Source organism: Oncorhynchus nerka, linkage group LG20 (assembly GCF_034236695.1).
Source record: "Oncorhynchus nerka isolate Pitt River linkage group LG20, Oner_Uvic_2.0, whole genome shotgun sequence".
Lineage (NCBI taxonomy): Eukaryota > Metazoa > Chordata > Actinopteri > Salmoniformes > Salmonidae > Oncorhynchus > Oncorhynchus nerka.
Window position 1 is genome coordinate 86,679,913 of NC_088415.1, and position 72,089 is coordinate 86,752,001.

Consider the following 72,089-nt stretch of genomic DNA (forward strand, 5'->3'; position numbering starts at 1 on the left):
TTGATCTTTTAACAGTTATTATGCAACAAAGTAAATTTTGCCAACAATTGAACTCCCAACTATGTTGCAAATGTGAAGTGTAAGTCATGCCTATTGAACATTATCGCATGTGGACTTCATTAACCGTAGCTGTTAAAGCTCGAAGGGGGAGAGAGTTGCTGCTCCAGCAGGCAGGGGAGGGGCCGTACTGTGAGCGATTTACACAGGAAAGAAACCCTGTTCAGTTGCACAATTTAATGCATTCCTGTGTCTTCCGCATTTAACCCAACTCTTTTGGATCAGAATGGTGCAGGGGGCGAGACCCGTGACAATAATATCAGTTCCGACACAGATTCGTGTCATTATTTAGATTATTAACATTCAGGTATAACATTTTTATAAATAAACTGGAAAACAATAATATGCTGCCTGCTCCAGAACCCCGGTTTTATTTCCTGTAAATTATTTCCCAAAGATACAGCATAGAGTGTTGTAGGCCATACTAGACGAAGAGCAGTTGCCTAATATGAGCCGCAAAAAAAGATTTTTTTTGCCAGTTTGGCAAATTGAGCTAGAAATTTAGCCGACAATATGAATGACACGTTACAAGATTTGGTGAACATCAGGCCAATATATATATATTGTTGAGATTTTACTGCTCTTACCTTCGTCTCTGAATGATGCAGAGTCCATTTCATCGTTAAAATGTCTGCACTGTGACAGATAAATGTGAAAGTGAAAGTTGCAGCTTCCTACGTGTTAAAATGACAATTCATTTTGTGGAGTTGTGGAGAGACTTCAATCTACAAGGTGAATATCTTTACAAACCACTAACTTGATCTTGATTTGTAATCAGAATAACAACAAGACTGAATGTTCTCCACCTGACATACATTAAATTGCATACCCATGTCAGCACATTGAATTTAACCCAGCTCATTTAGCCATTAAATACGTTGCAGGTAAAAAATAAATGACATACCAAACATTCTGGCCCTTTCCAGTTGAAGATATTGAGAGGTGTTTGGTAAACATTGTTCAACAACAAAAAAATATAATTGTAAAACGTAAATGGTTATTAATGTACAATTCAAATAAATAGCATATTTGATTAATATTGGGCATATACTGTACACACATTAGCTAAATGACTTGGTTTGATGTTACTCTGATGTGATTTGAGCAGGCTAAGTAGATCTAGCTAGCCCCTTCATACCCAAAACAAAACTGTAAAGACAAAATTCCAAACTGTCTCCAGGTATATCAAGACTGTAAACCCACCTTCACAATGAAATGCTTCCTCCACAAGGTGGCACCAGAGAAACCTGGATGGTGTGTTGAAAGTTTGGAGTGACAAACTGTTTCTTGCATAACAGGGAATACTTATTGTATAATAAGCAATACCTTTCGGTGGCTTTATCTGGAAAACAGCTGTATATTTAAAATACATCTTTCACATTTTTGTCTATACATCCTTGGAGTAAAATGTAAATACTGCATGTTGGATATACATCTATGTAGTGTTGTTATAAAATGGTCCATCCCTACCATGGTGGACCCGAGAACCCACGCCACAACACCACCTACTCCAGGAACACTGTCAATACCACTGATCCAGAAAACACAAGGCATTTCTAGGTCGGGACTGACAGTAGCCTACAGATTGCAGGAAGGCAGTACTGATACTAACCAAACCATCTGCTACAGTATTTCAATGATAAAAGTTGAATGTTATGGATATACATTATACATTGAGAATGATATGGATATAGTAGCCACAGTTACATATGAAAGAGCCAGGGGAGGTTGTTACACACAGGGGCACTGTTAACGAGAATAGGAGAGAGAGGAGAAAGTAGAGAAGAAGCCATGTGATTGAAGAAGGGTTGTGCGTTAGGCCGTGCGTTGTAGAAGACTTGTGGGTTGTAGAAGAGTTGTGAGTTAGGCCGTGGGTTGTGAAAGAGTTGTGAGTTAGGCCGTGGGTTGTAGAAGAGTTGTGAGTTAGGCCGTGGGTTGAAGAAGAGTTGTGGGTTAGGCCGTGGGTTGAAGAAGAGTTGTGAGTTAGGCCGTGGGTTGTAGAGAGTTGTGAGTTAGGCTGTGGGTTGTAGAAGAGTTGTGAGTTAGGCCGTGGGTTGTAGAGAGTTGTGAGTTAGGCTGTGGGTTGTAGAAGAGTTGTGAGTTAGGCCGTGGGTTGAAGAAGAGTTGTGAGTTGTGCGGGGGTCTGAATACTTATGCAAATAAGGTATTTCTGTTTTATTTTATTTTAGCAAAAAAATTCTAAAAACCTGTTTTTACTTTGTCATTATGAGGTATTGTGAGGATTTTTATTTAATATTTTTTAGAATAAGGCTGTAATGTAATTAAATGTGGAAAAAGTCAACTGGTCTGAATACTTTCCCGAATATATACTGGACGGTATGTCATACCAAAAGATTTTCAGACAGAAACAGCTAACTCACTCACTGTGATGGTGCCGTCTTGTGATGGTGCCGAGTAGGGCTGCCGTTTCATTGGCTCTTAACCAACCATCCTATTTTGTTTGTTTTCTCTTGTTTGTAACTTATTTTGTACATAATGTTGCTGCTACCATCTCTTATGACCGAAAAGAGCTTCTGGACATCAGAACATCGATTACTCGAATTGGACAAATACTGTTTCTTTAATTCATGAGTCGGACGGGAAGGATATCCTCCAAACACCCCAACAGGCCCTCATCCCCATCATTTGCTGGAGAAAGAAACTGATATTTAGTGGAAAGAGATCAGGATGCCTTGTGAGGATCAGGCAACGACTGGCTAATCTGCCTTTGCCATCCGTACTGCTAGCTAACGTTCAATCGCTGGAAAATAGATGGGACGAACTGAAAGCACGTATACCCTACCAACGGGACATTAAAAACTGTAATATCTTATTATCCACAGAGGAACTTCCGAGCTCTGTCAGAGTGACCATTGGGTTCTTGGTCACCTCCCTGATCAAGGCCCTTCTCCCCCGATTGCTGGCCAGCTCTAGGAAGAGTCTTGGTGGTTCCAAACTTCTTCCATTTAAGAATGATGGAGGGCACTGTTTTGGGGACCTTCAATGCTGCAGACATTTTTTTAGTACCCTTCCCCAGATCTGTGCCTCGACACCATCCTATCTTGGAGCTATAAGGACAATTCCTTTCACCTCATGGCTTGATTTTGCTTTGACATGCACTGCCAACTGTGGGACCTTATATAGACAGGTGTGTACCTTTCCAAATAATGTCCAATCAATTGAATTTACCACAGGTGGACTCCAATAGAGTTGTTGAAACATCTCAAGGATGATCAATGGAAACAGGATGCACCTGTTTCGAGTCTCATAGCAAAGGTTCTGAATACTTGTAAATGTAAATAAGTAATTTATTCATTTTTTAACATTTGAAAAAATGTCTAAAGACCAGTTTTCACGTTTTCATTATGGGGTATTATGTGTAGATGAATGAGGGGGAAAAGTAATTTTATCCATTTTAGAAAAAGGCTGTAATGTAACAAAATGTGGAAAAGGTCAATGGGTCTGAATACTTTTCGAATGCAGACATTAGACATTAGACATTAGACATGGTTACTCAAAGGGTTTGATCACTGATCTTTATCATTAAAGAATCTAGGGATAAGAAAGCTATCAGTCGATTATGATATTTGTTGGGATCAGTTCTTAATTTGAGCTGAATCCTGACGGAACAGGATCCGAAACCTCTGTTCTGGAATTCCGGCACCTATTTGCCTGGATCCAGTACCTCTGTGGCATGACAAATAATTGTCACTGTTTACATTGTAAAAATTCAAAGGAAAGCGATCAGAGTTGGGCTATATCAAGTTTCCTCCTTGTTAATTACCCTGCCCACTAAAAAACATATTTTGAAAATGTAGATTTTCAACCCACGCTTGATTTATTTATTTTACTAGGCAAGTCAGTTAAGAACAAATACTTATTTTCAATAATGGCCTACGAACAGTGGGTTAACTGCCTGTTCAGGGGAAGAACGACAGATTTATACCTTGTCAGCTCAGGGATTTGAACTTGCAACCTTTCCGTTACTAGCCCAACACTCTAACCACTAGGCTACCCTGCCGCCCTAGGGAATAATGTGATAACATATTCAGGTTGGGCAGGGCCTGGGTTTAAGTTTGAGCGTGTTTGACCGACGTATGAGGCCATCTCTGTAACGAATGCGCTGAGAGTCGGGAAGCAAGTACAGGGAGTGCATCTTTAATTAATTAACACAACACAACGAACAACGCACTGACATGGAACAGAGTCAATAACACCAGAGGAAAGAACCAAGGGGAGAGACAGATATCGGGAAGGTAATCAAGGAGGTGATGGAGTCCAGGTGAGTGTCATGATGCGCTGGTGGTCGTAATGATGGTGACAGGTGTGCGGGATAATCAGCAGCCTGGTGACCTAGAGGCCGGAGAGGGAGTATTCGTAACAATCTCTTTCACAGAACTAGAATTATATTATATTATGATCGCTCTCCCCCCTCTCTGCTCTGAAAGAGATGTGCCTGCAACTCTTTCTCCATCTCTCCATTATTGCACTTCATAATTTATTTAAAATAATTAAATATGCCCATTTGATTTATTTTCCTTGTTATAGAATTGCACTGTTATGTTAGATATGCAACATTATTTGCTAAATATATGACACGTTGTAGGCTGTAGAGCGCAGGCGGGAACACATCTGCTTTTTGAACAGACAGTAGACCTAGACCACTTAAGCCACAATATCTAAAACCAACCAAATCTGTTCGGGAACATCGATATTGACATGTTTTCACAACTAACCTTATTTCATTAAACTGTTGAGAGCCCCTCTCTCTGCACGTCTCTACCCACTCGAGAAAGTTATAAAGCAGAGCGAGAGAGAACGCGTTGGAAGTGGTAAGATATTCTGTAAGGTCAGCCTATTAATAATTCAAAATATAAAATATGCCCATTGTAACTATATTCTAACCATGTACTTTCTCTTATTTGTGTTGTACTTAAAAATATTTTGCTAATGTCGCCAGTCATGTAGAATTGCCTAACCCTAACCCATGCAATGCTTTATTAGATGGTTATCTGCAGCCATAGCTGCAGGAAGTAGGGGTGCTGAGGGTGCTGCAGCACCCCCTGAAAAATCAGAAAACAAATGTTTTTTTATAAACAACCATTTTTTATTTTATTTTTTGTAGTGCACTGGACCTTTAATAATCCTGTATTAGAGGACCAATATAGCAGTCTGCAGGCAGGCAAAAATGTTTTTTTTTTTTTTACAGCAAAATGTCACAGTTTCCTATACATTTCACATAGACTACTATACATTTCACATAGTCTACTATACATTTCACATAGTCTACTATACATTTCACATAGACTACTATACATTTCACATAGTCTACTATACATTTCACATAGACTACTATACATTTCACATAGACTACTATACATTTCACATAGTCTACTATACATTTCACATAGACTACTATACATTTCACATAGACTACTATACATTTCACATAGACTACTATACATTTCACATAGACTACTATACATTTCACATAGTCTACTATACATTTCACATAGACTACTATACATTTCACATAGACTACTATACATTTCACATAGTCTACTATACATTTACACATAGACTACTATACATTTCACATAGTCTACTATACATTTCACATAGACTACTATACATTTCACATAGACTACTATACATTTCACATAGTCTACTATACATTTCACATAGTCTACTATACATTTCACATAGACTACTATACATTTCACATAGTCTACTATACATTTCACATAGACTACTATACATTTCACATAGTCTACTATACATTTCACATAGACTACTATACATTTCACATAGTCTACTATACATTTCACATAGACTACTATACATTTCACATAGTCTCTACTATACATTTCACATAGACTACTATACATTTCACATAGACTACTATACATTTCACATAGACTACTATACATTTCACATAGACTACTATACATTTCACATAGACTACTATACATTTCACATAGTCTACTATACATTTCACATAGACTACTATACATTTCACATAGACTACTATACATTTCACATAGACTACTATACATTTACTAGACTACTATACATTTCACATAGACTACTATACATTTCACATAGACTACTATACATTTCACATAGACTACTATACATTTCACATAGTCTACTATACATTTCACATAGTCTACTATACATTTCACATAGACTACTATACATTTCACATAGTCTACTATACATTTCACATAGACTACTATACATTTCACATAGTCTACTATACATTTCACATAGACTACTATACATTTCACATAGTCTACTATACATTTCACATAGACTACTATACATTTCACATAGACTAGACTACTATACATTTCACATAGTCTACTATACATTTCACATAGACTACTATACATTTCACATAGACTACTATACATTTCACATAGACTACTATACATTTCACATAGACTACTATACATTTCACATAGACTACTATACATTTCACATAGACTACTATACATTTCACATAGACTACTATACATTTCACATAGTCTACTATACATTTCACATAGTCTACTATACATTTCACATAGTCTACTATACATTTCACATAGTCTACTATACATTTCACATAGACTACTATACATTTCACATAGACTACTATACATTTCACATAGACTACTATACATTTCACATAGTCTACTATACATTTCACATAGACTACTATACATTTCACATAGTCTACTATACATTTCACATAGACTACTATACATTTCACATAGACTACTATACATTTCACATAGACTACTATACATTTCACATAGTCTACTATACATTTCACATAGACTACTATACATTTCACATAGACTACTATACATTTCACATAGACTACTATACATTTCATAGACTACTATACATTTCACATAGACTACTATACATTTCACATAGTCTACTATACATTTCACATAGACTACTATACATTTCACATAGACTACTATACATTTCACATAGACTACTATACATTTCACATAGTCTACTATACATTTCACATAGTCTACTATACATTTCACATAGACTACTATACATTTCACATAGTCTACTATACATTTCACATAGTCTACTATACATTTCACATAGTCTACTATACATTTCACATAGACTACTATACATTTCACATAGTCTACTATACATTTCACATAGACTACTATACATTTCACATAGACTACTATACATTTCACATAGACTACTATACACATTTCACATAGACTACTATACATTTCACATAGACTACTATACATTTCACATAGACTACTATACATTTCACATAGACTACTATACATTTCACATAGACTACTATACATTTCACATAGACTACTATACATTTCACATAGACTACTATACATTTCACATAGACTACTATACATTTCACATAGTCTACTATACATTTCACATAGTCTACTATACATTTCACATAGACTACTACTATATTTACATTTCACATAGTCTACTATACATTTCACATAGACTACTATACATTTCACATAGACTACTATACATTTCACATAGACTACTATACATTTCACATAGTCTACTATTTACATTTCACATAGACTACTATACATTTCACATAGACTACTATACATTTCACATAGACTACTATACATTTCACATAGACTACTATACATTTCACATAGACTACTATACATTTACAGACTACTATACATTTCACATAGACTACTATACATTTCACATAGACTACTATACATTTCACATAGACTACTATACATTTCACATAGACTACTATACATTTCACATAGACTACTATACATTTCACATAGACTACTATACATTTCACATAGACTACTATACATTTCACATAGACTACTATACATTTCACATAGTCTACTATACATTTCACATAGACTACTATACATTTCACATAGTCTACTATACATTTCACATACATTTCACATAGTCTACTATACATTTCACATAGACTACTATACATTTCACATAGACTACTATACATTTCACTACTATAGACTACTATACATTTCACATAGACTACTATACATTTCACATAGACTACTATACATTTCACATAGACTACTATACATTTCACATAGACTACTATACATTTCACATAGACTACTATACATTTCACATAGACTACTATACATTTCACATAGACTACTATACATTTCACATAGACTACTATACATTTCACATAGACTACTATACATTTCACATAGACTACTATACATTTCACATAGTCTACTATACATTTCACATAGTCTACTATACATTTCACATAGTCTACTATACATTTCACATAGTCTACTATACATTTCACATAGTCTACTATACATTTCACATAGACTACTATTTACATTTCACATTTAGACTACTATACATTTCACATACACTACTATACATTTCACATAGACTACTATACATTTCACATAGACTACTATACATTTCACATAGTCTACTATACATTTCACATAGACTACTATACATTTCACATAGTCTACTATACATTTCACATAGACTACACATAGTCTACTACATTTCACATAGTCTACTATACATTTCACATAGTCTACTATACATTTCACATAGTCTACTATACATTTCACACATAGACTACACTAGTCTACATTTCACATAGTCTACTATACATTTCACATAGACTACTATACATTTCACATAGTCTACTATACATTTCACATAGTCTACTATGCATTTCACATAGACTACTATATTTCACATAGACTACTATACATTTCACATAGTCTACTATACATTTCACATAGACTACTATACATTTCACGTAGTCTACTATACATTTCACATAGACTACTATACATTTCACATAGTCTACTATACATTTCACATAGACTACTATACATTTCACATAGTCTACTATACATTTCACATAGTCTACTATACATTTCACAGAGAATGTTTATTTTCACACACCCAATCAGAGTCTAAATATTTAGAATGCAAGAATGGGTATTCAGACATGCCCCTGGACGACAACATTGAGATTTGGGAACTGTTGTTAACTGAATGAAATAAATCAATCATTAACAGATGTGTTGATATGTTCTTTTGTCTTTTATTCTCTGGTTTGAACAGCACAAAGACAGAAATAGCATCAGGATATATAAAGCACAGTCACGGATATAAAAGCTAAACAGAGGAAATCAACAAATAAAAGCAAGGCAGCGGCTGCTAGTACAGGCCAGGAAGGCAATGGGTGTGTACGGAATATGTAATCATACTAAATACTATTTCTAATGTACTGTTAAGTAAAAAATGAATGCAGTAAGCAACAAATATAAACATACTAGGATCTAGGATTAAACATTCTAGGCTCATATATACTAGGACCATACATACTAGGATCACACATAGTAGGATCATACATACTAGGATCACACATAGTAGGATCATACATACTAGGATCACACATAGTAGGATCATACATACTAGGATTATACATACTAGGCTCATACATACTAGGATTATACATACTAGGACCAAACATACTAGGCTCATACATACTAGGATTATACATACTAGGCTCATACATACTAGGATTATACATACTAGGACCAAACATACTAGGCTCATACATACTAGGATTATACATACTAGGCTCATACATACTAGGATTATACATACTAGGACCAAACATACTAGGCTCATACATACTAGGATTATACATACTAGGCTCATACATACTAGGATTATACATACTAGGACCAAACATACTAGGCTCATACATATTAGGATCATACATACTAGGATCTACCTTAATATTAATTACAGAGAAATTATTTTATAGAATAGCATGTCATATCACTTAATCCGGCATAGCCAAAGACACGACACTACTATATACATTTCTATTTCCAAACAGCCTACTATTTAGGATGCAGGTACAGGTGTCCGGACTCTGACAATTTCTCTGGGAAAGTGCAGGTGAACATTCTGCACATTTGTAAGTATCGTTCTATAGCTATTGCAGTTTAAACATGTGATTTACAACACTTTCGTTAAAGGAACATGGAGCAAAGATCTTAATATTATACTATTTCAGCTTTTACACCATCTTCATCCTCCTCCTTCTCATCATCATCATCATCATCATTACTTTCCAGTAGGTATTGACATTGTATGTACTATGTTGTATTTACATACAGTATATACATATTAATATCCGTCAGTAATGTTGTTATTACTATTTTAAAACAAATCTATGTATTTGGGCATTAAATATCATAGGGAAAACCCTTCAATCTCAGAGGGGTATGCATTATATAAATGGGACTAGTATAACTAATGCATGTAGTTATTGTCATGTGGTCAAGACTCTCAAATTATAGTACATTTGTTCACCACTTGTTTACCGATTCCCATTACCGTTGTCATTTTTTCTATCTCTTCTTTATGTTTTATCTCCAATTCCTTCATTTTATCAGTCAGTTCTTTGTCATTATGACCATATTGACGCTTTAATTCATCACTCTCCTCTTTGTGCATTTGCATAAGTATCTCCTTCTCTTCTTTATATTGTTCACACTCTCTCTAAAGAAGTTTAATTCCTCTGCTGGCGCTCTGGCCTCTTGTTCATATTTATCCTTCTTTTCTTTTGTTTTCCTTTCATAATCTGCCTTCATTTCTTTCCATTTCTTCTCTTCTTGTTCTCTCCTGACTTTATCTTCCTTCTCTTTCCTCCTGTTTTCTTCTTCACGTTCTTGTTGAAATGTTTCTTCCAGTTTTCTTAGTCTTAGTCTCTCCTCCACTCTTCTATTTACATCCTCTTGAAATCTTCTTTCCTGTTCCTCTCCACGTTCTCTCTCCCACTGCTCTTGTTGCATTGTCATTTTGTCTGTCAACTCTCTCCTCTTTTCTTCAAAGTCTTGTTCTATTCGGTCTCTTTCTTTCTGCTCGGTTTCTCTCCTCTGATCTTCTGATTCCTTCATCTTTATTCTATCTTGGTCCCTCTCTATTTCAAACTCCTCTCTCAATCTCCTCTGTTTTTTCTCTTGTTCTACAAGAGTGTCTGCCTCCATCTGTCTCCTCAGCCTTTCTTCTTCCTTTTGTCTGTCTCTTTCTTTCTTCAACTGTTCCTCCCATTCCTCTTTTTCTCTACACATGACCCCTTGGAGTTCTGTTTGACCTTTCTCTGCTTCCTCTATTTTGCTTTGCCACTCTTGTCTTTCTTTCTCTTCCTTCTTTCTCCTCTCATCCTCTTCTTTCTCTCTCCTTTTAATTTCTTCCTCCTGTTTCCTTTTTAGTTTATCAAACTTCCTTTCTTGATTTTGAAGCTGTTCTTCTCTGTCTTTCTCTTCTTTTCTCAGTTTTTCCATCTTCATTTTATATTCTTCTTCCTTTTCTTTTTGGAGGTTTTTCAACTTTATTTCCTGAGTTTTTATCCCTTTTTCCATCTTCTCTTTTTCTGTGTCCCATTTTTTTTTTCAACTTTTCACCCTCTTTCCTTTTTTTGTCCTCCAACTCTCTTTCTTCCTTCTCTGCTTTCTCCTTGTCTTCATGTTCTTTTCTAATAGCTTCCTCTCTCTCTCTCTCAACAGTTTTTCTCTCAGCTGTCTTTCTTCCTGAACTTTCAATCTCTCCTCTTCCAACTTTGAGTTCATCTTCTCCATGTCTGTTTCATGTCTGACCTTCAGTTTCTCCATGTCAGCCTTTATCTCCATCTCTCTCTCCTTCAGTATTGCTTCCTGTTTGTGTTTAATGGCTGCTTCTGCCTCCTGGAACATCTCATTGGTGTAGAAACTGCCCTTGTTCATGGACACCATTTCGTTAATCTTCTGAAGAAGCTCAGTGACCTGTGTACGGTCATCTTCAACTCTGTTGTTGAAGACATGGAATCTGTCTCCACAATCTCTGATCAGTTTTTTCAGTTTAGCACTCTTGCTTTTCCCAATGAAATCTTGAATTGATTTCTTTCCCAAGTCATCTCCTTTAGTAAACAGAACTAAGCAGAACATTCCTGCCCGTGGACCAAAGGTTGTCTCTATGAGGTCCAAAGTGTCCAGCTCCTCTTGTGTGATTCTCCCGATACACAACACTATGATAAACACATGGGGTACAGGAGCTGACAAGGAAACACATTTCACTATCTCTTGCTGAACATCTTTATTAGACAATGTTGTGTCAAAAAGACCAGGTGTGTCCACAACAAAAACTGTTCTTCCATCAACTCTGCCGACGGCCTTCTTGCAAACTGTTGTCACAGAATCAGCGCTGGAATCAGACTCAAATTCATCTCTGCCCAGGATAGTGTTTGCAGAGGAGCTCTTCCCATTGCCAGTTTTCCCAATCAGCACCACCCTTATGCACTCTGTGCTGGAACACTCCATTTCAGCACCTACAAATTAAACAATACATGATAAGATATGAATGTTAATTACTGCATGAATTGATATTGAAATCAACACAGAAGGTTCATAGTGTTAAATCATTGCTTTCCCAATCACCCCCCAATATTTGTTCCTCCCTGTGTTCAACAAACTCACCTTGTGACATGTTCCTGATTTTCTCCTCTAAATCCTTGATTCTTCTGTTTTGGTCCAGTTCTGATTGGTGTTTAGCCTCCATGTACATGTACAGAGTGTAGCAGGTTCTGTTCTGATCCATCATTTTGACTATTTCTGTTACAAGTTCTGTTGTCTGCTTAGAGTTCTCAATCTTTGAAGCATCAAAGATGTTAAACCGCCTTCCGCATATCTTGATCAGTTGCTTTGTGTCTACATTTTGTTCCACAAAGTCAACTGCAGTTTTATCAACTGGAATGTTATCCTGTCTAAACAGGACCATGACAAAGTCATTGACTCGTGAGCTGAGAATCTTCTGGATGGTCTCCAACTCTCCTTTGTCTTCATCAGTGATTGGACCCAAAGGTACGACCAGGAGGAAAACATTGACTCCAGAGTTACAGAGAGAGACACAGTGGAAAGTCTCACACATCACTTCCTCCTGAGTGAGATGTGTTCTATACAGAGCAGGCAGCTCGATGAGGGTGACCGGCCGACCACACACCTCTCCTTCTCTCTTCACACACACTGAGGAGCTGGACTTTGGACTGGACTCTGTCTGACCCAGTATGACATTGGCTATAGAAGTCTTCCCAGCTCCTCTTCTGCCACACAGCACCACGTTCAATCTCTGAGCCTTTGGTGTCATGGTATCGAGTGTCGTCTCTTCATTGGAGGTGAGGTATCTCCATTCATTCTCCTCTACCATCTTTTCTATTGTTTCAGTTAACTCTTTGTGGTCACATCCTTGTTTGTACATTTCATGATGCCTTCCTCCACATTCTTCAAACATTTGTCTCAGATGAGGATTTCCTGTGACTCCCTCGTGAGTAATGATCACCATTGAGTACTTGAAGGCCTCTTTACCAAATATGCTCAGGATCAACTTGAATGTGTTTCTGTTCTCCTCTGTGAAGTCCTCAGGCTTCAACACCAGCAGGACCCCATGAGGCCCAGGAGCAGAGAGGGACTTACATCTCTCCATCTCCTGCATCAGGGACTTCACAGTCAGATGTGGAGCAAAGAAGTCTGGAGTCTTTACAACAGTAACAGACTTGCCATTCACCTTCCCACTGGCTGACTCACATGGTTGTTTATAGTTGAAGAAAGGAGCAAGCCTAAAAGCCTCTTTCTGTAGGATCATGCTACCCACTGTACTCTTCTTGTCGTTGCTCTCCCCAGAAGCACAATCCTGAGTGAAGACACTGTAAAACACATGTACCCATTGATTAATATAAGGATATGCATATAAAACATCATGTAGTTGACCTGTTAACCAAATTTTCACAGTGGAGGATTGTCCCTGTTACAAATTAATAATGTTTTTCTCCCAATGCTTGTTTTCAAAATGCTTGACCGTAGTAGTCAATAATATTGTGTGAGTTCAATTCCAGCATTTTATTTTGCACAGTGATTCCCCTGGTATCCCTCACATTGTACGCCAAAGCACCATTATTAATGGCCACCATAGAGCCCCACAGTGGAGGTGTCATAATACCCATTAAACCTAGAGGTCAAACAGGGAAATGGTTCCAATCGTTTTTCCACCATTCATTTTTCCAATAGAGGATTTTAGAATCACTTAAAATAAGGGCTGTGTTTCGTGTAGGCTTAGGTAAGAATCTCTGGATTAACTATGTAATGTTATCTACATGTAGTAATTAATAAATTGGCAACATTTCTTTAAATGGACAATTCTGTGTACTGTCTTGTGCAAGATTTAAAATGACCTGTTAGCAAAGTTGTCAGCTATGACATTCAGGAGCTTGTAGGGATTTGTAGTTTTGCATGATATCTACATTGATGCTAATTAGCATTTTCTAATTTGAGAGTAAATAGAGACAAATATATTGATAAGGGGGGGGGTCTACACAGCAAATCGCTGCACCTCAAAAATAATCTCTAAATGTTGATCCGTATTTGTCTTTTAATCCACCAGAGGGCAAAATGACCGCAAATTGATAGATACTGTTGGTTTATGAGCTGTGAAATCATACCTCATTCTAATCGTTAAAAGTGTTAAAACAAAACAATGACATGAGCATTATACTAGACTATAAAGTACAGTAGGACCTCAGAGATACAAACACATTGGGAATGGAGGTCGGCAAAATATTGAAATGGACTTAAGTGAAAAATAAAACGTATATATATATATTTTTTGTTCACGTCTACCTACACAGCTTTTGTACCATATTTGCCTATCAGGATAGACATTTTGAAAACAGAAACAACAATAATGAAAATGTGTCCTAATGACAAATCCTTCTGCGCCGTAGTCCTCCCTCTTAAATAACAAATAGTTGCAATAGGGTGTCTAACTACTGAATTTTACCCACATTTTTCATGACTGCTTGATGGCTTCCTTCTTTCTTGCTTAAATGATACCAATCCTGAAAAAAAGTTGACACTATTAATTTCAGTGACTTCCTCTTTGCAGTCCATTTAAACCAAATTTAAATTCAATGTTCATTTCACAATAAGTTTTGTGCTCTCTGTATACTTACCAGTTTCTCTAATGTTCTCCCATTTGTCCAGTTGTGCTGATTCACCTTGTTCCAAAACATCCTTTCCAAGTTCTTCCTCAGAGGAAGATTTGAGACTTCCATCAGTTTTACTCCTGTGGATTTCCTCTTTCCCTTGTACCATGACACTTGAACTATCTTCAAATACATCACAGGTGAGATAGTCTCCTCCATTCTCCTTTACAATCTTGTCAACATCTGCAATAAGTTGAGTGCAGTCACTGAGGTGCTGCCTCCCTCTACAGGCTCTGACCATCTGATTCAGAGGGTGATCCTCATCCATGTGTTCCCTCTTGTCTTCATGAGTTGTCAGTACCATTGAGTAGTCAAAGGACCGGTCACTGAGGGTGTCTAGGATGGTCCTGATTCTGTTTCCCTCTTCCTGTGTGGACTCCTCAGGCTGCAGCACCAACAGGAACACATGAGGTCCCGGGTCAGACAGAGTGACACACCAACGCAGTTCCTCTGAGAGTTTGTCATGTGAGATGTGAGGGTCTAACAGGTCTGGAGTGTTGATCACAGCTATGTGTTTGTCCTCCACCCGACCCCTGGCTCTCTCACAGTGGTTTTGTACATAGTTGGGGTCAAATGCCCCTCTGTCCAGGATGAAGTTCCCAACAGCACTCTTCTTAGAGCCATTCTTTCCGAGAAGCACAATCCTTAGCTCTGTAGGACTTTCAGACACTGTAACATAAACACCACCACAACCTTATTTAAAATGTCTGCTGGAAAACATTGTTGAAAATATTGACACTAACATTTTGGTTTGCTTTTCTTTCAGAACATTATGCACCATATTTCAACAGAACAACATAAATGCACAACTCTTCAATCTAGACAGAGAAAACAAATCTGTTTGATATTTTACTGATCACTCACTCTTTGGGGGCAATAGTTCCACACTGTTGCGTCTCCGGGCCTTTGGATTCGAGACTGAAAACACATCCAATTAACAAGCATCAGTATTTTGTTGATTGTTGCTTGTGTTGAATGTGTGTGATGCAGGGCAGTATTACATGAGCGATTTTAAGACTAACATTTTTTACCCAAATCATAGAAAAACAAACATAGACTGCCCACCCCAACTCACGCCCTGACCATACTAAATAATGACAAAACAAAGGAAATAAGGTCAGAACGTGACATACATGTTGTATCCCAGGTACCCAGTACATTCCCTTTATCAAAATAATTCACATGTTTAATTAAAACTCAGAAGAAAAAAACGTTCTAATAATCCATATGTGTTTACCCCTTTATAAGATATTGTCTCTAGGAAACAAGAAATCTCCTCAAATCCAAAGGTTAAAAAGAAACAAAACATTACATTTCCCGGCCTTTTCAATTTGGTAGAAACATGCCTCTATCTCAATCGCTCCCTTCAAGATTACAGCCCCAGAAAACATTTCCAAAGAAAGACAATGAAACATTGTACTCCCTCCAGTCATTAGTTTTAAATTTCCTCAATGGTTCAATATGCTTAATTGAAAGTGCGCCCCAAGCTTGCTTTGTAACATTAAATCCCATTCAGTCTGTCTGCAAACAGTCTCCCAAAATGCTTAAAACCTGCTGGTACTAGGGGGCAGTATTTTCATTTTTTTTTAAATAACGTTCCCAAATTAAACGGGATATTTTGTCAGGACAAGATGCTAGAATATGCATATAATTTACAGCTTAGGATAGAAAACACTCTAAAGTTTCCAAAACTGTAAAAATATTTTCTGTGAGTATAACAGAACTGATGTTACAGGCGAAAGCCTGAGAAAAATCCAATCCGGAAGTGACTCATCTTTTGAAAGCCCTGCGTTCCGATCCGTCCCTATTGAGCTGTGAATGCCCTATCAACCAGATTACGCTTTCTACGTATTCCCCAAGGTGTCTACAGCATTGTGACGTAGTTTTACGTATTTATGTTGAAGAATACCCGTAGGCGGCTTCATTGCGCAAGTGGTCACCTGATGCTCCCAGAGAAATTCTCGAGTAAAATACAGAGGTAGCCATTATTCCAATCGCTTCTACTGAGAAACCAATTGTCCCGGTTGATATATTATCGAATAGATATTTGAAAAACACCTTGAGGCTTGATTATAAACAACGTTTGCCATGTTTCTGTCGATATTATGGAGCTAATTTGGAATATTTTTCAGTGTTGTTGTGACCGCAATTTCCGGTCGATTTCTCAGCCAAACGTGAAGAACAAACGGAGCTATTTTGCCTACAAAAATAATATTTTGGGAGTCTCGTGAGTGAAAACATCCGAAGTTCATCAAAGGTAAACGATTTCATTTGATTGCTTTTCTGATTTTCGTGACAAGGTTGCCTGCTGCTAGCAAGGCATAATGCTATGCTAGGCTATCGATAAACTTACACAAATACTTGTCTAGCTTTGGCTGTAAAGCATATTTTGAAAATCTGAGATGACAGGGTGATTAACAAAAGGCTAAACTGTGTTCCAATATATTTCACTTGTGATTTTCATGAATAGGAATATTTTCACTAGAGGTTAATAGGAATACCCTGCCATTAGACACCCACAACTGTGATTAACGTGCACTGTCCCTTTAAAATAAAATTAACTCAACCTGCAATCCCCTTTACCGACCTGACATGGTTCCACCTAATGGAAACAGATTATAATGTTTAGAATACATTAACTTCCTGTTCAAATTCACTGGTGTTACCTAAACAATCAATCCAAAAATCAATAACCCGGGAACTATTACCAAACGTTTACGATTCAACTATTCAGACCTCCCTCTCTTACAGCCAAATATAGCCCAGTGAGCGCCACCAACCAGTGATGCCCACCTAGCAATTTTGTTGCTAGATTTAGCATCTTTTCAGACTACCCTGACAAATTGAGCTACTTTTAAAAATGTATTTGGAACTTTTAGCAACTTTTGAAAAGTGACTCAAAGCTATAATGCATGCATTGTCCCTCTAAATGACTCAAACCATTTTCTCTGTCACACCCTCAGTCACAACATCATTGCCTGGCTGCAAAAGTGCATTGTGAGTGATGTCAGCAGCAGGCGCTCAGCCCTTGCCCAGGCAGCAGCAATTTCAGCGAATTGCAAATCATTGTTGGCTGACTGCAGCAGCAGTAGTACAGGTTTGACAAGCCAATCCCAATGAATGTAGTTGGTCACGAATGTTTGATCTTGAACAGAACTTACAACATCAATCAACATCTCTCAATCAAAATTGTACTGCCAGAAGTACAGAAAAGAGTGGGAGTCTGTACCTGAACAACTGTCAAATCAATTTGAGTAACGTTATTGTGTATTCTATGTAATGGCGCAGTTTCACGTTATCACGCAATGATATCACAACGTCATTTAGCAATAAATCAACCTGCCTCCAGCAATTTACCCTGAAAATGAGTTGACAAACCTGCAATCAACTCTCTTATTCCTGCCTCTAGGCAAAAATATACCCCTCCTCAAAACGAGTTCTGCTTTATTTCTAGCGTAAGAGTAAAACCAAACTTTCCAACTTTCTCTACTCCAAAATGTAAAAGAACCATGTACTTCGCTAAATTTATAACGTATGTCAGTCAATCCATAAGAATAAAAACATTCGATGGGCACAACTATCGTAATTATCTCTCCGTTATTATTTAGAATTCATTAGATTTAGGTAACGGTCTCTTCTATGATTCAGCATTTTAAATACGACTCCATTCCCAATACGTTATTCCAGTGGACCATTTAGGCAAGACAACGTATTCCAACGTCATCGCCCCGCTATTATTTAGAATGGATGAGTCTTTCAATTGAACCTAAACAAGCTATTAAAACGTTCAGTTTATATCTTAAACAAACACTAACTGTTAAGGGATTTTAAAAAATCTATAATGACTAATTATGTATACATTTCAATCAGGATGTACTAATCAGAATACTATTATGTTACTGTACATGTACTAATCAGAATACTATTATGTTACTGTATATGTACTAATTATCTTTTTATGTGTGTAAATGTGGTCAAGAGTTAGAACAATGACTGTCTGTTCCTTGGTAGAAATGAATTAACGATATCTTCAGACTGGCTAGAATGCTTATCTACACAAGAAGACCTTGACTCATAAATTATATTAAATTGGTAGGGAGATGACGTGGGAAGGCTTGAGATACAGCCTTTGTACCAGGGTGGGAGAAGAGACGGGTTGGTACTGGAACTAATGACGTCATTTCAGTTTATAACCTGTGGTAACCTGTATCGTGTTCAGTACTCTCGTGAATAAACTCTGCTGATTGACTTTAAGACTGGGCTCTGTCCATTAGTATAGAATAAGGGTCTTACAAATCCTTATGAATTGACAGAGTCTCCTGCGTGGCAGGCAAGCACTATCGAGACCACTCCCAGAAAATGGCCCAAATTTAAAGGCCCAAGCGTTTCCCCAGTGAGGATTCTCCTTACTGTCTCTCCCTTCTTGTCTCTGCCTTTCTTATTCTCTGTCTGTCTGTCCCCTTCTCTTCTCATTTCCTCTCTTGACTCTTGTCCCCTTTTCTCAACTTTCTCCCTTTCTTTTTAAAATCTTTCCTGCTCTTTCCCCAAGAGTAGCAATACATATTCGACTCCTGTCTGTCTGCTCTCTCTCTCTCTCTCTCTCTCTTATATCATTAATTCTAATTTTTCTACATACAGACTTCTCTCAAATTTGAACTTATTTCTCCATTTTGTGAATTAGATTTACCTCTCATCCCCGGTTAATTCCGGGACCTCCTTTGAGGATTTACTGCCCATGTTTAATAAAACCTTGTAGTTACTATGATATTTCTCACAATCTATGTGTATGTATTTCTATGATCTATGGATGTGCTCTTTTTACCGTTATCCAATCACTATAGTTGTTATCACAATCTATGTGTATCTCTTTTAACCTATGTGTATCTATAGTTCTGTTTTTGGGTATATTTACACACTATGTGTATGTGATGTTTGATGTGTGTTTCTCCTTTCTGGAAACTTTATGTATAGAGTTGACTGTCGATCGGACATTAGGTCTCACCCATACAACTATCTGTTGTGTCATAGGACTTTTAAAGTTAATATCTCGTATCTTCACTCCGCTATATTAGGCTTCCTCCTTTTTGTACTTTATTTCAGTACTGTCTGTTGAATCAGATTGATGGTCAATTCACCCTGTGTTTAATTGACCATTCAAGTTATCTTGTTCGCATAGAATTACCTTCCTATCTCACCAAGCCTAGTTTATATCCTCACTCTCGGTTTAGGACTTTATTTAGGTATGTCTGTTGAATTGGATCTATGGCTAATCTACCCTATGTTTAATTAGCCAAATGAGTTATCTTATTTGCACAAGATCACCGTCCTATATCCCCCTTAATAACCCCTCTGGCCACCAAGGCACCCGGATCTATTAAGCCTTAATAACCCCTCTGGCCATCAAGGCACCCGGATCTATTAAGCCTTAATAACCCCTCTAGCCACCAAGGCACCCGGATCTATTAAGCCTTAATAACCCCTCTGGCCATCAAGGCACCCGGATCTATTAAGCCTTAATAACCCCTCTGGCCATCAAGGCACCCGGATCTATTAAGCCTTAATAACCCCTCTAGCCACCAAGGCACCTGGATCTATTAAGCAAATTTGATTTATGGTAGTGCACCTTACCTCAGGTCATTTCGGACCTACCCCGTTATCGATTTTGGTTAGTAAAAACCTCCTGGTGAATCTGTTTGGAATACCCAAGCTCCAATTATTGCTAAATTCTAAACATTTTAGAACATCAAATCAAAGATATCTTAAATCATTCCCCCCAAATTCGTAAATAAAGATTTACTGACTGGTCTTGTAGATTTGGGAAAAGCAATTAAGGTTGGATCCCGTCACCCTCTCTGCCGACCTTAGGCCTATACCGGCCTGTTATGGAACCCCAATATCAGGGGACAGGTCTTTCATTTACGGGTCAATGACCCGCCCGTGCACGGTATTTCGGTGTGGTACCTTTGGACGGCAGGGACAGGTATTGGGTTCCGGCTCTCGAAGGACCAATTGTCAAGAGAATTTTGTTCTCAATGTTCATAAACTGAACTTCAATTAAAATACTCTTGTCTGTTACTAAGAATTTGTAAGGTTCTTATTAAAATGAAACAGACAGAGGCCAGTCTACCATACTCAGCATGTTTATTTCCTGTACATTGGTCTATATACCTCACATTTTGTCTAAATGTCCCTCCTCTCAGAAACAATGACAATATAGTTCACAAGACTTTTCCTACTCATACATTGTCTGCCACCTGTTATACAATCTCCTACAAGCCCAAGGTCTCTCCCCTCCCTGGGTGGGGACAGAATGAACACAGTAGTACACCTTGTCTGTTGATAGCTCCTCTTATCATTTGTTTCACACGTGCACCCTGCTTACATACTACAAAGGAACAAGAAGTTCTAATTCTGACTAGAACTTCACACATCAGATTTATATTTATGATTCTAATACATTTCATACAATCGTATAGTGACAGGGTAGAAATCTGTTTTTTTTTACCCAGTTCTACATTAAATGTATACATCATTTAGTCATTATTCATAAAAATCATAACACACAGTCATGAACTCATGAAACTTAGTAGGGATCCAATATAATTTGCAAACGCTTCATGCAAAGATGACGTTGTTTTCTGTAGAAGTGCTGGTCTATCATTTTGCAATAAAAAAAATTAAGCACTTTTCTGTCCTGGACTGCTGCTTTATCACATGTATATTGTGGGTGTTGAAATTGACAGTGTCCTTGAATGGAGACTGTTAACTAAAGTGCTCAACATGTTGAAAATGACACCCTAGCACATCGATAAATAATGAACAACAGTCCAGCAACATCTGTCACACACTGATCTGTTTCACCTGTCTCCACCCCCCACCAACATCTCCTACATCCTCCCTGTTCCTCATTGCCCCTGGTCGCATATATCCCTGGACTTTGTCACTGGTACACCTCAATCAGATGGCAACACCACCATCCTTACTGTGGTGGAAAGGTTTTCCAAAGCTGCACATTTCATTCCCCTTCCCAAGTTACCCTCAGCCAAGGAAACGGCCCAGCTTTTGGTGCAGCAAGTCTTCCGGATCCACGGACTTCCGGGTCAACATGGTCTCCGATCGGGGTCATCAGTTCTCGTCCAGGTTCTGGAAGGCATTCTGCACCCTCATTGGGTCATCGGCCAGCCTTTCCTCCGAGTTTCATACCCAGTCTAATGGCAAATCGGAGCGAGCCAATCAGGACATAGAGACCACTCTGCGCTGCCTCGTCTCTGTCAGCCCCACCACCTGGAGCCAGCAACTTCAGGTAGGCGGTAGGCGGATCACCACCGAACCCCGGCTCCCCACTATCGGCCCGGGCAGAGGGTATGGCTGTCCACCCGTAATTTGCCACTCCGGGTGGCCTCGAAAACATTCACCCCATTTTATTGGTCTATTCCCCATCTCTAAAGCCGTTAGCCCCTCTGCTGTTTGTCTTCTGTTGCCCCGTACCCTCTGTATACATCCCACTTTCCATGTGTCTAGGATTAAACCTTTGTCTCACAGCCCTTTGTATCCTGTCTCCACACCCACCAGGTGTATCCTATTTTCCCCATTATCCCCTATGTATTTATACCTGCGTTTTTTGTTTGTCTGTTGCCAGTTCGTCTTGTCTCGTCAAGTCGTCCCAGCGTGTTTTCCTTGTGTTACCTTTTCTCTAGTTTTGTTTTCTAGTCTTCCCGGTTCCTGATCTTTCTGCCCTGAGCCCGCCTGCCGTTCTGTCCCTTTTTGACTCTGTCTTCGATTATGAACCTCTGCCTGCGCTCAACCTGCCCTTTTACCTGATCCTTTGTGATAATAAATATTCTGAGAACCGAACCATCTGCCTCCTGTATCTGCATCTGGGTCATATCCTGAGTCGTGATAACATCTTTACTTTCATGAGTCATGGCCAGTCTGATCTGTCCAAGGTAAGGGCTTTGAACAATGGTTATAAACAATTAATAATTGAAACAAATAGGTTTAGAAACCATAAATGGAGTTTTGGACAATTCCCCTTTATGTACATGTAGTTTTAGGACAGAGAACATTCGTATTCAAAATAGAATCTGAAGTTCAGTAGATCAGGCAGCTATCACATCACAGGAGAGGGAAGTGAACTCCCATGCACAAGCACATAGCCGCGGAAGTTCTGTGTGGGAGTCTAACCTCTTGCATCACACTCACTCTGAATTATCTTTGGTTCACACTGCTGCTCATATCACCGCAGTCTATTTGAAAATATATTTACATTTCAGGTATTATTAAGTTACAATAGTCATTAGTTATAATAAACTGGGTGCTTTGAGCCCTGAATGTTGACTTGTTCAGAGCCGTGGTATCTCAGACAATTGTCAGATAAATTCTATAGAAAGAGGGAGTGTAACAGCTGTTCAAAGGAGAGGACCAAGGTGCAGCGTGGTGAGCATACATTTTCTTTATTAATCCAAATGACGCCAAACAAAACAATAACCACTACAAAAACAAATCGTGAAGCTCAAAAGCAAAGTGCTCTAAACAAGGTCAACCTCCCACAAACACAGGTGGGAAAAAGGGTACCTATGTATGGTTCCCAATCAGAGACAACGATAGACAGCTGTCCCTGATTGAGAACCATACCAGGTCATACACAAAGAAATAGAAAACATAGAACACAAAACATAGAATGCCCGCCCTGACCAAACCGATAGAGATATTAAAAAGGATCTCCAAGGTCAGAGCGTGTAGATTCCTCCAACAACAACTTTATTAAAATATTTTCAAAAACGAAGCAACCAATAGCAACCACTCAACAGTGCACTGTTGGGAAAGCCCAACAAACAGAGTTGTCTCTCCCCTCTTATTGAAAAAAGCACAACCTATTTTGTCTACGTGGCAGTTTAGCAGATGGGTGGAAAGTTGGTGTGTAAAAGCTGATTTAGCTTGTCTGTTCAGATGAAGGTAGCTGACGTTGCCACCATTGTCTGTTCCTTCCTGCATGTTCCCACCCATCTACATTCCTGTAGACTGAGGTCGCACCCAAACGTCTCTCATCTGTATGCCCAGAAGCCACATCAGACAATCATGTATCAGCAAAAAATACTAACATAACAATGGACAATTCTCTAAGTACAAACAGCATAGTAGTTCTAATTAAACAGTATAGTATGTCATTAATATTTCATTTCCACCACACTGTATACCACGGGTATGACAAATCTACATTAATAACCAGTTTATAATAGCAATAAGGTACCTAGGGGGTTTGTGGTATATGGCCAGTATACCACGATTAACGACTGTATCCAGGCACTCCGCGTTGCGTCATACATAAGAACAGCCCTTAGTTGTGATATATTGGCCATATACCACACCCGCTCGGGCCTTATTACTTAATTACACTAGTCCCATTCAAATAGGGCTCAAGATTCTCACTGTACAACACATCTGTACATTAACGATATTTCTGCCTGATACTTCTCATTCAATTCATTGGTTTTCTGAGTCAGTTTTGTTTTATCATGACCATATTGATCCTTTAAACGCTTATACTCCTCTTGGTGCTTTTGTCTTAGTTTCTTCTTCTCTTCTTCATGTTGATCCAATAGTTTTTGGAAGTCATTTTCATATTTCTCTTTAAAGTTATTCATTTCCTCTGCATGTCTTCTGGCCTCTTGTTCATATTTATCCATATTTTCTTTTGCTTTCCTTTCATACTCTGCATCCATATCCTTCCATTTCTTCTCTTCTTGTTCTCTCCTGACATTATCTTCCTTCTCTTTCCTCCTGTTTTCTTCTTCACGTTCTTGTTGAAATGTTTCCTCCAGTTTTCTTAGTCTTCGTCTCTCCTCCTCTCTTCGATTTATATTCTCTTCATGTCTTCTTTTCCACTCCTCTGTAGTTTCTTTCTCCCACTGCTCTTGTTGCATTGTCATTTTGTATGTCAACTCTCTCCTCTTTTCTTCAAAGTCTTTTTCTATTCGGTGTCTTTCTTTCTGCTCTGTTTCTCTCCTCTGCTCTTCTGATCCCTTCATCTTTATTCTATCTTTTTCCCTCTCTCTTTCAAACTCCTCTCTCAATCTCCTCTGTTTTTTCTCTTGTTCTACAAGAGTGTCTGCCTCCTTCTGTCTCCTCAGCCTTTCTTCTTCCTGTTGTCTGTCTCTTTCTTTCTTCAATTGTTCCTCCCATTCCTCTTTTTCTCTACGCATGACCTCTTGGAGTTCCGTTTGACCTTTCTCTGCTTCCTCTATTTTGCTTTGCCACCCTTGTCTTTCTTTCTCTTCCTTCTTTCTCCTCTCATCCTCTTCTTTCTCTCTCTTTTCCATTTGTTCATCCTGTTTTCTTTTCAGTTCTACAGATTGCTTTTCTTGATTTTTAACTATTTTTTTTCTGTCTTCCTCTTCTTTTCTCTGTTGTTCCATTCTCATTTGATATTCTCTCTCCTTTTCTCTTTGTTGTTTTTCCAACTCTTTTTTCTGAGTTTGTAATTCTTTTTCCACCTTCTCTTTTTCTGTGTCCCATATTGCTTTTTTCCACTTTTCATCTTCTTTCCTTTTTTTGTCCTCCAACTCTCTTTCTTCCTTCTCTGCTTTCTCCTTGTCTTCATGTTCTTTTCTAATAGCTTCCTCTCTCTCTCTCAACAGTTTTTCTCTCAGCTGTCATGTTCTTTTCTAATAGCTTCCTCTCTCTCTCTCAACAGTTTTTCTCTCAGCTGTCTTTCCTCCTGAACTTTCAATCTCTCCTCTTCCAACTTTGACTTCATCTTTTCCATGTCTGTTTCATGTCTGACCTTCAGTTTCTCCATGTCAGCCTTTATCTCCATCTCTCTCTCCTTCAGTATTGCTTCCTGTTTGTGTTTAATGGCTGCCTCTGCCTCCTGGAACATCTCATTGGTGTAGAAACTGCCCTTGTTCATGGACACCATTTCGTTAATCTTCTTAAGAAGCTCAGTGACCTGTGTGCGGTCATCTTCAACTCTGTTGTTGAAGACATGGAATCTGTCTCCACAATCTCTGATCAGTTTTTTCAGTTTAGCACTCTTGCTTTTCACAATGTAATCTTGAATTGATTTCTTTCCCAAGTCATCTCCTCTAGTAAACAGAACTAAGCAGAACATTCCTGCCCGTGGACCAAAGGTTGTCTCTATGAGGTCCACTATCTCACTATCTCTTGCTGAACATCTTTATTAGACAATGTTGTGTCAAAAAGACCAGGTGTGTCCACAACAGCAACTGTTCTTCCATCAACTCTGCCGACTGCCTTCTGGCAAACTGTTGTCACAGAATCAGTGCAGGTTCCAGACTCAAATTCATCTCTGCCCAGGATAGTGTTTGCAGAGGCGCTCTTCCCATTGCCAGTTTTCCCAATCAGCACCACCCTTATGCACTCTGTGCTGGAACACTCCATTTCAGCACCTACAAATTAAACAATACATGATAAGATATGAATGTTAATTACTGCATGAATTGATATTGAAATCAACACAGAAGGTTCATAGTGTTAAATCATTGCTTTCCCAATCACACCCCAGTATTTGTTCCTCCCTGTGTTCAACAAACTCACCTTGTGACATGTTCCTGATTCTCTCCTCTAAATCCTTGATTCTTCTGTTCTTTTCCTCCAGTTCTGATTGGTGTTTAGCCTCCATGTACATGTACAGAGTGTAGCAGGTTCTGTTCTGATCCATCATTTTGACTATTTCTCTTACAAGTTCTGTCGTCTGCTTGACGTTCTCAATCTTTGAAGCATCAAAGATGTTAAACCGCCTTCCGCATATCTTGATCAGTTGCTTTGTGTCTACATTTTGTTCCACAAAGTCAACTGCAGTTTTATCAACTGGAATGTTATCCTGTCAAAACAGGACCATGACAAAGTCATTGACTCGTGAGCTGAGAATCTTCTGGATGGTCTCCAACTCTCCTTTGTCTTCATCAGTGATTGGACCCAAAGGTACGACCAGGAGGAAAACATTGACTCCAGAGTCACAGAGAGAGACACAGTGGAAAGTCTCACACATCACTTCCTCCTGAGTGAGATGTGTTCTATACAGAGCAGGCAGCTCGATGAGGGTGACCGGCCGACCACACACCTCTCCTTCTCTCTTCACACACACTGAGGAGCTGGACTTTGGACTGGACTCTGTCTGACCCAGTATGACATTGGCTATAGAAGTCTTCCCAGCTCCTCTTCTGCCACACAGCACCACGTTCAGTCTCTGAGCCTTTGGTGTCATGGTATCGAGTGTCGTGTCTTCATTGGAGGTGAGGTATCTCCATTCATTCTCCTCTACCATCTTTTCTATTTTTTCAGTTAACACATTGTGGTCACTTCCTTGTTTGTACATGTCATGATGCCTTCCTCCACATTCTTCAATCATTTGACTCAGATGAGGATTTCCTGCGACTCCCTCGTGAGTAATGATCACCATTGAGTACTTGAAGGCCTCTTTACCAAATATGCTCAGGATCAACTTGAATGTGTTTCTGTTCTCCTCTGTGAAGTTCTCAGGCTTCAACACCAGTAGGACCCCATGAGGCCCAGGAGCAGAGAGGGACTTACATCTCTCCATCTCCTGCATCAGGGACTTCACAGTCAGATGTGGAGCAAAGAAGTCTGGAGTCTTTACAACAGTAACAGACTTGCCATTCACCTTCCCACTGGCTGACTCACATTGTTTATAGTTTAAGATAAAAGCAGACTTAAGAGCCTCTTTCTGTAGGATCATGCTACCCACTGTACTCTTCTTGTCGTTGCTCTCCCCAGAAGCACAATCCTGAGTGAAGACACTGTAAAACACATGTACCCATTGATTAATATAAGGATATGCATATAAAACATCATGTAGTTGACCTGTTAACCAAATGTTCACACTGGAGGATTGTCCCTGTTACGAATTAACAAAGCTTTACTCCCAATGCTTGTTGTCAAAAAGCTTGACAGTAGTAGTTAGTAATATTGAGCCAGTACAGTTCCAGAATTTTATTTTGCTCAGTGATTCCCGTGGAATCCCTCACATTGTACGCCAAAGCACCATTATTAATGTTATTTATTAATTAATTCCCTCACATTGTACTCCGAAGCGCCGCGTTTAATGGCCACAATACGGAAAATCACTGCACTAAGCAGCACCACAAAAATCATCTATAAATGTTTAGCAGCATTTCTCTTTGTATCCAGAGGGAGCAATGACCTCAAATTGATAGATACTGTTGGTTTATGAGCTGGGAACTCATAACACATTCTAATCGTTAAAAGTGTTAAAACATAACAATGACATGAGCATTATACTAGACTATAAAGTACAGTAGGACCTCAGAGATATGAACATATTGGCATCATTTTGAAATGGGACACGTCTACCTACACACCTTTTGTGCCATCAGGATAGACAAAAAATGAAAATGGGCCTTAATGACAAATCCTTCTGAGCCGGGAAGATTTGAGGCTCCAATCAGTTTTACTCCTGTGTTCTTCCTCTTTCCCTTGTACCATGCCACTTGTATCTTCAAATACATCACAGGTGAGATAGTCTCCTCCATTCTCCTTTACCATCTTGTCAACATCTGCAATAAGTTGAGTGCAGTCACTGAGGTGCTGCCTCCCTCTACAGGCTCTGACCATCTGATTCAGAGGGTGATCCTCATCCATGTGTTCCCTCTTGTCTTCATGAGTTCTCAGTACCATTGAGTAGTCAAAGGACCGGTCACTGAGGATGTCCTGATTCTGTCTCCCTCTTCCTGTGTGAACTTCTCAGGCTGCAGCATGACCAGGAACACATGAGGTTCCGGGTCAGACAGAGTGGCACACCAATGCAGTTCCTCTGAGAGTTTGTCATGTGAGATGTGAGGGTCTGGAGTGTTGATCACAGCTATGTGTCTTCCCTCCACCTGACCCCTGACTTTCTCACAGCGACTTTGTACAAATGCCCCTCTGTCCAGGATGACTTTTCCAACAGTACTATTATCAGAGCCATTCTTGCTGAGCAGCACAATCCTTAGCTCTGTAGGACTTTCAGACATTGTAACAAACACCACCACAACCTTATTTAAAATATTTTCTGTAAAACGTTGTGGAAAATGTTGACATTAATATTTTTGTTTGCTTTTCTTTCAGTATCACACTACATATTACAACAGAACAAAATAAATGCAGAACTAGTCAATCTTTCAACTGTGTTCCAATTCGTTTTGAAACTGGAGGATCTGCGCCTCCAATTTGACATCACAAGCAGAACCTCTATCATTGTCCTGTCTTGCCACAGCACTGTGAGCTGCAGCACAATCCCCCTCAGGAAACTAAAAATATTTGGTATGGGTCCTGAGATCCTCCCTGACCAAGGCCCTTTTTCTCCGATTTCTCAGTTTGGCCGGATGGCCAGCTCTAGGAGGAGTCTTGGTGGTTCCAAACTTCTTCCATTTAAGAATGATGAAGGCCACTATGTTCTTGGGGACCTTCATGTTTTGGTACCCTTCCCCAGTTCTGTGCCTCGCCACAGTCATGCCTCAGAGCTCTACCGACAATTCCTTCGAATTCATGGCTTGGTTTTTCTCTGACTTGCACTGTCAACTGTGGGACCTTGTGTAGACAGATGTTCCTTTCCAAATCATGTCCAATCAACTTGAATTTACCACAGGTGGACTCCAATCAAGTTGTAGAAACATCTCAAGGATGATCAATGGAAACAGGATGCACCTCAATTTCACATCTCATAGCAAAGGGTCTGAATACCTGTGTAAATAAACTCAGCAAAAAAGAAATGTCCTCTCACTGTCAACTGCGTTTATTTTCAGCAAACTTAACATGTGTAAATGTTTGTATGAACATAAAAATATTAAAAAACTGAGACATGAACTGAACAAGTTCTACAGACATGTGACTAACAGAAATGGAACAATGTGTCCCTGAACAAAGGGTGGGTCAAAATCAAAAGTAACAGTCAGTATCTGGTGTGGCCACCAGCTGCATTAAGTACTGCAGTGCATCTTCTCATGGCCAGCACCAGATTTGCAAGTTCTTGCTGTCAGATGCTACCCCACTCTTCCACCAAGGCACCTGCAAGTTCCTGGGGGGAATGGCTCTAGCCCTCACCCGGCGATCCAACAGGTCCCAGATGTGCTCAATGGGATTGAGATCCGGGCTCTTTGCTGTCCTTGGCAGAACACTGATATTCCTGTCTAGCAGGAAATCACCCACATAACTGGCAGTATGGCTGGTGGCATTGTCATGCTGGAGGGTCACATCAGGATGAGCCTGCAGGAAGGGTACCACATGAGGGAGGAGGATGTCTTCCCTGTAACGCACAGTGTTGAGATTGCCTGCAATGACAGCAAGCTCAGTCCAATGATGCTGTGACACACCGCCCCAGACCCTCCACCTCCAAATCGATCCCGCAAAAGAGTACAGGCCTCGGTGTAACGCTTATTCCTTCGACAATAAACGCAAATCCAACCATCACCCGTGGTGAGACAAAACCATGACTCGTCAGTGAAGAGCACTTTTTGCCAATCCTGTCTGGTCCTGCGACGGTGGGTTTGTGCCCAGGCAACGTTGTTGCCGGTGATGTCTGGTGAGGAGCTGCCTTACAACAGACCTACAAGCCCTCAGACCAGCCTCTCTCAGCCTATTGCGGACAGTCTGAGCACTGATGGAGGGATTGTGCATTCCTGGTGTAGCTCGGGTAGTTGTTGTTGCCATCCGGTACCTGTTCCGCAGGTGTGATGTTCGGATGTACCAATCCTGTGCAGGTGTTGTTGCACGTGGTCTGCCACTGCGAGGAAGATCAGCTGTCTGTCCTGTCTCACCTGTAGCGCTGTCTTAGGCGTCTCACAGTACGGACATTGCAATTTTTTGCCCTGGCCACATCTGCAGTCCTCATGCCTTTTTGCAGCATGCCCAAGGCATGTTCACGCAGATGAGCAGGAACCCTGGGCATCTTTCTTTTGGTGTTTTTCAGAGTCAGCAGAAAGGCTTATTTAGGGCACTATTTAGTGTCCTACGTTTTCATAACTGTGACCTTAATTGCCTACCGCCTGTAAGCTGTTGGTGTCTTAACAACCATTCCACAGGTGCATGTTAATTAATTGTTTAGGGTTCGTTGAACAAGCATGGGAAAGTTATTTGGATTTTTATGAAATATCTTTGAAAGGCAGTGTCCTGAAAAAGGGACGTTTCTTTTTTTTGTTGAGTTTACGTTTTTATTTTTTTGCAAAAATGTCTAAATACCAGTTTTTTGCTTTGTCATTATGGGGTATTGTGATGTCATTATGGGGTATTGTGATGTCATTATGGGGTATTGGGATGTCATTATGGGGTATTGTGATGTCATTATGGGGTATTGTGATGTCATTATGGGGTATTGTCTGTAGATTGATGAGGATCTGTATTTTAAAAATCAATTTTAGAATAAGGCTGAACGTAACAAAATGTGGAAAAAAGTCAAGGGGTCTGAATACTTTCGAAGGCGCTATATACAGTACATACATATCTTTAGAAATATATATTTTCCTTTATTATTTTCCGCTAACAGTACCACTCCTTCCCTAACTGGAATAAATGAATGAACAACACTTAGGCTTCTATTTCCAGCTTATACATACTACATGTATATACATTTTACGGACACAATCTATTTTACAATAGTTATCTTTCATTTGTTTTTAGTCATGTCCTTCTTCTACCTTCAACCTCTCTCATCGGTTTCTGATGTCCATCCAGTTTGATTTCTGTTTGCCATATATTTTTAACTGTGCTGTTTCACAAAATTTCTGAATCTATATACGTTTTACAGATACAGTATATTTTACATGAGTTATCTTGTTGTTATTAGTCCCACCCTTCAGTTCCATTCAACCATACCCATCTATCTCTTAACCACATCCATATTGGATTTATATTTGCCATATATTGTTCAGCTGTGCTGTGGTTTCACAAAAGTTCTGAACCTTTCTATTCTCATAGTTTATACAGATTGTAAGTTAAAGATAAACATTTTTGCCTTATGTATTATATATTGTTGATCGATTGACTATGACTGTTCAAAGCACTCAGTAGTGCTATCTGCAGAGTCAGCTCCAGGTAAATGTTGCAATTCTTCAGCCATTCCTGGACCTGTGACCAAAAACAAGCTACATATACAGTGGGGCAAAAAAGTATTTAGTCAGCCACCAATTGTGTAATTTTCATCATAGGTACACTTCAACTATGACAGACAAAATGAGAAAAAAAATCCAGAAAATCACATTGTAGGATTTTTAATGAATTTATTTGCAAATTATGGTGGAAAATAAGTATTTGGTCAATAACAAAAGTTTATCTCAATACTTTGTTATATTCCCTTTGTTGGCAATGACAGAGGTCATAGGTTTTCTGTAAGTCTTCACAAGGTTTTCACACACTGTTGCTGGTATTTTGGCCCATTCCTCCATGCAGATCTCCGCTAGAGCAGTGATGTTTTGGGGTTGTTGCTGGGCAACACGGACTTTCAACTGCCTCCAAAGATTTTCTATGGGGTTGAGATCTGGAGACTGGCTAGGCCACTCCAGGACCTTGAAATGCTTCTTACGAAGCCACTCCTTCGTTGCCCGGGTGGTGTGTTTGGGATCATTGTCATGCTGAAAGACCCAGCCACGTTTCATCTTCAATGCCCTTGCTGATGGAAGGAGGTTTTCACTCAAAATCTCACGATACATGGCCCCATTCATTCTTTCCTTTACATAGATCAGCCGTCCTGGTCCCTTTGCAGAAAAACTGCCCCAAAGCATGATGTTTCCACCCCCATGCTTCACAGTAGGTATGGTGTTCTTTGGATGCAACTCAGAATTCTTTGTCCTCCAAACACGACGAGTTGAGTTTTTACCAAAAAGTTATATTTTGGTTTCATCTGACCATATGACATTCTCCCAATCTTCTTCTGGATCATCCAAATGCTCTCTAGCAAACTTCAGATGGGCCTGGACATGTACTGGCTTAAGCAGGGGGACACGTCTGGCACTGCAGGATTTGAGTCCCTGGCGGCGTAGTGTATTACTGATGGTAGGCTTTGTTACTTTGGTCCCAGCTCTCTGCAGGTCATTCACTAGGTCCCCCCGTGTGGTTCTGGGATTTTTGCTCACCGTTCTTCTGATCATTTTGACCCCACGGGGTGAGATTTTGTGTGGAGCCCCAGATCGAGGGAGAATATCAGTGGTCTTGTGTGTCTTCCATGTCCTAATAATTGCTCCCACAGTTGATTTCTTCAAACCAAGCTGCTTACCTATTGCAGATTCAGTCTTCCCAGCCTGGTGCAGGTCTACAATTTTGTTTCTGGTGTCCTTTGACAGCTCTTTGGTCTTGGCCATAGTGGAATTTGGAGTGTGACTGTTTGAGGTTATGGACAGGTGTCTTTTATACTGATAACAAGTTCAAACAGGTGCCATTAATACAGGTAACGAGTGGAGGACAGAGGGGCCTCTTAAAGAAGAAGTTAAAGGTCTGTGAGAGCCAGAAATCTTGCTTGTTTGTAGGTGACCAAATTCTTATTTTCCACCATAATTTGCAAATAAATTCATTAAAAATCCTACAATGTGATTTTCTGGATTTTTTTTCTCATTTTGTCTGTCATAGTTGAAGTGTACCTATGATGAACATTACAGGCCTCTCTCATATTTTTAAGTGGGAGAACTTGCACAATTGGTGGCTGACTAAATACTTTTTTGCCCCACTGTAGACAGTACCAAAATAAATGATCTAGACTGTTTCTTTGCAGCAAAATTGGCAGAGCTGGGAAGGTTGTATCCCCCATTTATATAACATTCTATTGGTTGCAAGAATTTGTATAATTATACATTTTGAATTCGGCGTCGTTTTGCGTATCAGTTCAGAAACCATGTTCCAGGCTCTGGTACTTCGACAATTTCGAACAACTATTTTGCAATCTATATGGCACAGCTGTCCATATTTTGGTCCTTAAATGAAACTGGTATACTTTATGATTTATCACAATTTTCTTAAATGAATTTTGGTCTTTAATGCAGGGCAGACAGACAAGTTCCTTACTTTTTCCCCCTTCCACTTGCCTCTTCCATTTTTGCGGTAATGTTGATTGTAACGTTGGGTAGAGCAGATGTTTCCATATACTTTTATTAGCTGCATGTGTGTGATAACTTGGAGCCTTGATGGCTGTAAACAAATGCCGCAAATCTCTCTCTCTACTGCAGCAGACGCGTTTGGATCTGTATGGGCCCTTCTGGACAAGTCCGTTAAAATTACACATACCGAGACCCGTGAAAATCATATCAGTTCTGACAAAGACCCGTGACAATTTTTTGAATTCTGGTCCCAGATTGGGTCTCGGGTATTTGTGTACAGGTGGATCCGTGAAGACCTCTTGTTCAAAACCACTCAAATGTCGCCAGCAACAAATTGTGACTGATAAGGTTAAGATTGAAAGATTTATTTAGTATTTGGTGTCACTTCAAACTACTAGTCTGAACAAGGCAAAAGTTAACAAAGTCCTTGCTAAACTGGTTAGTCAGCTAGTGTAATGACTGGATACATATCTATGTCGCATACAGGATCTCTGCCAAGCTGAATGAAATGGAAAACCCACCCTGATCTCATAGGCAGGGCGCAGCTTTCTTCCAGATTCCAGACCCTTCTATGACAGGCTCTGGAACATTCAAGCACTGCAGCCAGTCAACTAGCTAGGCTGCGGTTACTGTATTATATTGTGGTTGGCATCTGGATATGTTGAAAACACAAAAATGCTATGGTCATTTTAGTAAACAAATATTAAATCAATAGCTCGTAATTCCAGTAAATAAGTTAATGAATGATCTTTTAACAGTGATTCTCCAACAAAGTAAATTTTAGCCAACAATTTAACTCCTAACTATGTTCCAAATGTAAAATGCAAGTCATGGCTATTGATCATTATCACATGTGGATACTCAGATACATTAAAATATGTATATTTCTATGAATAAATAGGCAGGTATATCATAATTCTGGTATTAGGTAATGGGCTACAGATTTTTAGTTTTTATGTATATATCAATATTTTCCCAGCTATTTCTATTGCCTTTGAAGCATTACTGGTTCATCGACTGACATCAAATTCCATTGTTGCTTAATCGTAGAATGTTGAAAGTAATTTTCAAACCTAAATATATTTTTTTTAGGTGTTACATTTTTATAAATATAAACAGGATAACAATATTATGGTGCCTGCCTGGCGAAGGCCTTCTCCAGAACCCCTTGTTTCAGATATTTCCTGTAAATGTATTTTCCAAAGATAGAGCACTGAAGCATAGAGATTGAGGTAGACCATACTCGACGAAGAGCAGTTACCCAAGATGAGACCCAAATATATATATATATATATTTCATGTGTGGTAAATTTAATTAGACATTTAGGCCAACAATATGATTGAAACATTACAGATAATGATGAACATCAGGCCAACAGATATATTTTGAAGGTTTTTACTGCTCTTACCTTTGTCTCTGAATGATGCAGCGTCCGCCATGTCATTCTTCAAATGTCTGCACTGGACCAGATAAATGAAAGTGAAAGTTGCAGTAAAACCTGTTCCTACCTGTTAAAGGGAGTTGTGAAGAGACTGAAATCTACATGTTGAGTTTTTTTACAAACCACTAACTTGATCTTGATTTGTAATCAGAGTAACAATAAGACTGAATGTTCTCCACCTGGTATACTCTAAATTGCATAACCAACACATCAGTGAATAAAACCCAGCAAATTAAGCCATTAAATACCTTGCAGTTAAAAAATAAATCGCATACCAAACATTCTGCCACTTTCCGGTGGAGTCTTTTGGCAAACATTGTTCAATTAAAAATGGTTTTAATTGTAAAACTCAAATTGCTTTGATGTATATTTCAAATAAATTGAATATTTAATTGATATTGGGCATATACTGTACACATCTCAAATCCCACATCTTTATTTTTTATTTATTTATTTCACCTTTATTTAACCAGGTAGGCTAGTTGAGAACAAGTTCTCATTTGCAACTGCGACCTGGCCAAGATAAAGCAAAGCAGTGCGACACAAACAACACCACAGAGTTACACATGGAATAGACAAAACATACAGTCAATAATACAGTAGAACAAAAGAAAACTAAAAGTATATATACAGTGAGTGCAAATGAGGTAAGTTAAGGCAATAAATAGGCCATTACAATATAGCAATTAATCACTGGAATGGTAGATGTGCAGAAGATGAATGTGCAAGTAGAGATACTGGGGTGCAAAGGAGCAAGATAAAAAAAAAAATACAGTATGGTTGATGAGGTAGGTAGATAGATGGGCTGTAACATCAAAGTAATTAGCTAAATTACTTGGTTTTATGTTACTATGAACTGATTTCAGTTGGCTAGATAGATTAGGTTAGGCTAAACAAAACTGTAAAAAAATGTCTCCAGGTATATCAAGACTGTAAACTCACCGTCGCAATGAAAAGCTTCCTCCACAAGGTGGCACCAGTAAACAGAGAATCCTGGGTAGTGTGCTGAATGTTTTGAGTGCCAAAATAACTGTTTCTTGCATAAAAGGGGATACCTCTTGTATAATAAGCAATACCTTTCTGTGACTTTATCTGGAAAACAACTGTATGTTTTTAAATAAAACATTGTTTAATTGTCTATACATCCTTGGAGTAAAATGTTGTGACTATTGACTCCCAAAGAATGCTTGTATTGCCCCAGACACCAATCAGTTTGTTAAGGCTGTGTAAGGGAGGCGAAGTCAGGTGCAGGAGAGCAGAGTAGAGTAAACAGGCACACTTTTATTCCGTTTAACAATAGGCACAGAAAATGACGTAAGTGCCCAAAAACACAGAACATAAACTATACAAGTATTGCTTGTGAACATACACCATTAACAATGAACAATTACATACAAAGACATGATGGGGAACAGAGGACTAAATACATGTAGATTGATTGGGCAATGAAAACCAGGTGTGTAATGGAACAAGACAAAACAAATGGACATATGAAAAATAGAGTGGCGATGGCTAGAAAGCCAGTGACGTCGATTGCTGAATTTCGCCCGAACAAGGAGAGGAGCCATCTTCGGCGGAAGTAGTGACAGTACCCCCCCTTGAGCGCCGACACTGGCCTCGGCGACGACCCGGAGGGCGAGGCGCAGGGCAATCCGGCCCGGCGACGGTGAAACTCCCCCAGCAGTTCGGGATCCAAAACATCTGCAACCGGAACCCAGCACCTCTCCTCCGGACCGTACCCCTCCCACTCCACGAGATACTGAAGGCCGAACTGCCCGACGCCTCAAATCCAGGATGGAACGAATAATGTACACCAGGGCCCCCTCGACGTCGATCGCCGAATGCCGCCCGAACAAGGAGAGGATCCGACTTCGGCGGAAGTCGTGACACAGTTTGGTCATCTAGCAAATTGAATAGGTCCCTGCATTTCACTGAATCAGCCAAAAAGTTGAATGAACAATATTTTATTTTGAGGAACAGAGATAAAATACTATGAATAGAGCAGAGAATATTTGGAATCAATTTCACGCTTCTGTGAAGACTAATTGCTCTGAATTATGTTATTACGATATTATTATGATAAGTTTCTTGCAGCAGCTCACAATGAAAAACATTTGTAATTAATCATCATGGTTGTTGTAATTTGTAGTAATTTTTGGCTGGTAATGAATTGTTGTCTTAAAATACAGTATAAAGGGAAATGCTTGAAGCTGGAAATACAGCTATCTGGCAGGGTGTGTGTTGCCACTTAGGAATTCCACTGCCAGAGAAGAAGTAGAACAGTGTGGGAAACTAGAGTGCATTCCTTTGTGACATCACACCAGAGACAGAGCAATATAGCTAATGTTGCCTAGATCATTCTGTGTGTTTTTCCTTTTTTGAGATGATTGAAATTGAGTTAAATGGGGCTTAGTCTTGGTTTTGCTAGAGCTGTAACAATAACCAGTGTGTGCGCGTGTGTTTTCGTGCAGGTGTGTGTCCATGTACACCATATAAAGAGATATGACCCCAGTGACACACAGTTGGCAGACGATACTTCTGATTAGCCTTACACCAGCCAAACACAATATGTATTTAACAAAACAATACATCTAGATATCTTGTGGAATACTACATGTTGGATATACATCTATGTAGTGTTGTTATAAAATGGTCCATCCCTACCATGGTGGACCCGAGAACCCACGCCACAACACCACCTACTCCAGGAACACTGTCAAACCATCTGCTATAGATTTTCAATGATACAAGTTGAATGTTATGGATATACATTATACATTGAGAATGATATGGATATAGTAGCCATAGTTACATATGAAAGAGCCAGGGGAGGTTGTTACACACAGGGGCACTGTTAACGAGAATAGGAGAGAGAGGAGAAAGTACAGAAGAAGTCATGTGATTGATGAAGTGTTGTGAGTTAGGCCGTGGGTTGTAGAAGGGTTGTTCATTAGGCTGTGGGTTGAACAAGGGTTGTGTATTAGGCCGTGGGTTGAAGAAGGGTTGTTCATTAGGCTGTGGGTTGAACAAGGGTTGTTCATTAGGCTGTGGGTTGTAGAAGGGTTTAGAGTTAGGCCATGGGTTGAAGAAGGGTTGTGAGTTAGGCCGTGGGTTGTAGCAGGGTTGTTCATTGGGCTGTGGGTTGATCAAGAGTTGTTCATTAGGCTGTGGGTTGTAGAAGGGTTTAGAGTTAGGCCATGGGTTGAAGAAGGGTTGTGAGTTAGGCCGTGGGTTGTAGATAAATTGTGCATTAGGCCGTGGGTTGTAGATAAATTGTGCATTAGGCCATGGGTTGTAGAAGGGTTGTTCATTAGGCTGTGCATTGAAGAAGGATTGTGTGTTAGGCCGTGGGTTGAAGACGGGTTGTAGGTTAGGCCATGGGTTGTAGATAAATTGTGCATTAGGCCATGGGTTGTAGAAGGGTTGTCCATTAGGCTGTGGGTTGAAGAAGGGTTGTGTATTAGGCCGTGGGTTGTAGAAGGGTTGTGTGTGGTGCCTAACAGCAGGCTAGCAAACACAATTACAGTGTAGGAAGATCCTGTGTATATTTTCCCATATTATTGCTAGTGCTTTTCAAACTCATAAACGTTCACTGCAGCAGTGAAGAGGGGGAAAGCAGCCTAATTGGTTTTGTTAGTGTTTTTTCAGTGCACACCAGCTAGATATTCTGTCTCTATTATCCTATGACAGACCAGCTAGATCTACTGTCTCTATTATCCTATGACAGACCAGCTACATCTACTGTCTCTATTATATTATGAAGGACCTGCTATATCTACTGTCTCTATTATATTATGACAGACCAGCTAAATCTACTGTGTCCATTATATTATGACAGACCAGCTAGATCTACTGTCTCTATTATATTGTGACAGACCAGCTAGATCTACTGTCTCTATTATATTATGACAGACATGCTGGATCTACTGCCTCTACTGTATTATGACAGACCAGGGTATATATATATTATCGCTATTATATTATGACAGACCAGATAGATATATTATCTCTATTATATTATGACAGACCAGCTACATCTACTGTATTTATTATATTACGACAGACCAGCTAGATATACTGTCTCTATTATATTATGACAGACCAACTAGATCTACTGTCTATATTATGTTATGACAGACCAGCTAGATCTACTATAATATGACAGACCAGGTCTAGATCTACAGTCTCTATTATATTATGACAGACCAGCTACATGTACAGTCTCTATTATATTATGACAGACCAGCTAGATCTAATGTCTCTATTATAGCATGACTGACCAGCTAGATCTACTGTTTCTATTATATTATGACAGACCAGCTAATTCTACTGTCTCTATTATAATATGACAGACCAGCTAGATCTACTGTATCTATTATATTATGACAGACCAGCTAGATCTACAGTTTCTATTATATTATGAAGGACCAGCTATATCTACTGTCTCTATTATATTATGACACACCAGCTAGATCTACTGTCTCTATTTTATTATGACAGACCAGCTATATCTACTGCCTCTATTATATTATGACAGACCAGCTATATCTACTGTCTCTATTATATTATGACAGACCAGCTAGATCTACTGTCTCTATTATAGCATGACTGACCAGCTATATCTACTGTCTCTATTATCATATGACAGACCAGCTAGATCTACTGTCTCTATTATATTATGAAGGACCAGCTATATCTACTGTCTCTATTATAGCATGACTGACCAGCTAGATCTACTGTTTCTATTATATTATGACAGACCAGCTAGATCTACTGTCTCTACTATATTATGACAGACCAGCTAGATCTACTGTCTCTATTATAGCATGACTGACCAGCTAGATCTACTGTTTCTATTATATTATGACAGACCAGCTAATTCTACTGTCTCTATTATAATATGACAGACCAGCTATATCTACTGTCTCTATTATATTATGACACACCAGCTAGATCTACTGCCTCTATTATGTTGTTACAGACCAGCTAGATCTACTGTCTCTGTTATATTATGACAGACCAGCTAGATATACAGTCTCTATTATATTATGACAGACCAGCTAGATCTACAGTCTCTATTATATTATGACAGACCAGCTACATGTACTGTCTCTATTATATTATGACAGACCAACTAGATCTACTGTCTATATTATATTATGACAGACCAGCTAATTCTACTGTCTCTATTATAATATGACAGACCAGCTAGATCTACTGTCTCTATTATATTATGACAGACCAGCTAGATCTACTGTCTCTATTATATTATGGCAGACCAACTATATCTACTGTCTCTATTATATTATGACAGACCAGATAGATATATTATCTCTATTATATTATGACAGACCAGCTACATCTACTGTATTTATTATATTACGACAGACCAGCTAGATATACTGTCTCTATTATATTATGACAGACCAACTAGATCTACTGTCTATATTATGTTATGACAGACCAGCTAGATCTACTATAATATGACAGACCAGGTCTAGATCTACAGTCTCTATTATATTATGACAGACCAGCTACATGTACTGTCTCTATTATATTATGACAGACCAGCTAGATCTAATGTCTCTATTATAGCATGACTGACCAGCTAGATCTACTGTTTCTATTATATTATGACAGACCAGCTAATTCTACTGTCTCTATTATAATATGACAGACCAGCTAGATCTACTGTATCTATTATATTATGACAGACCAGCTAGATCTACAGTTTCTATTATATTATGAAGGACCAGCTATATCTACTGTCTCTATTATATTATGACACACCAGCTAGATCTACTGTCTCTATTTTATTATGACAGACCAGCTATATCTACTGCCTCTATTATATTATGACAGACCAGCTATATCTACTGTCTCTATTATATTATGACAGACCAGCTAGATCTACTGTCTCTATTATAGCATGACTGACCAGCTATATCTACTGTCTCTATTATCATATGACAGACCAGCTAGATCTACTGTCTCTATTATATTATGAAGGACCAGCTATATCTACTGTCTCTATTATATTATGACAGACCAGCTAGATCTACTGTTTCTATTATATTATGACAGACCAGCTAGATCTACTGTCTCTACTATATTATGACAGACCAGCTAGATCTACTGTCTCTATTATATTATGACAGACCAGCTAGATCTACTGTTTCTATTATATTATGACAGACCAGCTAATCTACTGTCTCTATTATAATATGACAGACCAGCTATATCTACTGTCTCTATTATATTATGACACACCAGCTAGATCTACTGCCTCTATTATGTTGTTACAGACCAGCTAGATCTACTGTCTCTGTTATATTATGACAGACCAGCTAGATATACAGTCTCTATTATATTATGACAGACCAGCTAGATCTACAGTCTCTATTATATTATGACAGACCAGCTACATGTACTGTCTCTATTATATTATGACAGACCAACTAGATCTACTGTCTATATTATATTATGACAGACCAGCTAATTCTACTGTCTCTATTATAATATGACAGACCAGCTAGATCTACTGTCTCTATTATATTATGACAGACCAGCTAGATCTACTGTCTCTATTATATTATGGCAGACCAGCTATATCTACTGTCTCTATTATATTATGACAGACCAGCTAGATCTACTGTCTTTATTATATTTTGACAGACCAGCTAATTCTACTGTCTCTATTATAATATGATAGACCAGCTAGATCTACTGTCTCTATTATCATATGACAGACCAGCTAGATCTACTGTATCTATTATATTATGACAGACCAGCTAGATCTACAGTTTCTATTATATTATGAAAGACCAGCTATATCTACTGTCTCTATTATATTATGACACACCAGCTAGATCTACTGTCTCTATTTTATTATGACAGACCAGCTATATCTACTGCCTCTATTATATTATGACAGACCAGCTAGATCTACTGTCTCTATTATAGCATGACTGACCAGCTAGATCTACTGTCTCTAATATCATATGACAGACCAGCTAGATCTACTGTCTCTATTATATTATGAAGGACCAGCTATATCTACTGTCTCTATTATAGCATGACTGACCAGCTAGATCTACTGTTTCTATTATATTATGACAGACCAGCTAGATCTACTGTCTCTATTATATTATGACAGACCAGCTAGATCTACTGTCTCTATTATAGCATGACTGACCAGCTAGATCTACTGTCTCTATTATCATATGACAGACCAGCTAGATCTACTGTCTCTATTATATTATGAAGGACCAGCTAGATATACTGTCTATATTATGTTATGACAGATAAGCTAGATGTACTATAATATGACAGACCAGCTAGATCTACTGTCTCTATTATCCTATGACAGACCAGCTACATCTACTGTCTCTATTATATTATGACAGACCAGGTACATCTACTGTCTCATTTATATTATGGGAGACCAGCTATATCTACTGTATCTATTATATTATGGAAGACCTGCTATATCTACTGTCTCTATTATATTATGACAGACCAGCTAAATCTACTGTGTCTATTATATTATGACAGACCAGCTAGATCTACTGTCTCTATTATATTGTGACAGACCAGCTAGATCTACTGTCGCTATTATATTATGACAAACATGCTGGATCTACTGCCTCTACTGTATTATGACAGACCAGGGTAGATATATTATCTCTATTATATTATGACAGACCAGATAGATATATTATCTCTATTATATTACGACAGACCAGCTAGATATACTGTCTCTATTATATTATGACAGACCAACTAGATCTACTGTCTATATTATGTTATGACAGATAAGCTAGATGTACTATAATATGACAGACCAGGTCTAGATCTACAGTCTCTATTATATTATGACAGACCAGCTACATGTACTGTCTCTATTATATTATGACAGACCAGCTAGATCTAATGTCTCTATTATAGCATGACTGACCAGCTAGATCTACAGTCTCTATTATATTATTACAGACCAGCTAGATCTACTGTCTCTATTATAGCATGACTGACCAGCTAGATCTACTGTTTCTATTATATTATGACAGACCAGCTAATTCTACTGTCTCTATTATAATATGATAGACCAGCTAGATCTACTGTCTCTATTATCATATGACAGACCAGCTAGATCTACTGTATCTATTATATTATGACAGACCAGCTAGATCTACAGTTTCTATTATATTATGAAGGACCAGCTATATCTACTGTCTCTATTATATTATGACACACCAGCTAGATCTACTGTCTCTATTTTATTATGACAGACCAGCTATATCTACTGCCTCTATTATATTATGACTGACCAGCTAGATCTACTGTCTCTATTATAGCATGACTGACCAGCTAGATCTACTGTCTCTAATATCATATGACAGACCAGCTAGATCTACTGTCTCTATTATATTATGAAGGACCAGCTATATCTACGGTCTCTATTATAGCATGACTGACCAGCTAGATCTACTGTTTCTATTATATTATGACAGACCAGCTAGATCTACTGTCTCTACTATATTATGACAGACCAGCTAGATCTACTGTCTCTATTATAGCATGACTGACCAGCTAGATCTACTGTTTCTATTATATTATGACAGACCAGCTAATTCTACTGTCTCTATTATAATATGACTGACCAGCTAGATCTACTGTTTCTATTATATTATGACAGACCAGCTAATTCTACTGTCTCTATTATATTATGACAGACCAGCTAGATCTACAGTCTCTATTATATTATGACAGACCAGCTAAATCTACTGTCTCTACTATAATATGACAGACCAGCTAGATCTACGGTCTCTATTATATTATGACAGACCAGCTAGATCTATTGTCTCTATTATATTTTGACAGACCAGCTAGATCTACAGTCTCTATTATATTATGACAGACCAGCTAAATCTACTGTCTCTATTATATTATGACAGACCAGCTAGATCTACTGTCTCTGTTATATGACAGACCAGCTAGATATAGTGTCTCTATTATATTTTGACAGACCAGCTAGATCTACTGTCTCTATTATATTATGACAGACCAGCTACATGTACTGTCTCTATTATATTATGACAGACCAACTAGATCTACTGTCTATATTATGTTATGACAGTTCAGCTAGATCTACTATAATATGACAGACCAGCTAGATCTACTGTCTCTATTATATTATGACAGACCAGCTAATTCTACTGTCTCTATTATAATATGACAGACCAGCTAGATCTACTGTCTCTATTATCATATGACAGACCAGCTAGATCTACTGTCTCTATTATATTATGGCAGACCAGCTATATCTACTGTCTCTATTATATTATGACACACCAGCTAGATCTATTGTCTCTATTATATTTTGGCAGACCAGCTAAATCTACTGTCTCTACTATAATATGACAGACCAGCTAGATCTACAGTCTCTATTATATTATGACAGACCAGCTAGATCTATTGTCTCTATTATATTTTGACAGACCAGCTAGATCTACAGTCTCTATTATATTATGACAGACCAGCTAAATCTACTGTCTCTATTATATTATGACAGACCAGCTAGATCTACTGACTCTATTATGTTGTTACAGACCAGCTATATCTACTGTCTCTATGATATTATGACAGACCAGCTAGAGCTACTGTCTCTATTATATTATGACAGATCAGCTAGATCTACTATAATATGACAGACTAGGTAGATCTTCTGTCTCTATTATATTATGACACACCAGCTAGATCTACTGTCTCAATTATAATTTGACAGACCAGCTAGATCTACTGTCTCTATTATATTATGACAGACCAGCTAATTCTACTGTCTCTATTATAATATGACAGACCAGCTAGATCTACTGTCTCTATTATCATATGACAGACCAGCTAGATCTACTGTCTCTATTATATTATGACAGACCAGCTAGATCTACAGTCTCTATTATATTATGACAGACCAGCTAGATCTATTGTCTCTATTATATTTTGACAGACCAGCTAGATCTACAGTCTCTATTATATTATGACAGACCAGCTAAATCTACTGTCTCTATTATATTATGACAGACCAGCTAGATCTACTGACTCTATTATGTTGTTACAGACCAGCTATATCTACTGTCTCTATGATATTATGACAGACCAGCTAGAGCTACTGTCTCTATTATATTATGACAGATCAGCTAGATCTACTATAATATGACAGACTAGGTAGATCTTCTGTCTCTATTATATTATGACACACCAGCTAGATCTACTGTCTCAATTATAATTTGACAGACCAGCTAGATCTACTGTCTCTATTATATTATGACAGACCAGCTAATTCTACTGTCTCTATTATAATATGACAGACCAGCTAGATCTACTGTCTCTATTATCATATGACAGACCAGCTAGATCTACTGTCTCTATTATATTATGACAGACCAGCTAGATCTACAGTCTCTATTATATTATGACAGACCAGCTAGATCTATTGTCTCTATTATATTTTGACAGACCAGCTAGATCTACAGTCTCTATTATATTATGACAGACCAGCTAAATCTACTGTCTCTATTATATTATGACAGACCAGCTAGATCTACTGACTCTATTATGTTGTTACAGACCAGCTATATCTACTGTCTCTATGATATTATGACAGACCAGCTAGAGCTACTGTCTCTATTATATTATGACAGATCAGCTAGATCTACTATAATATGACAGACTAGGTAGATCTTCTGTCTCTATTATATTATGACACACCAGCTAGATCTACTGTCTCAATTATAATTTGACAGACCAGCTAGATCTACTGTCTCTATTATATTATGACAGACCAGCTACATCTAAATCAAATCAAATTTATTCATATAGCCCTTCGTACATCAGCTGATATCTCAAAGTGCTGTACAGAAACCCAGCCTAAAACCCCAAACAGCAAGCAATGCAGGTGTAGAAGCACGGTGGCTTGGGAAAACTCCCTAGAAAGGCCAAAACCTAGGAAGAAACCTAGAGAGGAACCAGGCTATGTGGGGTGGCCAGTCCTCTTCTGGCTGTGCCGGGTGGAGATTATGTCAGAACATGGCCAAGATGTTCAAATGTTCATAAATGACCAGCATGGTCGAATAATAATAAGGCAGAACAGTCGAAACTGGAGCAGCAGCACGGCCAGGTGGACTGGGGACTGTCCGGTAGTCCTGGGGCATGGTCCTAGGGCTCAGGTCCTCCGACATGCTAGATCTACTGTCTCTGTTATATTATGAAGGACCTGCTATATGTACTGTCTCTATTATAATATGACAGACCAGCTATATCCACTGTCTCTATTCTAATATGACTAACCAGCTACATCTCCTGTCTCTATTATAGTTTGACAGACCAGCTAGATCTACTGTCTCTATTCTAATATGACAGACCAGATATATCCACTGTCTCTATTATATTATGACAGACCAGCTACATCTCCTGTCTCTATTATATTTTGACAGACCAGCTAGATCTACAGTCTCTATTATATTATGACAGACCAGCTAGATCTATTGTCTCCACTATATTATGACAGACCATCTAGATCTGTCTCTATTATAGTATGACAGACAAGCTAGATCTACTGTCTCTATTATATTATGACAGACCAGCTAGAACTTCTGTCTCTATTATAACATGACAGACCAGCTAGATCTATTGTCTCTATTATATTATGACAGACCAGCTAGATCTACTCTCTCTATTATAATATGACAGACCAGCTAAATCTACTGTCTCTATTATATTATGAAAGACCAGCTAGATCTACTGTCTCTATTATATTATGACAGACCAGCTAGATACAGTGCCTTGCGAAAGTATTCGGCCCCCTTGAACTTTGCGACCTTCTGCCACATTTCAGGCTTCAAACACAAAGATATAAAACTGTATTTTTTTGTGAAGAATCAACAACAAGTGGGACACAATCATGAAGTGGAACGACATTTATTGGATATTTCAAACTTTTTTAACAAATCAAAAACTGAAAAATTGGGCGTGCAAAATTATTCAGCCCCAGTGAGGATCTCTGAATGATCCAATGTTGACCTAAATGACTAATGATGATAAATACAATCCACCTGTGTGTAATCAAGTCTCCGTATAAATGCACCTGCACTGTGATAGTCTCAGAGGTCCGTTAAAAGCACAGAGAGCATCATGAAGAACAAGGAACACATCAGGCAGGTCCGAGATACTGTTGTGAAGAAGTTTAAAGCCGGATTTGGATACAAAAAGATTTCCCAAGCTTTAAACATCCCAAGAAGCACTGTGCAAGCGATAATATTGAAATGGAAGGAGTATCAGACCACTGCAAATCTACCAAGACCTGGCCGTCCCTCTAAACTTTCAGCTCATACAAGGAGAAGACTGATCAGAGATGCAGCCAAGAGGCCCATGATCACTCTAGATGAACTGCAGAGATCTACAGCTGAGGTGGGAGACTGTCCATAGGACAACAATCAGTCGTATATTGCACAAATCTGGCCTTTATGGAAGAGTGGCAAGAAGAAAGCCATTTCTTAAAGATATCCATAAAAAGTGTCGTTTAAAGTTTGCCACAAGCCACCTGGGAGACACACCAAACATGTGGAAGAAGGTGCTCTGGTCAGATGAAACCAAAATGGAACTTTTTGGCAACAATGCAAAACGTTATGTTTGGTGTAAAAGCAACACAGCTCATCACCCTGAACACACCATCCCCACTGTCAAACATGGTGGTGGCAGCATCATGGTTTGGGCCTGCTTTTCTTCAGCAGGGACAGGGAAGATGGTTAAAATTGATGGGAAGATGGATGGAGCCAAATACAGGACCATTCTGGAAGAAAACCTGATGGAGTCTGCAAAAGACCTGAGACTGGGACGGAGATTTGTCTTCCAACAAGACAATGATCCAAAACATAAAGCAAAATCTACAATGGAATGCTTCAAAAATAAACATATCCAGGTGTTAGAATGGCCAAGTCAAAGTCCAGACCTGAATCCAATCGAGAATCTGTGGAAAGAACTGAAAACTGCTGTTCACAAATGCTCTCCATCCAACCTCACTATGCTCGAGCTGTTTTGCAAGGAGGAATGGGACAAAATGTCAGTCTCTCGATGTGCAAAACTGATAAAGCGCCCTGGGGCGGCAGGGTAGCGGTTAGAGCGTTGGACTAGTAACCGGAAGGTTGCGAGTTCAAACCCCCGAGCTGACAAGGTACAAATCTGTCGTTCTGCCCCTGAACAGGCAGTTAACCCACTGTTCCCAGGCAGTCATTGAAAATAAGAATTTGTTCTTAACTGACTTGCCTGGTTAAATAAAGGTACATTTTTAAAAAATACAGCTGTAATCGCAGCAAAAGGTGGCGCTACAAAGTATTAACTTAAGGGGGCTGAATAATTTTGCACGCCCAATTTTTCAGTTTTTGATTTGTTAAAGAAGTTTGAAATATCCAATAAATGTCGTTCCACTTCATGATTGTGTCCCACTTGTTGTTGATTCTTCACAAAAAAATACAGTTTTATATCTTTATGTTTGAAGCCTGAAATGTGGCAAAAGGTCGCAAAGTTCAAGGGGGCCGAATACTTTCGCAAGGCACTGTATATTGTCTATTTTATATTATGACAGACCAGCTATATCTACTGCAAATTATGGTGGAAATAAGTATTTTGTTAATAACAAAATTTTATCTCAATACTTTGTTATATACCCTTTGTTGGCAATGACAGAGGTCAAATTTTTTCTGTAAGTCTTCACAAGGTTTTCACACACTGTTAATGGTATTTTGGCCCATTCCTCCATGCAGATCTCCTCTAGAGCAGTGATGTTTTGGGGCTGTTGCTGGGCAACACGGACTTTCAACTCCCTCCAAAGATTTTCTATGAGGTTGAGATCTGGAGACTGGCTAGGCCACTCCAGGACCTTGAAATGCTTCTTACGAAGCCACTCCTTCGTTGCCCGGGAGGTGTGTTTGGGATCATTATCATGCTGAAAGACCCAGCCACGTTTCATCTGCAATGCCCTTGCTGATGGAAGGAGGTTTTCACTCAAAATCTCACGATACATGGCCCCATTCATTCTTTCCTTTACACGGATCAGTCGTCCTGGTCCCTTTGCAGAAAAACAGCCCCAAAGCATGATGTTTCCACCCCCATGCTTCACACTAGGTATGGCGTGCTTTGGATGCAACTCAGCATTCTTTGTCCTCCAAACACGACGAGTTGAGTTTTTACCAAAAAGTTCTATTTTGGTTTCATCTGACCATATGACATTCTCCCAATCTTCTTCTGGATCATCCAAATGCTCTCTAGCAAACTTCAGACGGGCCTGGACATGTACTGGCTTAAGCAGGGGGACACGTCTGGCACTGAAGGATTTGAGTCCCTGGCGGCGTAGTGTGTTACCGATGGTAGGCTTTGTTACTTTGGCCCCAGCTCTCTGCAGGTCATTCACTAGGTCCCCCGTGTGATTCTGGGATTTTTGCTCACCGTTCTTGTGATCATTTTGACCCCACGGGGTGAGATCTTGCGTGGAGCCCTAGATCGAGGGAGATTATCAGTGGTCTTGTATGTCTTCCATTTCTTAATAATTGCTCCCACAGTTGATTTCTTCAAACCAAGCTGCTTACCTATTGCAGATTCAGTCTTCCCAGCCTGGTGCAGGTCTACAATTTTGTTTCTGGTGTCCTTTGACAGCTCTTTGGTCTTGGCCAATGTGGAGTTTGGAGTGTGACTGTTTGAGGTTGTGGACAGGTGTCTTTTATACTGTGGTGCTCTTAATACAGGTAACGAGTGGAGGACTGAGGAGCCTCTTAAAGAAGAAGTTACAGGTCTGTGAGAGCCAGAAATCTTGCTTGTTTGTAGGTGACCAAATACTTAATTTGCAAATAAATACATTTAAAATCCTACAATGTGATTTTCTGGATTTTTTCCCCTCATTTTGTCTGTCATAGTTGAAGTGTACATATGATGAATATTACAGGCCTCTCTCACCTTTTAAGTGGGAGAACTTGCACGATTGGTGGCTGACTAAATACTTTTTAGCCCCACTGTAGCTGGTCTGGCAAATTATAAAGGAGACAGTAGATCTAGCTGGTGTGTCGTAATATAATAGAGACAGTAGATCTAGCTGGTCTGTCATATTATAAGGACAGTAGATTTAGCTGGTCTGTCATAATATAATAGAGGCAGTAGATATAGCTGGACCTTCATAACATAGAGATAGTAGATCTAGCTGGTCTGTCATAATATAATAGAGACAGTAAATCTAGCTGGTCTGTCATAATATAATAGAGACAGTAAATCTAGCTGGTCTGTCTTAATTTAATAGAGACAGTAGATCTAGCTGGTGTGTCATAATATAATATAGACAGTAGTTCTAGCTGGTCTGTCATATTATAATAGAGACAGTAGATCTAGCTGGTCTGTCATATTATAATAGAGACAGTAGATCTAGCTGGTCTGTCATATTATAATACAGACAGTAGATATAGCTGGTCTGTCATAATATAATAGAGACAGTAGATCTAGCTGGCCTGTCATATTATAATAGAGACCGTAGACTAGCTAGTCTGTCATAATATAACAGAGACAGTAGATCTAGCTGATCTGTCATATTATAATAGAGACCATAGACTAGCTAGTCTGTCATAATATAATAGAGACAGTAGATATAGCTGGTCTGTCATAATATAATAGAGACAGTAGATCTAGCTGGTGTGTCATATCATAATATAGACAGTAGATCTAGCTGGTCTGTCATATTATAATAGAGACAGTAGATCTAGCTGGTCTGTCATATTATTATAGAGACAGTAGAGCTAGCTGGTCTGTCATATTATAGTAGATCTAGCTGTTGTGTCATATTATAATAGAGACAGTAGAGCTAGCTGGTCTGTCATATTATAATAGAGACAGTAGATCTAGCTGATCTGTCATATTATAATAGAGACAGTAGATCTAGCTGGTGTGTCATAATATAATAGAGACAGTAGATCTAGCTGGCCTGTCATAATATAACAGAGACAGTAGATCTAGCTGATCTGTCATATTATAATAGAGACCGTAGACTAGCTAGTCTGTCATAATATAATAGAGACAGTAGATATAGCTGGTCTGTCATAATATAATAGAGACAGTAGATCTAGCTGGTCTGTCATATTATAATAGAGACAGTAAAGATCTAGCTGGTCTGTCATATTATAATAGAGACAGTAGATCTAGCTGGTCTGTCATAATATAATATAGACAGTAGATCTAGTTTGTCTATCATAATATAATAGTGATAATAGATCTAGCTTGTCTGTCATATTATAGTATAGACAGTAATATAGCTGCTCTGTCATAACATAATAGAGACAGAAGATGTAGCTGGTCTGTCATAATATAATATGGACAGTAGATGTAGCTGCTCTGTCATAATATAGTAGAGACAGTAGATATTCCTGGTCTGTCATAACATAGTAGAGAAGGTAGATCTAGCTGGTCTATCATAATATAATAGAGACAGTAGATGTAGGTGCTCTATCATAATATAATAGGGACAGTAGATCTAGCTGCTCTGTCATAACATAATAGAGACAGTAGATCTAGCTGGTCTGTCATAATATATTAGAGACAGTAGATGTAGCTGGTCTGTCATATTATAATAGAGACAGTAGATCATTCAGGTATGTCATAATATAATAGAGACAGTAGATGTAGCTGGTCATATAATATTATAGAGATAATAGATCTAGCCTTTATTTCATAATATAGTAGAGACAGTAGATGTACCTGGTCTGTCATTATATAATAGTGACAGTAGATGTAGCTGGTCTGTGATAATATAAAAGAGACAGTTAATCTAGCTGGTCTGTCATTATATAATATAGACGGTAGATCTAGCTGGTCTGACATAATATAATAAAGACAATAGGTGTAGCTGGTTCTTCATAATATAGTAGAGACAGTAGATGTAGCTGGTCTATCATAATATAATAGAGACACTAGATCTAGCTGGTCTGTCAAAATATAACGAGACAGTAGATCTAGCAGGTCTGTCAAAATATAATAGAGACAGTAGATCTAGCTGGTCTGTCAAAATATAATAGAGACAGTAGAACTAGCTGGTCTGTCATAATTTAATAGAGACAGTAGATCTAGCTGGTCTCTCATAATATAATAGAGACAGTAGATCTAGCTGGTCTGTCATAATGTAATAGAGACAGTAGAACTAGCTGGTCTGTCATAACATAATAGAGACAGAAGATCTAGCTGGTCTGTCATTATATAGTAGAGACAGTAGATGTAGCTGATCTGTCATAATGTAATACAGACAGTAGATCTAACAGTTCTGTCAAATTATAGTAGACAATAGATCTAGCTGGTCTGTCGTAATATAATAGAGACAGTAGATCTAGATGGTTTGCCATAATATAATAGAGACAGTAGATCTAGCTGGTGTGTCATAATATAATATAGACAGTAGAACTAGCTGGTATATCAAAATATATTAGAGAAGGTAGATCTAGCTGGTCTGTTATAATATAAAAGAGACAGTAGCACTAGCTGGTCTGTCATAATATTAAAGAGACAGTAGATCTTGCTGGTCTGCCTTAATATAATTGAGACAGTAAAACTAGCTGGTATCACATACAATTATTGAGATTGTAGATCTAGTTGCTCTGTCAAATTATATAGAAGAGACAGAAGATCTAGCTGGTTTGCCATAATATAATAGATACAGTAGATCTAGCTTTTCTGTCATAATTTTATGGAGACAGTAGATCTAGATGTTCTGTCATTACATAATAGAGACAGTAGATCTAGCTGGCTGCCTGTCATATTATAGTAGAGAAGGTAGATATAGCTGGTCTGTTATAATATAATAGAGACAGTAGCTCTAGCTGGTCTGTCATAATATAATAGAGACAGTAAATCTAGCTGGTCTGTCTTAATTTAATAGAGACAGTAGATCTAGCTGGTGTGTCATAATATAATATAGACAGTAGTTCTAGCTGGTCTGTCATATTATAATAGAGACAGTAGATCTAGCTGGTCTGTCATATTATAATAGAGACAGTAGATCTAGCTGGTCTGTCATATTATAATACAGACAGTAGATATAGCTGGTCTGTCATAATATAATAGAGACAGTAGATCTAGCTGGCCTGTCATATTATAATAGAGACCGTAGACTAGCTAGTCTGTCATAATATAACAGAGACAGTAGATCTAGCTGATCTGTCATATTATAATAGAGACCATAGACTAGCTAGTCTGTCATAATATAATAGAGACAGTAGATATAGCTGGTCTGTCATAATATAATAGAGACAGTAGATCTAGCTGGTGTGTCATATCATAATATAGACAGTAGATCTAGCTGGTCTGTCATATTATAATAGAGACAGTAGATCTAGCTGGTCTGTCATATTATTATAGAGACAGTAGAGCTAGCTGGTCTGTCATATTATAGTAGATCTAGCTGTTGTGTCATATTATAATAGAGACAGTAGAGCTAGCTGGTCTGTCATATTATAATAGAGACAGTAAAGCTAGCTGATCTGTCATATTATAATAGAGACAGTAGATCTAGCTGGTGTGTCATAATATAATAGAGACAGTAGATCTAGCTGGCCTGTCATAATATAACAGAGACAGTAGATCTAGCTGATCTGTCATATTATAATAGAGACCGTAGACTAGCTAGTCTGTCATAATATAATAGAGACAGTAGATATAGCTGGTCTGTCATAATATAATAGAGACAGTAGATCTAGCTGGTCTGTCATATTATAATAGAGACAGTAAAGCTAGCTGATCTGTCATATTATAATAGAGACAGTAGATCTAGCTGGTCTGTCATAATATAATATAGACAGTAGATCTAGTTTGTCTATCATAATATAATAGTGATAATAGATCTAGCTTGTCTGTCATATTATAGTATAGACAGTAAATATAGCTGCTCTGTCATAACATAATAGAGACAGAAGATGTAGCTGGTCTGTCATAATATAATATGGACAGTAGATGTAGCTGCTCTGTCATAATATAGTAGAGACAGTAGATATTCCTGGTCTGTCATAACATAGTAGAGAAGGTAGATCTAGCTGGTCTATCATAATATAATAGAGACAGTAGATGTAGGTGCTCTATCATAATATAATAGGGACAGTAGATCTAGCTGCTCTGTCATAACATAATAGAGACAGTAGATCTAGCTGGTCTGTCATAATATATTAGAGACAGTAGATGTAGCTGGTCTGTCATATTATAATAGAGACAGTAGATCATTCAGGTATGTCATAATATAATAGCGACAGTCGATGTAGCTGGTCATACGATTATAGAGATAATAGATCTAGCCTTTATTTCATAATATAGTAGAGACTGTAGATGTACCTGCTCTGTCATTATATAATAGTGACAGTAGATGTAGCTTGTCTGTGATAATATAAAACGTACAGTTAATCTAGGACGTATGTCATTATATAATATAGACGGTAGATCTAGCTGGTCTGACATAATATAATAAAGACAATAGGTGTAGCTGGTTCTTCATAATATAGTAGAGACAGTAGATGTAGCTGGTCTATCATAATATAATAGAGACACTAGATCTAGCTGGTCTGTCAAAATATAACGAGACAGTAGATCTAGCAGGTCTGTCAAAATATAATAGAGACAGTAGATCTAGCTGGTCTGTCAAAATATAATAGAGACAGTAGAACTAGCTGGTCTGTCATAATTTAATAGAGACAGTAGATCTAGCTGGTCTCTCATAATATAATAGAGACAGTAGATCTCGCTGGTCTGTCGTAATGTAGTAGAGACAGTAGAACTAGCTGCTCTGTCATAACATAAGAGACAGAAGATGTAGCTGCTCTGTCGTTATATAGTAGAGACAGTAGATGTAGCTGATCTGTCATAATGTAATACAGACAGTAGATCTAACAGTTCTGTCAAATTATAGTAGACAATAGATCTAGCTGGTCTGTCGTAATATAATAGAGACAGTAGATCTAGATGGTTTGCCATAATATAATAGAGACAGTAGATCTAGCTGGTGTGTCATAATATAATATAGACAGTAGAACTAGCTGGTATATCAAAATATATTAGAGAAGGTAGATCTAGCTGGTCTGTTATAATATAAAAGAGACAGTAGCACTAGCTGGTCTGTCATAATATTAAAGAGACAGTAGATCTTGCTGGTCTGCCTTAATATAATTGAGACAGTAAAACTAGCTGGTATCACATACAATTATTGAGATTGTAGATCTAGTTGCTCTGTCAAATTATATAGAAGAGACAGAAGATCTAGCTGGTTTGCCATAATATAATAGATACAGTAGATCTAGCTTTTCTGTCATAATTTTATGGAGACAGTAGATCTAGATGTTCTGTCATTACATAATAGAGACAGTAGATCTAGCTGGCTGCCTGTCATATTATAGTAGAGAAGGTAGATATAGCTGGTCTGTTATAATATAATAGAGACAGTAGCTCTAGCTGGTCTGTCATAATATAAAAGAGACAGTAGATCTTGCTGGTCTGTCATAAAATAATTGAGATTGTAGATCTAGTGGGTCTTTCATATTATATAAAAGAGACAGAAGATCTAGCTTGTCTGTCATAATATAATGGAGACAATAGATCTAGCCTGGTCTGTCATAATATAATAAAGACAGTAGATGTAGCTTGTCTGTCATAATATAATAGAGATAATACATCTATCTGGTCTGTCAATATATAGTAGAGGCATTAGATCTAGCTGGTCTGTCATTATAAAATTGAGACATTAGATATACCTGGTCTGTCATAATATAATTGACACAGTAGATCAAGCAGTTCTGTCATAATATAATAGAGAGTAAATGTTGCTGGTCTGTCAAAATATAGTTGAGACAGTCCCCAAAATAAAAGTTCATCCAATGTTTTCAGACCAAAACAGTAACCTTATGGTGGGATGAGTCCAGTGTCCCACATCATATGTTGTGTAGGTCCAACTCCAGAATGAATGAGAAAGATATGCACCATCTTAAACAGGGGTGGGCAACTCCTGTCCTCCAGGGCCTGATTGGTGTCACACTTTTCTCCTTCCCTAGAAAACACAGCTGATTAAACTGATTACATTCTAAACTGAAAATCATGATTAGGTGATCATTGGAGTCAGGTGTGTTAGCTGGGGCAAAACTGTGACACCAATCAGGCCCTCAAAGACTGGAATTGCCCACTCCTGGTCTAAAATGACCACATTTCAGCTATTCTCTTTCTTTAGGTATCAAGGTAAAACGAATAATGCCAACAATCTCTAGTAACATCAACCATGTCCACTGTGCTGATTGGCAGAGGATCTGAAGACGGGGTGTGTATCTACCTATTTGTCATGACTCACCCATCACATTGTCCAATGGAGCGCTCCTGTTCTAGCAGACAGTATTGATGATGGCTGTCAGGACAACTGATCAGACTTGACTGTGCACTTCTTTCAATCATTAGCTGCGTGGCACAGAGTCTTTTAAACACAATCAAGCTGTGAGGAATATTGAGGCGCTCTGACAGCCCTCGTCATCGATCTATCCCACTTCAGTACGCCTGTCTGCCAATGATGGGCAACATAGGGGTAACAGTAACACTATCAGAGGGCATAGAGAACAGATGAGAGGTAAAAGTGTGTGTCAAGTCAAATCAAATGTTATTGGTCACATACATGATATTATTGCAGGTGTAGTGAAATGCTTGTGTTCCAGGCTCCAACAGTTCACTAATATCTAACAATTTCACAACAATACACACAAATCTAAAAAAGTAAAAGAATGGAATTAAGAAATATACAAATAAATATTAGGACGAGCATGTTTTAGTGCATGTGTGACCAATAATTTAGCTTGTTATTCACTTGGCAACTCCAATCAAGAATTGTGGTGCAGATTCTAGCTGACTTGCATTGGTCGTTCCTCCCTAAGTCATGGCCTTGGAGGCTGGAGAAGACCTAGCGTTAGCCCGGGGTGCTTGAGTCAGCATTGGGGCTGCATTTGTGCTGACTTTACCTCTGCAAGTCCTCAGCACCCCATGAGACCTTATAGGAATATAATTAGCTCAAACAGGGCTAGCTAGGTTTGGTAATGAGGCTAAACACAGGAAGTAAAAGGCTTCAGCTCAGAGAGATAACACAGTGTTAAACAAATGCAGGATACTTGGGTTTCAAACCCTGGTCGGTCACATTAACCAATTGAAATTAGCCTTTCTATACATTCATCAAAAGGCAATATTAACTTCAACTTGAGCTGAACAGTGTCTGTCTGAATGTTTCTGCAGTTTGAGATGCAGTGCTGTACATTTACATTCAGTACACGAATAAGTGGAGAGTAGAGGAAGGCAAGAAATCTCTTCATCAAAGTTTAATACAAGATAAAATCCCATAGCCTCAACAAGAGAATGTGAACAAAGTTTCTTGGTTCACTTGACAAGATGCTGTTTCAATCTCAAACGTTTACATTTTTGGGGCGAAGGATCCCAACAGATACAGAACAAGAATGTCAATGTGGACCGAGATTAGAGTTTTCTCGGTGATTCACAGTAGCTGTCTGTCTCAGCCTGTCAACAACACAGCTACAGTCTGACAGCAGACTGCTAAACTATCTGTCTCCCAAAGCTCCATCTAAAGTAACATAAGTGGGCCTCCTGAGTGGCACAGCGGTCTAAGGCATCTCAGTGTTGCGGCATCGCTACAGCCTGGGGTTCGATGCCACAACCGGCTGAGGCCGGGAGTCTCATAGGGCGGCGCACATTTGGCCCAGCGTCATCCGGGTTAGGGGAGGGTTTGGCCGGGGGTGCTTTACTTGGCTCATCACACTCTACTGACTCCTTGTGGCGAACCGTTTGCCTGCAGGCTGACATCTGTCGTCAGTTGAACATTGTTTCCTCCGACACATTGGTGCAGCTGGCTTCTGGATTAACTCCCATTGGGGAGTTACAGTGATGGGACAAGATCGTAATCATGAAAAAGGGGGTAAGATTACAACAACAAAAATTATAATAATAACAGAAGTGTTCACACGGGACAGGTAAAATCTGCTCTGAAGACTACCATTAATTTGTGTTGACTCATGTTCCATTTGTTCATGTGTATTTAGCTACTCACAAAAAAAAATAAGAAAAATTGCAGAGCAATCCGAGTTGTAAACTGTGAAACAGACTGTGTAAACTGTGAAACAAACTTTCTGTACAAACTGTGAATACACCGATGGAGGGAGGCAAACTGATCCCTACTGTTATTTTGTTTGTTTCTGTGTTTTTATAGTCTGTTCAGAAGCATATTACCCAGCACAAAGGCTCAGCATCAGATGTCATGATCGACTACCAGATGCTTGCCAGATGTCCTGCTAACAACATTCTTGACGTTGACCAACTGTCAGAGGAAGTCACTTTCTTTTTTAACAGGTGTGTCCTAGACGGTCATGCAACTATGGCCCCTGCCCCTAGCATTTTGTTTGGGAGACGTGCCCGCCCCCTACCACCACTACTGCGTACACACACAAACTCTCTCTCTCTCTCTCTCTCTCTCTCTCTCTCTCTCTCTCTCTCTCTCTCTCTCTCTCTGTGTAATTTGCATATAGCCTGCAACGTGGCAGCAAAAAATACATTTCCATTCAACAATGGGTAAGAAAATGATACTCAATGTTATACTGTATAGCAGTTCTGAACTTAGCGTGGGGTTTGAGGTCTGATAAAACACCACAGTGTGTGACAGGTCTCAAGAGAATGGTGACAGAACATGAATCAGCCTGCCCTGAATGGAGGAGCACTCTGAAACTATCAACATCTCAACTTCCATTGAGCCAGCTGCCAAGAAGATGATTATTTTCAAGATTCGATTTAAGATGGAGCTCCAGCTCGCTGCTTTTTGAAATCTATAAAAGATGAACTCAGTTCTTTTCATCTGTGACATGTGGGAGAGGAGAAGTGAGAGACAAGAGGGAAAGAAGAGGTGAAGAAAATAATAATAGATTCTGGTTGTGAAATTCCGATACTAACCTGTACAGAATGACATGTAAGGTAACTTTAAAGTACCTGGGTTCAAATATGATGTGATTTAAAGAAAAATACTTTATCAGCGTTTGTTGGGCTTGCCTGGCTTAATGCAATCCAATGGAATAGTTCCCAAAACACTGCAAACCCATCTGCCACTCCAGGCATGCTCGATCAAATGCTCAAAATATTAAAAACAAAAATCAAATACTATTTGAAACCATGGTTTGCTGTATGCACACCCAAACTCTTTGAAAGAGTATGCTAATGGTTGCATGGTATTTTAGATGCAGATACAAAGTGCAGACAAGTGGATGCAGGATAACTTTGTCACCTTTTATACAGAACTCAAGAGACTTTCTCTGTTCTGGTCACATGACACACTGGGACTTTATAGGCTTGTTGTGAAGGGAATTACTGAATGTAGCAGATTTTCAAAGCTACTGTTTTTTTCATTATATTCCACCTCTTTCTGATCATATATATTTAAACATTTTCTATACATTGTGTCTGTTAGTGTTTTAGTACATTTGCAACATTTTAATGTTAAAATAATTATAGCTCTACTTACTACTTTAACACAGTGAAGAACAACATTAAAAACATTCTCTCTTTACAAAGTGTGTACTTTGTTAAATTCCCTCGTATCTAGGCCAAAGCAAAGAAAATTCATTTTCCAACTTCTACAGAACTTAAATTAATCAAGAGCTTAAGTACTCTTCAGGGTTGAGCAGAGCTCTGTGCATCTCTACTAATGTGTCCTGGGGCACAATGGGTTTCATACAGAACTTTAAACACTCTTTCCCCATTAAACGTATGCATAATGGTGAAAGAATCGCAGTTAAGTAATAACTTTCCCTTCCCTGAGGAAAATGTCCCACAACATAAACATGCATGTTTGTACAGAAAGATCTTGTTTTGTACACATTTAAAAAGGTATGGATGGCAAAACCATAGAAATAAAATGGAGATATCCGTTCTATAAATACTATTTCTAGGGGCAAAATAAGGCCAGTTGGCCAAATGATCTCTTAAGGAAAGGCCTTTGCATACTAATTTATCAAGCCAATAGTTTGACACTAGGAAATCCACACCTCTGTCCTTCCCTCTTGTAATAAACTAGTGTAATTTAAGAGTCCCTAAGGCATGACAGCTAATTCCACTTCGCTCGGGCTACTGTATTGATTCACAGACTGTCTACTCCTACCTGATTTACATTGAAAACAACAATCTCTCCGAGGTTGGAATGAATACGTTTTCCAAATGAAAAACCAAGAGGACACTGCTCAACAATAGAGGAAAGAACATTGAGATATGTTTTATTTTGTGTAAGTGTTATTTCAGAATGTTGGCAACTTAAATTGTTTACTTGGTTCAGTATGATTTTGATTGCTGCAACGTCAACATGCTGCTGACACACTGGCACTCTAATCACAGCACAAACACAAGGTCAAATTTGTATCTCTCAGGAGACATCCTCATGAACACCTAGGCTTTATCTCAGAGGGCTAACACAGTCTTGTGGAGCGGCACAGGAGACTCTATAAGGGCAAAAGGGTGAGACCCAAATGCAGACAGGCGGTTGAGCTCCGATATTTATTATAACAAAAAGGGGTAGGCAAAAGGCAGGTCGGGGACAGGCGAGAGTTCATAAACCAGGTCAGAGTCCAAACAGTACAAGGGGATAGGCAGGCTCGAGGTCAGGACAGGTTCGAGGTCAGGACAGGCTCGAGGTCAGGACAGGTTCGAGGTCAGGACAGGCTCGAGGTCAGGACAGGCTCGAGGTCAGGACAGGTTCGAGGTCAGGACAGGTTCGAGGTCAGGACAGGCTCGAGGTCAGGACAGGTTCGAGGTCAGGACAGGCTTGAGATCAGGACAGGTTCGAGGTCAGGACAGGCAGAGTGGTCAGGCAGGCGGGTTTGGCATCAGGACAGGCAAGGGCCAAAACCAGGAGGTCTAAGAAAAACAGAGACTGGGAAAAATAGGAGTTAGGAAAAATGCTGGTAAAGTCCGCAAAACAAGACGAACTGGCACAGAGAGACAGGAAACACAGGGATAAATACACCGGGGATAATAAGCAACACCTGGAGGGGGGTGGAGACAAGCACAAGGACCGGTGAAACAGTTCAGGGCGTGACGCCACCTGGCGTCCTACCTGGGTGCATACCTGGTTGACCGGGGTGTCGGCGGTGGAAGTAAGTGCTGGATCCGTGACAGACCCAGGTTTCGAAACAGGTTAATGTGAGAGCAGACTAAAAGCTCTGACCAGATGGGCAACCAGATCGACAGAATAATGAAACAGATGGATGCACACACCACCTATCTGAACTCTCTCTGAATCAACCATTCTCCTCACATAGGGCCTGATTCAGACTTGAGATAAATAGATTTAAAATGGACTTAAGTCAAATCTTTTTAAATTTTCTACTTTAGTTCATGTTAAGTCAACTTATCTCAAGTCTGAATCTGACCCATACTGACTGAACAAGGATAATAGAGTAGTGCCCAAGTGTCCTATTATATAATGCATAGAATGTAAGGCTCTTGGTATTGTATCAATAAAAATCAAAGACATTTTGGCAACACTTTATTTTACTGTCCTGTTTCCACTGGTTATTGCCTGGAATTTACTAGAAAATTACTTTATATGGCAACAGTGGATCCTTTGAATCTAAATTACAATGATTGTGTCTAGCAGTGTCTGGTTCTGTGGACAACACAGCACACAGGAGGCTGGTGAAAGGAGGAAAAGAGGGAATTATTTCCCATGTATCAATCAGTAGTAAATAATAATAATAATTATAATACTTTCTTTTAAAGAAACCGTCAGACATTGTGGCTCCCTATAAGACTAGATTTGCCTCCCTCTTTCTTAGATACATGGCCATTGATGTGGTGTCAGACATGCTACTATTCATTTATCAGTTTATTTCTCAGGAGCCCTGCCAGGCAGTACCATAGAATGACCATGTGCACTGAACAGAGAGCGACTATCAATGATAGAGCCCATTTCTATCACGCTCCCATCATAATGACAGTGTTGGCTGCTGTCTCTGGTGCTGAAATCAGCCTCCATCTCTTGGTTTGTTATAAAGTCGAGGAATTGGGCAAGAGGAATGTAACCACTCTCTAATTCATAGATGGAGCTATGGAGACAAGGACAGTCGGAGGTCAGTGTGATAGTTTTAACCATATTTAGAAGTTATCCACTGTTTGTTTAGCCTCCAAAGACATTGGTTCCAAACAATGGATTTGGCTAACACAAACCACACTATTTGGCTTGAGTCTAGTTCAGCTCCAAATTCAGGAATATATAATTGCAATGAACAACACAATAAAAGTTGAGAACTACAGGCTACCAATGCAGTGGATTAATAAAAAAACGGGCCGATGCTTATCACATGACCAGCTAGCGGCAGAGTGAACGAGAGCGCGCGCCAGGGAGGCAGAGTTATCCGGTACTCAAACCTACACAACGTCATCCTCCCTCCGCTTTACGCCTAATTTCTTTTTTAATTGAAACATTTTTCTCCCACTCGGTGAGTACCTTCTTCATGGCATTTTCCTAAGCATATTTTTGTCCTCTTTTCCTTCTTGTCTTGGTGTTCAGACATGAGAAATTTTGGTTTTACTGGTGTGTTCTAATTTTCTGAATGCAATGATTGGAATGTTGGATGCACAGAATTCAGCCTCTGGAATATACGTGCTTGCGGAGCTCTTGATATTTTTCATCCTTGAAGCAGTTGTACTCCGACACTCTTATCCCCCGTTCTTTCTTTCTTTCCTTTTCTCTTGTCTTATTTTGGTGTGGTTTTATTTGCTTCTTCTTGTCTTTGATCTTGCTGTGGTCTTCAGGTCTTTGAGATGGGATTTTGCTTTTCAACTAGGTGAGAATTTAACTTTGCTTGGAGTTTTTTTTATTTCGTGTACTTCATGTTATTTTTGTTTACAATTCCTGTCACTTTTTTTTTCACCTGTTTACGATAGGCTATAACAGGATGCTGGACAGATATTGAATGAATCCAACTAATATTTCTACTCATTTAGTGTTCCAGCTCATTTCTACTGAGTGGAAGCAGACTTTCACACTGTTGATGTTGTTATTCACTGTTTGGAATTCCCGAAAGAAGTCACTCACTGCACTGGTATTTTGTGGAATCCAATCATGATATCTCAGGGAGTTAAAGCAGAGGCTCAGTTAAAATCGTGTCTGTGTGTGTTTGAGTGTGAGGGCTTTCTGCAGTCATTCAATATGCAAATGTATGCTGAAGGTCTCTGCAGGTCCCCTAATGATACATTTGATTAATGATGTGACCTTGACATACAGACTGGAAGCTTTAACACACAACCTATCTGCAGGCTGATAGCCGATACAGCCTAACTATGGACAATAACCATTCAAAAACATCATTTATATCTGTCTATCTGTATTGATACTTACAAGTTAAAAATATTTACAGGTGTCAAACCATGACTCATTGAAGCATGACCCAAAGGATCTCTTTACAAATTTACAGAGGCCTTTAGCTCAGTGGGCTAACGGGGTTTAGAGACTTATGGGCAACCTGGGCTGAATACCCATTCAGTTCCAAAATAACTAAACAAGGGCCTAATCTACTCAGACTCCTCCATACTGACAACATTGGACGATGTCCGTGGTCCAGAAACCAGCCGCCATCTCTGGGTTTAATTGGTGGGTGAATTGTTCAATTGGTATTTATTATGGATCCCCATTAGCTGCTGCCAAGGCAGCTAATAGCTACTCTTCCTGGGGTTTATTATGGCTCCCCATTAGCTGCTGCCAAGGCAGCTAATAGCTACTCTTCCTGGGGTTTATTATGGCTCCCCATTAGCTGCTGCCAAGGCAGCTAATAGCTACTCTTCCTGGGGTTTATTATGGCTCCCCATTAGCTGCTGCCAACGCAGCTAATAGCTACTCTTCCTGGGGTTTATTATGGCTCCCCATTAGCTGCTGCCAACGCAGCTAATAGCTACTCTTCCTGGGGTTTATTATGGCTCCCCATTAGCTGCTGCCAACGCAGCTAATAGCTACTCTTCCTGGGGTTTATTATGGCTCCCCATTAGCTGCTGCCAACGCAGCTAATAGCTACTCTTCCTGGGGTTTATTATGGCTCCCCATTAGCTGCTGCCAAGGCAGTAGCTACTCTTCCTGGGGTTTATTATGGCTCCCCATTAGCTGCTGCCAAGGCAGTAGCTACTCTTCCTGGGGTTTATTATGGATCCCCATTAGCTGCTGCCAAGGCAGTAGCTACTCTTCCTTTGGTTTATTATGGATCCCCATTAGCTGCTGCCAAGGCAGTAGCTACTCTTCCTTTGGTTTATTATGGATCCCCATTAGCTGCTGTCAAGGCAGTAGCTACTCTTCCTGGGGTTTATTATGGATCCCCATTAGCTGCTGCCAAGGCAGTAGCTACTCTTCCTGGGGTTTATTATGGCTCCCCATTAGCTGCTGCCAAGGCAGTAGCTACTCTTCCTGGGGTTTATTATGGATCCCCATTAGCTGCTGCCAAGGCAGTAGCTACTCTTCCTTTGGTTTATTATGGATCCCCATTAGCTGCTGCCAAGGCAGTAGCTACTCTTCCTTTGGTTTATTATGGATCCCCATTAGCTGCTGTCAAGGCAGTAGCTACTCTTCCTGGGGTTTATTATGGATCCCCATTAGCTGCTGCCAAGGCAGTAGCTACTCTTCATGGGGTTTATTATGGATCCCCATTAGCTGCTGCCAAGGCAGCAGCTACTCTTCCTGGGGTTTATTATGGATCCCCATTAGCTGCTGCCAAGGCAGTAGCTACTCTTCATGGGGTGCAGTGAAAATTAAGGCAGTAATATACATTATAATACAATTTTTAAACATTAAAATACATTTTACAACATATTTCACAATACATTAAGTGTGTAACCTCTGGCCACTAATGTACTACAACACTATCCAGGTGTGTATGTTATGTGTATGTTATGTGTATGTTAGTGTGTGATCCAGGTGTGTGTTTGTATGTGTGTGATTGTCCCTATGTGTATGACTCTTCACTGACCTCGATATTTTATCTGTTTTTTTTTCAGATTCACTGTTTGCATCAGTTACTTGATGTTGAATAGAGTTCCATGTAGTCATGTCTCTATGTAGTACTGTGCACCTCCCATAGTCTGTTCTGGACCTGGGGACTGTGAAGAGACTTCTGGTGGCATGTCTTGTGTGGTATGCATGGGTGTCCAAGCTGTGTGCATTCAACATGTCAATACTTCTTATAAAACTAGTAGTGATGAAGTCAATCTGTCCTCTACTTTGAGTCATGAGAGATTGACATGCATATTATTAGTGTTAGCTCTACATATACATTTAAGAGCCAGCTGTGCTGCCCTGTTCTGAACCAGTTGTATTTGATCAAAGTCGTTCTTTGTGGCACCTGACCACACGACTGGGCAGTAGTCCAGGTGCGACAAAAGTAGGGCCTGTAGGACCTGCCTTGTTAATAATGCTGTTAAGGCAGAGCAGCATTTTATTACGGACAGACCTCTCTCCATCTTAGCTACTGTTACTCCAAGCAGTTTAGTTTCCTCAATTTGCTCAATCTCCACATTAGTCATTACAGGATTGGAGTTGAGGTTTAGGGTTTAGTGAATGATTTGTCCCAAGTAAAATGCTTTTAGTTTTTGAAATATTTAGGACTAACTTATTTCTTGCCTCCCATTCTGGAACTGACTGCAGCTCTTTGTTAAGTGTTGCAGTGATTTCACTCGCTGTAGTAGCTGACGTGTATAGTGTTGAGTCATCAGCATACATAGACACACAGGCTTTACTCAGAGTGAGTGACAGGTCATTAGAAAAAGATTGGAAAAAGGAAGGGGCCTATACAGCTGCCCTGGGGAATGCCTGATTCTACCTGTGTTCTTTTGTATAGGCTACCATTAAATCATTACATTTATTTAACCAGGCAAGTCAATTAAGAACAAATTCTTATTTACAATGACGGCCTACCCCAGCCAAACCCAGACAGCGCTGGGCCAATTTTGCGCCGCCCTATGGGACTCCCAATCACGGCCAGATGTGATACAGCCTGGATTTTAACCAGGGACTGTAGTGATCCCTCTTGCACTGAGATGCAGTGCCTTAGACCACTGTGACACTCAGGAGCCCAAAGAACACCCTCTGTGATCTGTTAGACAGGTAACTCTCAATTCACAGTTTAGCAGGGGGTGTAAAGCCATAACCTATATGTTTTTCCAGCAGCATACTAAGATCGATAATGTCTAAAGCTGCACTGAAGTCAAACAAAAGAGCTCCCACAATCTTTTTATGATCAATTTCTCTCAGCCAATCATCAGTCATTTATGTAGGTGCTGTGCATGTTGAATCCCTCCCTATAAGTGTGCTGAAAGTCTGTTATTCATTTATTTACTGTAAAATAACATTGTATTTGGTCAAACACAACTTTTTCCAAAAGTTTACTAAGGGTTGGTAACAGGCTGATTACCAAGATATTTGAGCCAGTAAAGGGTGTTTTACTATTCTTGGGTAACATAATGACTTTTTTTCCCTCCAGGCCTGAGAGCACACACTTTTTTGAACCTTACATTGAAGAGATGGCAAATAGGAAAAATCTTCCACTATGATCCTCAGTCATTTTCCATCCAAATTGTCAGACCCAGGTGGCTTGTCATTGTTGATAGACAGCAATATATATATATTTTTTCACCTCTTACACACTCACTGTGTTTAGTCACATGATTTCTCCATTTGCAGTTTGGCTATCGGTTATCCAGCCAGACTTATTTGCTTTCCTTTTGCATCATCCCTCTCAACCATAACATATTTCAATTCCTCATCAATCCAGAGGGATTTAATCGTTTTTACAGTCATTTTATTAATGAGTGCGTGCTTATTAGTAACTGGAGAAAGCAATTTCCTAAATGTGTCAACTGCAGCGTCTGGTTGCTCATTAAAAACCACAGACCAGCAAATATCATCAACATAGAAATCACTACAAAACCTCTTGTAGGACCTCTTATATACAATATTAGGTCCAGCTTTTGGAACTTTGGTTTTCATAGATATGGCTACCATATTGTGATCACTACATCCAATGTAATTGGACACTACTTTACAGCAGATTTTCTTTTGTGCTGTTTGTAAATACTCTGGTAGGTTACAGTTTGAACCTTTTTCTTGAGTGGGCAGCTTGATAAAAGCCAGTCAATATTTAGGTCATCCAGGAAATATACCTCTCTGTTGAAATCACATACATTATCAAGCATTTCACACATATTACCCAGATACTGACTGTTAGCACTTGGTGGTCTATAGCAATTTCCTACAAGAACGGGCTTTAGGTGAGGCAGATGAACCTGTAGCTACACACAGAGATATTCCTACTAGGGCACACTGTCTCGATGCTAACAGTATGACTCTGGTTCATAGACACACGATTACTGCATATAATAGCTATTGGATCGACGGAGGTATTCAGGGGACTTAGAGGGACATAAATTAAGTTACTTACATTATGACTTCCAACGCTCCTGGGACAATGTACATCTGCTGCAGCACTACGACAACTCAGCGACACAATGGTAGGGATTATCTGAGCAGGGCTTAGGCCTGATGTGCGAGGGAGCCCGAGAGCTATGGGCTTGTGGTAGAGATCCCCTGATCTGGACCCTCAAGAGACAGGGTAGGGGAAGAAGGTTGCAGGAATCTCTGAAAGCAGGTGGGGGAGACTGTTGGTCAGCAGGATGAGATCCCCCCCCCCCGCCCCAAAGCAATTACAGTCCCATTCTCCAAAGCCCTCTGCCTTGCGCTGGGCTTACGGTGTGTGACGAGCCTCCACTGGGATGCAGGATCGAAAACCATGGCATCCACCAGCTCTCATAAAGTGCCCTTGCTGCCTTATTCGCCAAAGGGGGCAGGCGTAGGAGGTTTGGGTAGGATGGGAGGTGAGAGGTGACTTCACTAGGGAGGGGGTCTTTTCAGGGCAGCCCTGGCCAGTCAGTTAGAGAGTGGCAACACGGTGTTGAGGCAGTGGCATGACAACCAGGCTGAGGAGTAGAGAAGGAAAAGCTCTTAGAGTGGGACCTATCCGGGATACACTGCAATGTCTCCATTTACTTACTCGCCCAGCTCAGACATATATTCCTCAATAAGCTGACAGTTTCCATATTGGAATTTTGGCCGTACAATATTATCCTGGAACTGTGCAAAATAGGTGCAGGTCCTACATGGGATGAATCGTTCACCGTAGTCTTTGAAGGTGGTTAGAGACTAGGATCCAGCCAGCACTAGGACCCACAATAAACACAACCAAGGCACAAAACTCACCAGAATAACAACAGCAAGGAGAGAGTGGTGATTTACTCAATAAGATTAAATGCTGGGGGCCATCAAAACAGCAATGTACCAGTATGATAGCCAGGAGAGAAGCACCTTGGAGGGGATGTAGTTTCTAGTACAGGCCGGTGGAAAGCTGGGAGCGTGGCAAGCGCTACACAGAGTCCAGAACAGTAAATCCAAGTGGAGTTCAAGTTTGGCAATAGTCCAAAAACATCCAAGACATCGAGACAACCTACAACAACTCAAGAAAGCTAGCTAACTATGCTAAGAAATATAGTGTTAGAGAGCTACGCACATTGGGAACAACTAGCGAATAACTAGCCAGCTGAAGAAAGCAACGTGAGCTAAGCTAGCTAATGTTAGCTACTTGGCCACAGGCTTGACACCTAGTTTCGCTTCGTTTTTGTATTCTAGGAGCTGAAAAAGTCTCTCCCTTTTGCTGATGTTGAGGTGAAATAACCAATGACCATTGGATTATGTTCATGAATGCACCTCACAAACTTTATTCAGGCTTTAACTCATAGTCATTCAGTTCAGAAAACAGGCTCTGATCGGGGTCTGATCACTCCGGCTTCATCCATAACGACAGCATCAGCCACTATCCTTGGTGCTGAAACCAGCTATAAGTTGGTTCCTCTCCTTTTTTTCAGGCTTGACTGAGCCCTACTTAAGACATGCTGATATTGGACAGATGGGATGCCTTTTGAAAAACATTTCACCATTCAGACTGGGAAGGTCAGATAATAGATGGAGGAAACGAAGCATGAAATATGCTTTATATGCAAACAATACTTAGCCATCTCTCACAGTAGGGAGACTGACTGACTGAGTCTACATCTCTCACAGTAGGGAGACTGTCTTGGAGTAGTGAGACTGACTGACTGACTGACTGACTGAACAGTAGGACAATAGTACTGAACAGTAGTACTACCCCTGAACAGTAGGACAGTAGTACTGAACAATAGGACAGTAAGACTGAACAGTAGTACTGCCCCTGAACAGTCGGACTGTAGTACTGAACAGTAGGACAATAGTACTGAACAGTAGTACTATCCCTGAACAGTAGGACAGTAGTACTGAACAGTAGGACAGTAGTACTGAACAATGGGACAGTAAGACTGAACAGTAGGAAAGTAGTACTGAACAGTAGTACTGCCCCTGAAAAGTAGGACTGTAGTACTGAACAGTAGGACAGTCGTACTGAACAGTAGGACAGTAGAACTGAACAGTAGGACAGTACTACTGAACAGTAGGACAGTAGTACTGCCCCTAAAACAGTAGGACTAAACTGATGATCATGATTAGTCGATTATTGGAGTCAGGTGTGTTAGCTAGGGCTGGGGAAAAAGTGGGACAAAAATCAGGCCCGAGGACTGGAATTGCCCATCCTGGCTAAAGTAATTAGACCATTTCCCTGGAAGCCGATAAAGTAATTCAACCATTATCCTGTGTGCAGTTAAGTAATTTGTCCATTATCCTTTTGCACACAATGTATATAGACTCTTTTTTTCCTTCTTTTTTTCTACTGTGTTATTATTGACTTGTATATTGTTTACTCCATGTGTAACTCTGTGTTGTCTGTTCACACTGCTATGCTTTATCTTGGCCAGGTCACAGTTGTAAATGAGAACTTGTTCTCAACTAGCCTACCTGGTTAAATAAAGGTGAAATAAAATACAATAAAAAAATCCTACAAGCAGATACAGTAATTACACCATTATCCTGGAAGCAGATAAAGTAATTACACCATTATCCTGGGAGCAGATACAGTAATTACACCATTATCCTGGGAGCAGATGCGGTAATTACACCATTATCCTGGAAGCAGATGCAGTAATTACACCATTATCCTAGAAGCAGATAAAGTAATTACACCATTATCCTAGAAGCAGGTAACGTAATTACGCCATTACCATAGAAGCAGGTAAAGTAATTACACCATTATCCTGGAAGCAGATAAAGTAATTACACCATTATCCTAGAAGCAGATAAAGTAATCAGACCATTATCCTGGAAGCAGACAGTAATTAGACCATTATCCTAGAAGCAGATAAAAGTAATCAGACCATTTTAGTTTGTTTTAGCATGCATGGGCTCTTCCACTGACTGCAAATATGACCAACTGGTATTAAACACAAGATTGAGTTAGCCCACTGAGTTAAAGACTAGACAATTCTGGGAACTAATCTCAGGCATGGTTGCTCACCCAATGAGTTACTCATTCCCCATACCACAACTCTGTGGCCACTTGCCCCATTGCCTGACCTTTGACCTTAACTCCACAGAGTTTCCCAGTGGAACAATGTCCCAATCCAAAATCTACCCTTTCTCCCTATACTTAATATCCTTCCTACTCTCTATGTACTTGTGGACATCTGAGAGGATTTGACAGGTATAAGCAAATATGATAATACACCCCCCTTGTCTTCTGATTGGCTAGGTGAAGGTATTACCATAATGCTTGTACCAATCAAATCTTCTCAGTTCTCCACAAGTGTATACACTCTTAGAAAAAAGGGAACCAAATAGGGGACAGCCGAAGATTTGCGATTGGGCCCAGAATGACACTTGGACCATACAGACCGGGAAGTGTACATATTTTACTATCAGCATATTACTTACAACTCAAATGACCCATTTACTTTAGCCGGATGGTGGAACGAACTGAGCTGTATTTGGCATCAACACAAGGGGAATGAAAAAAAAGAGAAATATCTTGGTGCCTGACTTTTCATGACACACCCACATTTGTTGCGTTACAGGCTTATTCTAAAATTGATTGAATTGCCCCCCCCTCATCAATCTACAAACAATATCCCATAATGACAAAGCAAAAATAGCAAAAATTTTATTAAAAATAAAAACGGAAATTTCACGTTTACCTAAGTATTCAGACCCTTTACTTTGTTGAAGTACCCTTTGCAGCAATTACAGCATCGAATCGTCTTGGTTATGACACTACACTATGACACTACACTATGACACTACACTATGACACTACACTATGACACTACACTATGACACTACACTATGACACTACACTATGACACTACACTATGACACTACAC

At 39.2% G+C, this 72,089-nt stretch overlaps 2 protein-coding genes and 2 pseudogenes across 2 annotated transcripts; all 4 read right to left on the reverse strand.

Moving 5' to 3' along the window:
• Window positions 1-10,547: 10,547 nt before the first annotated feature.
• On the reverse strand, window positions 10,548-13,329 carry LOC135563066 (golgin subfamily A member 6-like protein 25; annotated as a pseudogene).
• A 1,745-nt stretch (window positions 13,330-15,074) lies between these two features.
• On the reverse strand, window positions 15,075-17,070 carry LOC135563118 (GTPase IMAP family member 4-like). The gene is made up of 3 exons (XM_065006093.1): window positions 17,055-17,070; window positions 16,010-16,063; window positions 15,075-15,814 (listed from the first exon to the last, which is right to left on the reverse strand). The coding sequence occupies exons 1-3, from the start codon at window positions 17,068-17,070 to the stop codon at window positions 15,075-15,077; spliced, it is 810 nt and encodes a 269-aa protein (XP_064862165.1).
• Window positions 17,071-25,679: 8,609 nt separating this feature from the next.
• LOC135563067 (GTPase IMAP family member 9-like) lies at window positions 25,680-26,828 on the reverse strand (annotated as a pseudogene).
• Window positions 26,829-26,990: 162 nt separating this feature from the next.
• Window positions 26,991-29,157, reverse strand: LOC135563119 (GTPase IMAP family member 8-like). Its single transcript, XM_065006094.1, has 2 exons — window positions 28,820-29,157; window positions 26,991-27,924 (listed from the first exon to the last, which is right to left on the reverse strand). The coding sequence occupies exons 1-2, from the start codon at window positions 29,155-29,157 to the stop codon at window positions 26,991-26,993; spliced, it is 1,272 nt and encodes a 423-aa protein (XP_064862166.1).
• Window positions 29,158-72,089: the final 42,932 nt, after the last annotated feature.

What these genes read in the sequence shown, in the direction of transcription:
- LOC135563118 (XM_065006093.1), bottom strand. An exon ending in GGAACTATTGCCCCCAAAGA is followed by an intron (nt 15,815 to 16,009) that starts GTGAGTGATCAG and finishes TTTATGTTACAG; the next exon opens with TGTCTGAAAGTCCTACAGAG.
- LOC135563119 (XM_065006094.1), bottom strand. Translation starts at nt 29,157, where the DNA reads ATGTCTGAAAGTCCTACAGAGCTAAGGATTGTGCTGCTCAGCAAGAAT. An exon ending in GGTCCTTTGACTACTCAATG is followed by an intron (nt 27,925 to 28,819) that starts GTACTGAGAACT and finishes TGTGTTTTACAG; the next exon opens with TGTCTTCACTCAGGATTGTG.